General features: G+C 39.4%; 3 protein-coding genes across 4 annotated transcripts in view; 2 read left to right on the plus strand and 1 right to left on the minus strand.

The window, feature by feature from the left end:
* TSTD3 (thiosulfate sulfurtransferase like domain containing 3) overlaps window positions 1–1,462 on the plus strand; it is a 12,777-nt gene extending 11,315 nt beyond the window's left edge. Inside the window, exons 2-4 of the mRNA XM_034991599.1 lie at window positions 123–296; window positions 396–555; window positions 839–1,462. Of these exons, the coding sequence (XP_034847490.1) occupies window positions 123–296; window positions 396–555; window positions 839–911 (407 nt within the window). The 3' untranslated portion in view covers window positions 912–1,462. The remainder of the gene's footprint in view (window positions 1–122; window positions 297–395; window positions 556–838) is intronic.
* A 7,054-nt stretch (window positions 1,463–8,516) lies between these two features.
* On the minus strand, window positions 8,517–37,429 carry CCNC (cyclin C). Of its 2 annotated transcripts, none has more exons than XM_034991601.1 (12): window positions 37,138–37,429; window positions 29,051–29,157; window positions 28,097–28,181; window positions 27,863–27,932; window positions 24,687–24,738; window positions 17,246–17,301; window positions 16,299–16,334; window positions 15,527–15,618; window positions 14,834–14,901; window positions 12,600–12,679; window positions 11,206–11,324; window positions 8,517–9,752 (listed from the first exon to the last, which is right to left on the minus strand). In XM_034991601.1, the coding sequence occupies exons 1-12, from the start codon at window positions 37,167–37,169 to the stop codon at window positions 9,698–9,700; spliced, it is 852 nt and encodes a 283-aa protein (XP_034847492.1). In that variant the 5' UTR covers window positions 37,170–37,429; the 3' UTR covers window positions 8,517–9,697. The 2 variants fall into 2 exon arrangements, with proteins under 2 accessions (XP_034847492.1, XP_034847493.1); XM_034991602.1 differs by lacking the exon at window positions 8,517–9,752 and adding an exon at window positions 9,924–10,385.
* Window positions 37,430–70,699: 33,270 nt separating this feature from the next.
* PRDM13 (PR/SET domain 13) overlaps window positions 70,700–72,089 on the plus strand; it is a 7,542-nt gene continuing 6,152 nt past the window's right edge. Inside the window, exon 1 of the mRNA XM_034991438.1 lies at window positions 70,700–70,843. Coding sequence (XP_034847329.1) covers window positions 70,700–70,843 — 144 coding nt within the window. The remainder of the gene's footprint in view (window positions 70,844–72,089) is intronic.

Below are 72,089 nucleotides of genomic sequence, written 5' to 3' on the forward strand. Positions count from 1 at the left end.
TGAAGTCAAAAGATCAACTATAGCTAGCTGGCTGGAACCAGGGGGAAATTCCTTTGACCTGCTTTCCAGATGTTAATAGCAATGTTACTTTGAAGGTGCCTAAATTATTTTATTCTTTCCAGGTTTGAAGTCAATAAAAGGAAGCTGCCACAATTTTTGTACTGCTATTTTTAAAGATGTCACTTATAAGGAACTTAAGAACCTCTTGAATTCCAAAAAAATTATGTTAATTGATGTTAGAGAGACATGGGAAATTGTCGAGTACGGAAAAATTCCTGGGTCTGTCAATATACCATGTAAGTGACATGTGACTTGAATTGCTTCATCACAAAAGTATATATTCAGTAATTTACTGTATCTAAAATTTAATTAAAATTCTTAACATTTTCTTTCAGTGGATGAGGTAGGTGAAGCTCTACAGATGAACCCAAAAGACTTCAAAGAGAAGTACAATGAAGTAAAACCATCCAAATCTGACAGTCTAGTGTTTTCTTGTTTAGCCGGAGTGAGAAGCAAGAAGGCTTTGGACACGGCCATATCTCTGGGCTTTAACAGGTGCATAGATGAATTATAAAAATGTATTCAAGAATGTGTATAGCAATGTTTCATATGTATTATATGTTTACTGGTTGATTGAAAAATTTGTAATTACTGTGTTAGTAATAGCAGGTTAGAAACTAAGAGACTATATTTTCATCCTACTCAAAAGTAACAGTCTTTTAAGTAGGTTTAAAGTCTAGAGTAGTCATTGCACTTCTAATCTCTAAAGTTCCTATCAACCTTGTGTTATAAAGCAGGAGGAAATGTTTACAGCACTAACTTTGCTATATGTTTTCAGTGCTCAACACTATGCTGGAGGATGGAAGGAATGGGTAACCTATGAATTTTCAGAGAAGAAACACGGAAATTGAATTCTGGAATACAAGTTGGCACGTCCCTTGTGTACGTGCAGCCTAGGATAGTGAAATGAACAAAAGAGTAATAATCTAGCCCTGGCATCACTGGTTAATGGAAAAGGGATTTTGTGTAATTCGATTATTTGTTGGATCTTTTCCTTAACTGCAAGTTGAGAATACTACGCACCCTTGCCTATTCCCAAAGGCTATGGAGGATTGAAATAATGTATGTGACTTGCCATGGAAATATAAGGGTTGGGATTCTAGAAATTAATTTTTAAATAGTTTAGTACAATAGTATTCCCAAGCCCAGGTTACTTGTATTACCCAATCATAACATATAACCATTTGTGTTAGCCTAGCTTCTATTCATTAAAGAGGCTATGAGCTAGACAAGTTATTTTTTTTAATGATTAAAATACATTTGTAAATTTTCCCATTTTAGAAAATTCATAAAATATATTTTCCTGTAATGATATGCAGTACAGATATTTCTGATTGATATACCTTTCATCCATAATGAATATTTAGCAAATATTGAATAAAATAAAAACAGCTAGTAAGCATTTCTTGAACACTTTTATTTGGCTTAGATCCTATGCTACATATTCCAAATGCTAAAAAGAGAATAAAAAAGATGCGCTTCTTCTTTGAAGAGGTTTGATTTCTAGCAGAGGTTTATAAAAGTTAAATTTTAAAAAGCAGATTTTGGGGGCGCCTGGGTGGCTCAGTCGGTTAAGCATCTGCCTTCGGCTCAGGTCATCATCCCAGGGTCCTGGGATCGAGCCCCACGTCTGGCTCCCTGCTCAGCGGGGAGCCTGCTTCTCCCTCTCCCTCTGCCTGCAGCTCTGCCTACTTGTGCTGTCTTTCTCTCTGTCAAATAAATAAAATCTTAAAAAAAAAAAAAAAAGCAGACTTTGTCTTAAAACACCAAGAATCTGAGATCCAGAAAAGTAGGTGAAATATGAACGATGAAAATACATTAACACCATCCAAAGACTTATGGCCGTGTTGTAACCAGCATGGTAGTGATATGATTTGCAACCTAAAAAATTAATATGATCTATAAAGATACAAATATCAAAGTGATTGCTTCTGCAGAGAGAAGATTAACTGGAATAAGCAAGGAGGGAAATTTCTAGGGTGATGGAAATGCTTTAGATCTTGAACAAGGTGTTGGTACATAGGTAATACATTTATCAAAACTGAACACTTGAAAACATACATTTTCTGTAATTATCTCAATTAAAAATAAAGAAAATAGGGGAAAAAAGTTTAAATGTAAACAACTCTCATTGGCATGAGTATATGCCTTAGTGCCCTAGTGGTACAACTCTGTGCTTTCTTCCCTCTGTGCCTCTTCAGGCCTAAATGTGTTTCATCTCATTTCAGTAGTCATTCAGATTGTGTAAGGCCTAGGAAGTAACTATCAGGACTTGGTTTGTCCTAAATGGTATTATAAAGCCACTGGAGAATCTGGAGTAGGGAAGTGATGTCACCACCTTGAACCTCTATTTCTGATAATGTCCGTCTAGTTTCTAGCAGAGCAAACTCCCTATAAGAACTAGAAAAGCTGGAAAGTAAACACACATGCACTCATGCATGCATGCACGCTCCTCAGTGTTGGGTCATCCTTTACAGCTTTCCTGCTCTCTGGACCATAGCTCTTCAGGTCCTGGCTGCTTTAGTAATTCCTTCATGCCTTTAAATTGATCTTTATGTATCTATATAAACAAAGGTTACTAGTATGAACATACTAAGGTGGGATTTGAAGAGCCACAGTCTCAGAGAGAAGGGGAGTTGTGGTTGAAGTACTGGGGGCCCATCAAGGAATGAGAACCTGGGTAAATACACCGGACGTTTAGTTGGAACCCCTGGGAAACTATACCCTAGGAGTAAAGGTGAGCCAGAAATTGACCAACCCTCATAAAATGTTAAGACCGGCTTTGAATCAACTAAATCCCTGAATGAATTAAGGTGATCTTCCTGATAACGTAATGGCCTACCAGCAGTAAATCCTCTCTTGGAGAAAGATGTCATTATCTAGAGTAAGGGGTTGGCAACAATAAATATTTTAGGTTTGTGGGCCATAAGGTCTCTGTTGCAACTGCCCCACTCTGCTACTGTAGCACAAAGCAACCACAGTACATACACGAATGAGTGTGGCTGGGTCCCAGCCTAACTACGGCAAAGTACATAAATGAGTGTGGCTGGGTCCCAACCAAACTACGGCGACTTAGGTTTGAATTTTATATTTCACGTGTTGCCACATACTCTTCTTTTAATTATTTTTCAACCATTTAAAAATATGGCAAACCTTCTTAGCTCAAAGGCCAGGCAAAACTAGATGGCAAGTAAGATTTGGCCCATGGGGCACAGTTTACAGACCCCTGAGCCAGAGCCACAAACATTCCCTACAGTTCGTCATATTCAATGTTCATTGTATTCTAATAAATTCTATAAAATTTATTAGAAATAGCAGTAAATAAGACCTCATGATTGAAAAAGAAGGAAAAAAAAGAAAAGGAAGAAAAAAACAATAGAAACAAATCTACAGATAATTTACATGTTGGAATTTTCAGACAGACTTTAAAATAACTGATTTATGGGGCGCCTGGGTGGCTCAGTCGTTAAGTGTCTGCCTTCGGCTCAGGTCATGATCCCAGGGTCCTGGGATCGAGCCCCGCATCGGGCTCCCTGCTCGGCGGGAAGCCTGCTTCTCCCTCTCTCACTCCCCCTGCTTGTGTTCCTTCTCTCACTGTGTCTCTCTCTATCAAATAAATAAAATCTTTAAAAAATAAAATAAAATAAAATAACTGATTTATATATTCAATGACTTAAATGACAAAAATTATTAAAGTGATGAAAACTACAAAAAAGTATCAAATAGAGATACAATAACTGAAATTAAAAACCCAGTAGATGGTGGATGGGCTAAACAGACACAGCTGATGAGGATTAATAAAAATGAAAAACCCAAGGTACACATTAACATGACTTTTAAGTATGGGATAGGGACTTAGTATCTCCAACTTGGAGGAAATTTAACCACATTTTACAATTATAATACTTTGGATTCCTGGTACTTTTTTAAAGAAAACTTATGACAATGTATTCTGTTTACCCAAATATAACTGCACTTGTATATTTTTGAAGAAGCAAAGGGTTCATATGTTAGAATAATTTGTTTTCGGGCGCCTGGGTGGCTCAGATGGTTAAGCGACTGCCTTCGGCTCAGGTCATGATCCTGGAGTCCCAGGATCGAGTCCCGCGTCGGGCTCCCTGCTCGGCAGGGAGTCTGCTTCTCCCTCTGACCCTTCCCCGTCTCAAGCTCTCTCTCTCTCTCTCATTCTCTCTCTCAAATAAATAAAAAATCTTAAAAAAAACAAACAAATGTATCTGAAGTTGCACCAAACTGTACACTGAAAGTCTTAAGAGCAAAATCATTCCTAAGTTCTACAGTAGCAGATGCCTTAAAATATATGTAGTATATGATTTAATACATCATTTAAAAAGTGGCTGTTTTATTTCAGTCATGGGAGAATACCACTTTTACTCTGCTAATGCTGCAGTAGATCAAAAGTTTTAGAAATGTAGAATAGCCAGATTATATATTTTTTTTAATTTATTTTTTGACAGAGAGACAGTGAGAGAGGGAACACAAGCAGGGGGAGTGGGAGAGGGAGAAGCAGGCTTCCCGCTGAGCAGGGAGCCCGATGTGGGGCTCCATCCCAGGACCCTGGGATCGTGACCTGAGCTGAAGGCAGACGCCTAACAACTGAGCCACCCACGCGCCCCTAGCCAGATTACATTTTAAAATACTGCATGTACTATTCATAATTCTCCTAATGGGATAGAAGGAAGCTGTCCTAGAAAAAGTGGCAACAGTGGACATATCAGCTCAGAGTCCTGAATTAAAGTGTCTCAGGTTTCCTTCATTTACATTCCCTCTTTCTTGCCTTATGATCCCAGTGAGGTCTCTTGCATTCTGCGATAATGCATCCTTTTGCTATCTAGTATGTATCTGCCGTGGAAATCCTGGATAGAAGCAGGATCAGTAGCTAACCTGCGAGAAATTGGTATTATTGACAAGCGGAAAACTGAATGCTTCTCCCACCTTTCAGTGATAGTTATTTTTCAGTGTCTAAAAGGGCAGCGATTAACAGAAAAGTCACCTTTTCAGTGCCACAGGTGTCTCCAGGAGCAAGGATAGAAAGGAGAGAAACTTTTTAAAAAAAAAAGATTATTAGAGAGAGTGAGTGAGCACAGCAGACTCTCCGCTGATCAGGGAGCCCGATGCAGGGGGAGGGCCTCGACCTCAGGGCCCTGAAATCATGACCTGGGCCGAAGGCAGATGCTTAACTGACTGAGCCACCCAGGCGCCCCCAAAAAAGGAGAGAAATTTTAATATAAGTATTACTATAGTAGAATCTGGTTAAAGTGTATTCACATGGGGATAAGAGTACCGTTTTGAAGATTACATCAGATAATGTATGCCAAATATTTAATACTATGCTGTTATGTTACTTTGTGATCCATACAATATGGTACTTGTTTATAGGCAGCTGATATTTTGGGTTGCTGTTTGCATTCAATTAGCATTAATAAAGAAGGGAGTTTCGTGAAACTTCCAGCTAAATATCTGGGGGCAAGAATGGCAAGTGAGATACTTATTGCAGGTGGGAAGATAAAATGAAACTCTGAATAAGGAACAATGAAATACCTAGGCCCCTGATCTTGTCTCTAAGAACTCTGAACAGTCCAGCTCATACCACCACAGATAAAGCCAGAAGCTTCCTTTCTAGAAAAACTGACCCACTGGCAAAGAAAGAGCTTTAGAATAGAGTATGATGTTGGGGGTGGGAGGGATAATAATGAAAACGTTTTGTTGTGTAATGAGGCCCACCACTGTAAAGTCCTACCCATGCACACAGACCTCCCAATTATCTCCCTGTGCCTCTCAAAAATGAAGGATCTTGAGGCAATTAAAGATTCTAACTTGAAAAATTATGACCAAACAGAAAAAAGGGACTTCAAGGAAAAAGTGTTAATGCAGGAAGCAAAATTTTAAAACGACCAAAAAAACCTAAATTACTATCTGTAGAATAACACAATGCATTCTCAAACAAGAACAAGGTGCTACGTAAAAAGCACCTTTTCGGAAGCAATTAGAGGATGTATCCCATTAAAACAAAGGCGAAGAAAAGTAAGTGGATTCCCCATATCTTGGTTACCTAAACAAAAAGATGAAGGACTCGGGGAAGAATGTCTCCTTGTGAGTGACTTAAGAGTGTAAATGAATAATAAATGATTCTGGTGATAAATTAATAAAAGATACAAAGTAAAATGAGCAAATTACAACCAAGGCAATTACCCCTTTCAGAAAGACAAAAATATTCTCAAAGAAAGGAAATGTAACCACAGTACACTACAGAACACAATGTTATCTATGTATACTTAATATATATTAAGTATGAATTTAACAAAAATTATACAATTAAATTGGGAAGGTGATGGAATAGAAGTCTTAGTATAGAATCGGGTTGGTGGGGAAGAAGGAGAATAGAGGGAGGTGTGTGAGAAAGTGAAATCTTCATCTTCCAGAGTAAGAAGTTACTAGATAATTTTACTATTGAAAAAAGAATCAAAATATAAAGCTGGAGGGTAAACAGAGGAGGCAGTAAGGTAAAGTCATTAAGAGCATGGGCCCTAGAGCCCAGCTGCCCAGGTTTTAATTAGAACCTAATCCAAGCTCTTGTCACTTACTTGACCCGTGACTGGGTAAGTTAACTTTCTGTTCCTGAGTTTCCTTCTCTCTACAGTAATTGCTCTGAGAATTCAATGACTTCATAATGTAGAAAGCTGAGAAAATTCTTGTCACCTAAGTGCTCAATAAATGCTGTAATTAAACGGTTGTTACTGGGAAATGTGCAAGTAACACAACAGCCAAGAAATAACTAAAAGTTGCTCTGGGGAGGAGGAATGAGCAGTAGGAAGAATGGGTCAGGGGTCTTGACATCTTCCTTGTCTTACAGCAGCACAGTCCAACAATTATAATGCAAGTCATTTAGGTGATCAATTATTAATTGTCTTACATTTTAAAAAGAGGTGAGATTAACTTCAATAGTGTTTTATGTGGTCCTATCATCATTTAAAATGTGTCATCATGGGGCGCCTGGGTAGCTCAGTCGTTAAGCGTCTGCCTTCGGCTCAGGTCATGATCCCAGGTCCTGGGATCGAGCCCTGCATCGGGTTCCTGCTTCTCCCTCTCCCACTCCCCCTGCTTGTGTTCCCTCTCTTGCTGTCTCTCTCTCCGTCAAATAAATAAAATCTTAAAAAAAATAAAATGTGTAATCATTATAAACATTAGATATTTTACATTTTGTGCTAAGTATTGAAATCTAACATGTATTTTTACATTTACAGCACCTCTCAATTCTAACTAGCCACACTTTCAGTGTTCAATAGCCACATGTAGCTAGTGGCTATCACATTGGACAGTGCAACCTACAGCAGTGTTTGATTTTTTAAAAACAATACACGTCATCAATGGCTGATAAATCACAGAAAGAGACAACCAGGTATGATATGCCCTCTGATGGAAGACACCTTATATAATAACCTACCTGCTCCAAAAAAAATTTTTTTTGAATCTGAACTTGATCAAGCCTTTAGATTCAATGACCAATTTATAGAAAATACAGAAAAAGGAACATGTTAAATGGCACTTCAAGGATACAATTAGCAAGATCCATATGGTGGGATACTCTTACTAGATAATCAAGTCAAAAGGGGAAATTTAAAAAATAAGATGGAGGAGGAATCCATGAATTTAAAAAGATATAAAGATTTGTCAATTAATTGCAATAATTTATCCTTATTTAGATCTCACTAGATTTAACAACTTGTCATGATATTTATAACTGAAAATTTGGGCAATGAATATTTGATAGTACATCATTTTGACTCATTTTTTAGGTATAAAACTTAGTTTTTTAAGAGCCATCATCTTTAGGAATACATACTGAAATAATTATAGATGAAATATGGTATCTTGGATTTGCTTCAAAATAATATGCATATTATATGGGAAGTAGATGTGAGTTTAGATAAAATGAAATTGGTCATAAAATGATCATTGTTGAAACTGGGTAATGACACACGGGGATTCGTTACACTAGTTTATTTACTCTTGTATCTGTTGTTTTAAATTTTCTATAACAAAAGGTTGAAAACATCATTTTCAAAATAAAAATTTTAAAATAAATGAAAAATTAGGGTCAAGTCAATGACTGTGATATATAATCAGTCTGCTCTTCCAACCCAAACCCAACCTTAATTCTTTTAGACCCGAGGAGAGCTTTGTTCCTCATTTCTTATCCTGCCCTATAAGCCTACGAGACCTATATTTATCACTGATACTGACTTTACACATAATCTTCCTTTCCAACTTGTCTAATCCTCTCCATTAGGAAACAGAACTCTAGAGTGTGTTTATAAGCCATTTGAAATTACCCACTTGACAAACTATAGAAGACTTTAATACTGATCTAAAGGAAGAAGGACTCTCAGAAAACAGAAGACAGATTCAAAGAGATAAATTCAAGACACTAGTCAATATAGCTGGAGAACTTTACTTTTTATTCTTGCAGTTTTATACTAGGACGTCAACATTTAATTTAATAAGCCATTGTTCACAATTTATTAAAAAATTGAATCCTTAAATTGTACATCAATATCCTATGACTCCAAATTTTATCACTCTCCTTCAAATCTGAAGAAAATGATTACTTTAAGTTCCACAGACAGCACAGTCCCACTGACATAACATTTAGTCCGAAGTCCTACACTCGTGAGAATTAAGAATAGCCAGTATCAAACTGGCCTGAAACCTGATTGTGTTCCTGGCTCAGGATACCTGTAGTAAATTTGTAAATCCACACTAAGACACAAAAATAAACTAGGGTGTGTATGTCATATAAAAAACTTTTCACAGTAGAGTAAAAATTAACATTAAAATGTCACCAAATTTTAACCATATTATGGTGTCTTATCCAATTAGTTTTCAAAATGCCTGATTAACTGTGAATCAAATACAAATAACATCATGTAGGATTTTTTTAAAGTTTGCCCAGCATTTCAAAACGGTTATGGAATTAATATAACTTTTAAAATGTCAAAGTATGCTATACATATTGCACTTTTCTGCTAGGCTGGGCTAGTATCTTCCATGGCAAGATACTAAAACTATTGAATAAAATACATTTTTAAATCAATAGGTACTTGATTAATTTCCCTGAAATTATCAACATCATTACCAAAATCTCCCAGGATTTTGTAAGATTTGATTCCTTAAATACAGTTTTAAAGTTTAACTTAAGGAGGGAAAAAAACCCTCATATATTTGACTTTTTATGTCCCTTTTTGGTCCTTCAATGACCAAAGAGAATTTTAAACAAATTATGCTTCATGTTTCCTGGCTTAATAAAAAGCTACAATTTCTATTATCCAAATTAAGAAAAATTATACTAATCAAAAGCTATTAATTTTGAAATGTCTATGTAAGTCTGTCTGTAGGTCCCCTTAGAACCTTTCCATGCTTTTATAATCAAGATTTTAATCAATTATGTACTAGAATCAAATTATGTAAGGAAAACTTATTTTGCAAAAATAAAATCACTTCCCAATATGCTTGACAGAAACAAGCTATTCATTTTCATTTGTGTTCCATTGAAGACATAACTGAAATCTGTCCAATGGTTTATTTCCAACTGGTCCACTATGGAATTCTTCAGAATGTTTTAAGATTGGCTGTAGCTAGAGTTCTGACTTCCATTTGGACCCTGCTCTCCTTCACTGTTCAAGTGGGGAAGAAAGAGATTTTATACCAATTAAAAGACTCATTTTCAATACTCCAATAAGCCAACTAATTTTTAAAGTTAGTTACTCTGTGGTACAACTCTACAAAACAAAGGCATTCCTGATTGTAAGACAAGATGTGGAAAATTAAAATACCGAAGACTAACATTTGGTTTTATATTTTTATTCTTATGTAACTTGGTGCTCTCACACATAACAAGCATTCTGGTAGTTAGTGTCCATATACACTCAAAAAATTTAAATAAGGGTATGGGATTTCATTGTCATTACAGGTATCACTCAACATAGAGATTAGAGCTTCTGCACAAATTTCCTGTAAAATTAAATCTTACATATAAAATTTTATTCCTGCTAAATATGAAAATCAAGAAGTGTTCGTCCCAAAAAATTATTGTCCAAATGCATAATAAAATCACATGTAAATACAGCAAACTTTTATAAATCAGAAAGAAAAATGGCAATTTCCTGGAAAATGCTGAATACTTAAAATAAAAATAACTAAAACTGAAAATACCAGTAACTGTGGCAATAGGATTATTGTCTTATCTTGTCCATCATCATCTTGCAGCTTCAGGCCCTGCCACTAGTGGAGAATCACTCAGGGAATTTCTGCAAAAAATGCATCCAAAGGTAGCTGTTTGAATGACTGCCTTAAACAGCTCCTTGTATAAATCAAGTATTAATTTTTTCCAAACGGTAACATTAACTTACCAGATCTACAAATCTATCTTAATATTATATAATTTAATTATTTTTCTTGATCATTAAGATGGGTAGCATTTTTTTATTTTCCTTCTGACCTTTTTTCCTACTCTAAATGATCTGATATACAGTGCGAGCTGAGAACCACTGAACTAAATAAAAAGATCCTGTAAAAAACAACCAAAGAAAACCCTCTTAGCACAAGTGATTCACAGTTAGCAAAATTATGTTACTATGTGCCATGGATCTTTAGGTCGCTCAAAAGCCAAAATTATTTATCTTTACAATATCAGATCAATCACCTAAGTTTTTGAAAACTGCTACTGAAATTTATAAAAGAGGATAAAAGCCAGTAGTGTGGGTGTCGGGGGGGAGGTCACAGAGAGTCAAACTGACATGGGATACTACAGAATTCTTTATCCCTGAATTTCAGATGAACTAGCCTAATTCTGTTCTGTTTAAATTTATGTACAGTATATAGCCATATGTTGAGGGATACCTGTAAGAGACCTGCCATTGCATTAGGAAAAGTTAACAGATAGTCAGATTAATGTATTTTTTAAAATGAGACACTGTCAATCTACCAAGTCAAATTTTAAAATTACGTAAATCATGAAGTTTTGGAAGAAATTTCATGAAAATAATACAACACAATCTATGGAAAAATATGATAATGTATATGAAATATATAATTAAATGAAATCAATAATTAAAGTCTACAAAGTACCTGTTTGGAGGAGGTTTTGGTTTTGGCATCTTACTAAGAATAGTTGCCATCTCTTTTCTCTCATCAAAATTCTTCCACTGCTCATATAGTTTTAAAATAACCCTGATTATTTCCAAAATCTAGAAGTAAATATTTGAAAAGTTCTCAGTGGCAATACCAAGCAACATTTAGTATATAAAGAACACACATCACACACATCCTCAGAAAACAGTGTAAAGATAGAGTCTCTGTCCTTAAGTATTCAGGTTATATTAGATAATCTTGATAAACTTGAAAGCAGTATTTTTACCACATTGCTCTGTAGGCTTCTCCTTCTACCCTCTCATCTTTTAACATGTGTACTTTATCCATCCTTACCCATCTCTGCAGTTGGTTTCCTTCTATCTGCTAATATCCTAAACCAAAACAAAACAGTGAGGTACTGGGAAGAGGTCTAAATCATGAAGGAGTAAGGCCACTACACAGTACACTCCTCTAATACCAACTGTTTCAAACAATTTAATGGGAGGTGGTGCATGAAAGACATTGTTTTGTTTCTCTGTTAACTACTCTACACGAGTTAAGGTGTTCAAAACCTGGCAGCTATACATCTGTCACATTCAGTTTCCAAATCAGCCCTCCTTCTCATCTGAGTAGACCTCACATTGGATTGATTCTAATACTATAAATACTTCAGCAGAAAAGGTAAAAAAAAAAAAAAAAAAGGGCAAAAGCCTTTTGTCAGGAGACAGGCTGTGTTACAAAAGTTTATAGTAGTATTTAATGGTCTCTAGGTAGGTTTTAAAATAATCCTGGAAATTAGACGCAGCTTTGCAACTCAGCAAACCAAAAGTTTACCATTCTGTTTAAGCCTAAACCCAAAAGAGAAATATAACCTAAATAGTCAACATCAACTCTTCTCACCAAACATGTTTCTTAATATTTTTTTTTTTACCAAAAATCTTCTTAGCCTTGTGGACATCATAGGATTTTGGACTCATGTTAAGTAAACATCATATTAACTTTAAAATGTTCAAGTTTATATTCACCTAAGGGAGTTTTATTTTCTTAATACATTTTTTAAATTTTTAAATTTTTGTTTTAGAGAGAAACAGAGTGCAAGCGGGGTAAGGGCAAGAGGGAGAGAGAGAATCTTAAGCAGGCTCCACACTCAGTGCAGAGCCCAACATGGGGCTCAATCTCACAACCCTGAGATCATGACCAGAGCCAAAATCAAGAGTCAGACGCTTAATCAACTGCCTTTGGCTCAGGTCATGATCCTGGAGTCCCGGGATCGAGTCCCGCATCAGGCTCCCTGCTCAGCGGGGAGTCTGCTTCGCCTTCTGACCCTCCCCTCTCATGTGCTCTCTCTCAAATAAATAAATAAAATCTTTAAAAAAAAAAAAAAAGAATACCTTCTCCATATCCACAGAAAGCTCAGCAAACCACTGTCTGGCATCTTTCTGCTGTACAACACAGGCTACATGTAGACAAGCTGGAAAGAAAACAAGAGAAAAAGGCCCATGTTTAACTGCAAGTGTGAAATGTAGGGACTTAGAACTAAAGATAAGATTTTCACTTAAAATTTTCATGTACATTTTCCAATATTCTTTTTAAAAATTACATAGATTCATCTAACAGTTACCAATAACCATCCCATCAACTTAATATAATACAGACACAAAAATTACTAGACTATCTTAAGGTTCTAGACATCTCCTGCTCCTCACTGTATACTAAGGATGGTATTAGTTGCTTTGAGAGTCAAGGCATGTTAGGAAAAAATCCAATGAGGAAACTAGAGCAGGGAAATGATCCTCAACAGTGGCACAAAGGAGTGGTCAAAATTCACCCAGAAGTCAGTTTGACACACACACACACAGGCCAATAATATGCTAATAAATTTCAACAATTAATTATATTTTGATATTTCAATTAAAAGCAGTGTGTTGCCTCTGTTTTAAGTTTTTTAGCCCATGATGAAGTCAGGTGAACACTGGGCATCCCGGTACCGAATTCAGTGTTATAATCAAATGGAGCTTAGAAAAAAAAATAACGCACTATATACAATATAATTACAGTTGATCTCTGAACAACATTAGTCTTAGGGGCACCAACCCCCTCTGCAGTTAAAAAAATCTGTGGGTAACTTGACTCCCCCAAAACTTAACTATTAATAACCTACTTTTGACTGGAAGCCTGACTGATAAATAGTTGATTAACACAAATTTTGTGTATGTACTATATACTGTATTCTTACAATAAAGTAAGCTAGAGAAAAAATATTAAGACAAGCATAAGGAAGAGAAGATACATTTACAGTATTATAAAAAACCTGTGTATAGCTAGACCTGCACAATTCAAATCCATGTTTCTCCACTATATACACATTACACACAATATAAACTAACAAAGACAGTAAAAGAACTCAAAGACAACAATCTCCATCATAATTTTGCCTAATATAATTTCTACCAGCAGCTTGGCTACCTTGAGCCCACACCAGCTTCTTAAGAGTTATTTTCCCTGGTTTAGTTACCCAAGTGATTTTGCGAAGGATGACATTCTAGGCAAACAGTGACTCAAATGTGAACTGACATACTGGTTGACCCAAGTCAAATGAAGCTGTAAAGTAGGGTGTAGGCCCTGAAGGGACGAGAGGCGAAATAACTGAAATTATAGTAACAGGTAATTAAAGTACAGTGGAAAATGCCATAACAGGGCATACACAGAGTAAATTAGAAACAGAGAAGACATCCTAAACCTGGACTGAGGTGATGTAGGAAGTTTGGGGATGGGAAGGGTGTCACTAAAGAGGTGGTATCTAAGACAAGTCTTAAAAAAAAAGGTGAGAATGGGAGCAGAGAATGGTATGTACAGGTTAAAAGAAGTGTATTTTATCCAGAAATTGGGTGGTAAAAGAATGGGGGGAAAATCAAGAGGACAGAATCATGGAACTCAATAGGAAAAAGAAAGGGAAAAGAAACTAATAAGTGCTTAATATGTGGCAGGCATTACTGGTGTTCTATAAGATATCTCATTTAATATCTGCAACAATTGTGTATGGAGTTAGTATCCCCAACATTTTACAATTAGGGAAACAAACTCAGAAAGGTTAAATACTTTCCCCACAATTATAAAGAAATCAAAGTTTAAACCTAGGACTATCTGATTCCAAAGACTGTGTTCTAACCCATTACGCTACCTTCCACAGATAAATAAAATGGTAGCTAACTTCTCCCTCCAGCAAGGCACTGACTACAGAGGCTCCTTTACTGAACCTCTGAGCACTTAACTGGGCTCAGGGAATAAAAGGCCCAGTTATTCTATATAATTTACAAGTAATATTAGCAGGCTTAATTCTGAACTTTTCCTTCTAAACAAAAACGTTCTATTCAAACACTGGTCAAAATTATTTTAAGTGACTTAGAAAAAACAAAACACGAAAACTTAACAAAAGAAGGGGGTGAGAGGGACAATAACTCTGACTTCTGAAAGTTGCATTTCATATTATTACAAGTTCACATGCAAGGATTAGTCTATTACTTCATGATAAGAATCTAAAGCATAATAGGGTGAAATTTCTTTTGGGATGACCTAAATAAACTTATAACAATTCAACTAGTAAAGGCATACCATGCTTACATACCTAAAGCTATCATGAAAGGAGGATACAGTAGGCAAAGATCCGTTCTGTAGGTATCATTCACTATCCTCCTATTATAGAAATATAAATCATATTATTACTGAAATCAGAACTACCTTGTATGATTGTACATTTCCCCCCAGAGAGGGTCAGATTTCCCATCTTTGTAAATATTTCTTTTGTATTACTGAGGCATAAATATAAAGGTGAAAACATCAAGGGAAAAAGATGGATACATGAAAATGACAATGAATAAGCATATTTTAATAGATAAAAATATAGCTAAACAGATTTTAAAACTTAAAACCCTACAGTAAATTACAATAAGGATTTTTCCAATTTTTCAATAATTAGAAAATCAGAAGAAACCAGAAATTATACAATAAATTAATATGTATATTGAATACCAATAAAAAGTATTCTATTTGAAAGATAATCTGTTTTAATTTTTATGTAAACAGTCTGTTTTTTTGGTAAGAATCAAATTCTAATGGAAATATTAATCAAATAAAGATCCTTATCAATTTAGCATTTATAAATATAGTTAATTAAAATTCAACAAGCAAATATTTCACTCAACATACAATATCTTGGGGCACTAGTTTAATTACTTTAAAAATATTAAACTTCATATTCAGTTGTCAACCTTCCTAGCTAATAACATGTTACACTATGAATAACTTCTGTTCTAATTACCATGCAAGGGGAAGCAACATGTCTTCTTGGCCCATGTCCTGCACATACTGGAGCAAAGGTCTATAAGGATGATACACTATCAAGCAACAATCCTAGAAACAGTTTAAAAAATGTGTATGTATAAAAACAGATTTATTACAACACAAAAACTTATCATTACCCAACTGATTTGTAATTGTGTATTTCAAAATGTATTTCTCTAACTCATGCTTGCTTCCCTTTTATTCTCTTAAGCAAGCAGTATGGCAGCCCTAAACTCTACTATAATAGTGAAGGCAGTGCTCTCTCTGGAATATACCTTGGTAAATCGGTAGGCAGTCAGTCAGCATCCATTCCCTTAGAGACTCAAAGTGTCACATCTGCAACACACTGAAACCTCTTATTAGCCTATAAATCCGTAATTCCCAACTGGAGGAGCAGAATTCTGCCAAAGACATAATCTATCTTTAAATAACACCACACACATACACAAATTGTGCAAATAATTTACAGTGGCTTCATGTCCTGACTGGTTTGCTTGTAATCCTTTTATTATAGTTACTATAGAACAGAAAAATTTTCCCATCCTAAGTGGGATATACAAATTATTTTACAGGCTTCTCAGAGGATATAGGTGATGATGGTGCTACTAAGGTACTCTGATTTCACCATCATGTATCATTTGGATGGTTTTAAAATGCACCTCCCTACAGATTTCTTTAAAGAATTTCTGACTTCACTAAATTTGAAAATAAGTTTTACTCTATTAATCACAAGGAAGTAATATACTTACCATTAGTTCTAAAAGATAGAATTCACATTCTAATATCTGTTTAAAAAAAAGATTATAAATGTCAATGTGAAACAAATTAGATGAGTCTACTCAGTCTAACATAACAATTTATACATTATAGTAATGTATCACAAATTTTTACTAAAATTTTTTTGAATCAAGAAAATATATATAGTAGTTTATCAATGAACATGTGCAATAAAAATTACTTTCTTACTATTATACAACACATGTAATTATAACTTTAAAGGAATTTAATCCTTATAGAAAAGTCAGCCTCATATAAGAATTCTTACTTTTTTAATTTAAAATATCCTGTGTAAACTTCAGATTTTCTAATACACTTTCTACTCAACAAATGCAAAAATGCAATTATCTCCACTTATGTGTTACTCTTATTGTATTACAAATCAATAAAAGAAAAGAATACTGAAAATGAAACAAAAATATACAATTTATACAGGATGATGAAATCCCTCACAAGGTAGAAAAAGGACATGCCTATTAAAAATGTTAATAGAAACTCACCTTCTAAATTAATGTGAAGTTTCAAATATGGTTTTCATACTGTTCCATTACAGTAGTTCCAGCCCTAGCTATATACACTAGTATCACCTGGGAGCTTTTACAAAATACCAGTCCCTAGGCCTCAAGCCTAAAAATTCTGTTTTAGTTGGTCTGGAGAGGCCCCGATATCAGCATTAAGAAGTTCCCAAAGTGATTTAATGGGCACCCAGGGTTGATAACCATTGCTATTAAGTACTTTTTTTTTTTTTAAAGGTAGAAGCAATTTAGCTTTAATTTAGAATTAAAGTTTATATTCTTGTATTCAATGGTATTAAAAGTACCATTTATAGGAAACTATTCAGTTTATTCTAACATAAAATGGAACAAACTAGTTTATATACAGCTTTGACAAGTAGTTTTATTTTATACAATATACTTACATGGTTCATCCTATAAGGAAATTCCTTTGGAAAGGCATATGAAAATCTAGTTTTTACTGCAGAAAACAAAAAAATGACTTAAACTAAGAAAGTGAAAAAGTAAATTAAACCAAAATTTCTTTAACACAGTGTAGAATACTGGAGGAAGGGCTAAATCACTTTTAGTAAGAGCTCTTAGAGATGCTTAGGGACCCAGATTTTTTTGTTTTCAGGCAAGGGAAAGAACTAAGTGGCAGGAAGTCCTAGGCCCCATCTATATTACAATTAGAGAGCTTTAATTATATACTTAATGTATTAAAAAAGGGTTCTCCTGCTTAAAAAAATCAAGGGGTTGGGGAAAAAAAAATCACCTGGATTTTCTTCATCTCTAAAATCTTTCCAGCTCTAGAATGATATTGGTTTTATTTCTCAGTAATTTAGCTTAGAAGGAATACAAGTTGTGCATGTACTCAAATATATACGTATATATTTCTAAATATATATATGAAAATTGAAAAGATAATACAACCAAAGAATGTTAATAGTGGTCATCTGAGATTTAAGGATTTTTACTTATCTGTACTTTCTATAATAAATAGGTACCTCTTTATCAAAAGATGTATTTTAATAAAAGCATAAATTATGTGCAAAGTTCTCTAGGACTTTTTCATACCACACACAAACGCATACATACAGTTACATTCTTCCTTGTCACTAAGTACAAATGAAAAAACTGTTAACTATCAATCCGCTCTCTTCAAAATGATGAGTGTACACCTTTAAGTACTACTACTTGAGAAAATTGTATTCAAGTCATTATGATGCAGCATTTTATTAAATCAAGTGATGTTCTAGAGGATCTGCTCTGTGATTCCTTCCATTTGCATAAAGCCTAAGACCTCACGGAGATTTAATTTTTTTTTTCACTTACTCTATGTACTTTATTTTCAAAAAGTTTTATTTTGTAAACTGAGGAACCTAACAACTAATTTAGATAGATAATATCTGCCAAGATTTGAAACGTAAACCATTTAAAGTTGACATTAGGAAATTTATTTTATTTATTTTTTTAAAAGTTTTTTTTTTAAGATTTTATTTATTTATTTGACAGAGAGCGAGAGCAAGAACACAAGCAGGGGGAGTGGGAGAGGGAGAAGCAGGCTTTCCGCCGAGCAGGGAGCCCGACATGAGACTCGATCCCAGGACCCTGGGATCATGACCTGAGCCAAAGGCAGACGCTTAACGACTGAGCCACCCAGGCGCCCCAACATTAGGAAATTTATACTTAAGCTTTCCTTTTCTTTCTCCTTTATTTGAAAACATACTAATATTAAGGTTTCTGAGTTTTACAAATCCTTGTGATGTGAACAAGATGTAAAGTGTACAAGTAAAATAGGTACTTACATAATGGTAACTAATCAACAAGGTAACATTATCTCTGTACATAAAACAGATATGCACCCCTAACTCTGAGACCTTGACACCTAACTTTCTCTGAGATTTACCTGATACTGTTAACCTCTCTCCTACTCCATGATAAAATTGCTCTGCATTTTGATTTTCTATCTTCTAATCCTTTTCTAACTTGGGAGGAAAGTACTTCCCTCCTCTCTACTGCTACCTCTGTTACTTATGTATTTTTCATCTGCTCAACTGACAGTTCATACTTCTTTTTGCACCCTTAACCATTCCTCCTCCAATAAATCTGTCCCATCACTTACTAAAATGCTCAAATTTCTCTTAAAAACAAAAACACATAAAACCTCTACCAAATTATATTCCTCTGCTTTTAAAAGTAGGCTATTTTTTAGAACATTTTTAGATTTATAGAACGGAAAAGATAATAGAGTTCCCATATACTCCTTGTAATGGACTGAATGTTTGTCTCCCCCCAAATTCGTATGTTGAAGCCGCAATCCCTGTGTGATGGTATGTGGAGCCTCCTCCAAATTTAGGTAGTTAGGTTTGGGGGGGTTCATGAGGGTGGGGTCCCCAGGACAGACCAGTGTTCTTGTAAGAGGAAGAGCAACCTCTCTCTCACATGAGAGCACAATGAGGAGGAGGCTGTGTGCTTGCCAGGAAACAGATGGCCAATCATGGAACTGATCAAGGCAGACACTTTGTTTGATCCTGGACTTCCCAGCTTCCAGTACTGTGAGAAATAAATGCCTATTGTTTAAGCCACCCAGTCTATGGTATTTTGTTAGAGCAGCTGGAACAGACTAAAACAACCCCCCACCCAGTTTCGCTTGTTATTAACACCTGATATGAGTATGGTACATTGTTATAATTAATGAACCAATATAAATACATTATTATTAACTAAAGTCCATAGTTTATTCAGATCTCCTTAGTTTTTTCCTAATGTCCTTTCTCTGTTCCAGGCTCTCATCCAGACCACTTCACATTTACTTGTCATGTCTCCTTTAGATTCCACTTGGCTGTGACAGTTTTCCAGACTTTCCATGTTTTGAAGACTGACAGTTTTTAAGAGTACTGAATTTTTTTTCAAGTATTATTCTGTTGCTTGACCCTCTACTGGAATTTGTCTGATGTTTATTTAATGTTTAGACTGGGGTTGTGGGATTTTGGAAGGAAGGATGAGAGAAGCACCATTTCATCATATCACATGAAAGGTACACACTACTAGTGATTTATCACTGTTGATAATGACCTCAATCACCTGGCTGAGGTAGTGTTTGTTGGGTTTCTCTACTGTAAAATTATTTCCCCCTTCCCTTTTCATAATATACACATTAGAAGGAAATCAGTATGCACAATGAATACTTAAGTGGAAATTTATGCTTTCCCTATTTGAGGGTGTAGTTAGCTACATAAATTATATGAAATTCTTCTGTATTAGAGATTTGTCTCTTCGCCCCCATTTATTCGATAATTTATATATATATTGGTATGGACTCAGGGATTTTTTTTATACTTTGGGTATAATCCAATACTACTTTTTTGTTGTTGTTGCCGTTACACAAATTCTTTTAGCTTTGGCCATTGAGAGCTCTTTCAGTTGGGTTATGTGTCCCTTTGACATATCCCCATTAAGGTAGGTGTTTTGTTTTCTGGCTTTTTTTTTTTCTTTCAGCATTTCCTTATTTATTGGCACTATGCTCCAGGTCTGTCTTGCATATTTCCTGTCCCAGTCATTTCTCCAAGGAGGCCCAGTTCCTTATTATTGGAGAATGGTATGAGAAACAAAGATCTGGGCACTAGGAAAACTCATTGTTACTGCGATGTCATTGTTTGTAGACCCTCTTAACTGACAAAGCCTACACACACACACACACACACACACACACACACGCACACAAATTCATGTACCTATAAATATTTATGTATATTTATGGTAAGGTAAACATGAGCTCATACTGATGTGTAACTCTAATTGATCGCTACATGGATCTTTCTGGTCTCCCCTCCTTGCTTATTTGTATATTCCCATTCCAGCATTGAGAAACCTGGCTCTCAATATCTGCCATCCATTTACCATGGATGTATATATTTACTGGAACTGTTCAATTCCAGATACAAGTATAGTAGTATTGGAATTAACTTATACCCACATTAAGTATCAAATCTATCAACTAGAGTATAGTGCTTATATGCAGTTCCTTTTGGCTTTAGTCTTATAGACTGTACTTCTTCCTAAAGTTACTTAGGTCAGCACTTCCCCTCATCCCCTTCACTGAGGTTATTTCATGTATTGTAATACAGTTAGAGTCTCCTTTTCTCCACACCTACTCACTTCTTAGTTCTTTGAAACCTGGCTTCAACCCCTATCTCATAATGTCCAATGACAGAGACATTCTCTCTCAAAGATCACAAACCCAAAGGGTCTGTTTTTTTTTTTTTTTTTCCTTTGGTACTCATCTTCTAAGTAGCACATGACACTAGGCAACTCTATCTCTTGAAATTTACCAAGTCCCAAATTTCCATCATTGGCCTCACATTTCTAAGATGTTCTACTGATACATTTACACTTAGAATGTCCAAGATTAAATTTAACTCTTTTCAGAACCTACTTATTCTCCTTGTCTGGTACCACCTTCACCTTCCCAATGCCCAGGCAAAAACACCTCAAAAATCATTTTTGACTTGTCTTAAATCCTTGCTTTTCAAAAGTCCTGCTGACTCTATTATGCAAATCTAGCCTGCTTGTTCTCCTTGCTGGGAGCCAAAACATCACTTTAAGCCTTCATTAGTACTCACCTGGGTCACTTCAATAACTTCCAAATAATATTTTTCTACTTTAAACTTGTTAGCTTTTATTTCTCACAGCACCCTGTGGTGACGGCACTGACTACAATTTGCAGCTTTATATGTATTTCAGAGGGATTTTTTGGGTGGTTTTTAAATTGTGGTAAAATACACATTATATAGAATTTATCATCTTTAGCCATTTTTAAGTATGCAGTTCAGTAATATTAAGTACATTCACAATTGTGCAACCATCACCACAATCCATCTCCTGAATTTTCACCTTGCAAAACTGAAACTCCATACTCATTCAACAATTTCCCATTTTTCCCCTCCCTCCAGCCCCTAACAGCCTCTAGTCTACTTTCTATTTCTATTAATTATTCATAATATTTAATGGAATCATATAGTATTCATCTTTTTTGACTGGCCTATTTCACTTACTTTAATGTACTCAAGGTTCATCCATGGTTTTTTTTTTTTTTTTAAGATTTCATTTTTAAGTAATCTGTACATCCAGTGTGGGGATCAAACTCAGAACCTTGAGATCAAGAGTCATATGCTCTCTGACTGAGCCAGCCAGGTTCATCCATGTTGTAGCATGTGAAAAACTTGAAAATCTGTCTACCTCAACTCACATTCTCCTCCAATTCACCTTACATTATTCTGCCAGACTCACCTTCCTAACACACAATTCTAGCATTATCATCATGTTGAGAAATAAAGCCTTCAAATGTACCACCATCATCAACAGAACAAACTGCAGATTCTTCACTGAAGGCCCTCTAGGACTTTTTCCAGCTATTTCCTTCCTAACCATTCACTGAATGTAACTCATTAGTTTCTCTATTTTTGACCAAACTGTTTGATGTTCCTAGACTATCTTTCCCCTACATTTCCCAGGTTCAAAGTCTATCTTTCTTTACCAAATTCAATTTAAGCCTTTCTGGATTAATCTAACAAATAACCTTTTACCACTCAAAACATTCACTGCATTCTCTAATTCTCTTATGCAACTTATTTTTTTCTTTTGTATTATATTTGTATATGCATGTCTTATGTTCTTGTCCTTAAATTCCTTGTATTTATCTTTGTATCCACCACTGCAACCAATATGGTGTTTCCAGTGAGGACAATGCTGTTATTGATGATGATGAGTAGGCACTGAAGTTTACTGAGTATTATGGACTGAACCATGCTCTCTGCCCCTGCCCCTGCCAAATTCCAATGTCGAAGACCTAACCCCCAATGTGACTGATTTGGAGACAGGTAATTAAGAGGTACTTATGGTTAAATGTGGCCATAAGGGTGGGGCACAAATTCTATAGGACTGGTGTCCTTAAAAGAGGAAGAAACACTAAGGGTACACACCCACAGAGAAAGGACCATGTGAGGACATAGCAAAAAGGTGGCCCTCTGAAAACCAGGAAGAGAGGCCTCGGAGAAACTAATTTGTTGACACCTTAATCTTGGACTTCAGCTTCCAGACTGTAAGAAAATAATTTTGTTGTTTAAACCACTTAGTCTCTATCACTTTGTATGGCAGGCCTAGCAAACTAAGACATTGAGCAAGACACTGTTCTAAGAGTTTTACTGATATTAACTCATTTGATCCTCACAACAACCCTTCTTCATAAATATTATTAATCCTCATCTGCAAAATGAGAAACTGAGACACAGAGATTGTATTTTGCTCGATTTGCCACATAGAAGGCAAGGGAGCTGAAATTTGAAATCTAAGCTGTATAAGCCTATATAATACACTATTAACATTTATGAAATAAACAAAAATATTCTACTATAACAATTTCTTCTTCATTGGTAACTAAATACTGTTATGAATATACCTTTATGGCTCTGCATGAAAAATAAACCTTAGTAATAGGTATTTTACATTTTCTTTTCTTTTTTTTTTTTTGAGAGAGAGAGAGAGCACACACACATGTGAGCAGGGGGAGGGGCAGGAGGAGAGAAAGAGAGAATCTCAAGCAGGTTACACACTCAGCACAGAGCCCGATGCGGGGCTTAACCTCAGGACCCTGAGACCCTTGATCTCAGGACCCTGGGCTGACATCAAGAGATGGATGTTTAATTGACTCAGCCACCCAGGTGCCCCAGTATTTTACATTTTTAAAAATACACACTTTCTAAAAAATTTGGAAAACAAAAAATAACATAAGAAGAAAATAAGGCACCTAGAATCCACTACTCACATATGAGCACTGCTAACATTCTGGTGGATTTCCTTCTGGTGGATTTCCTTCCAGTTGTTTTTGAATTTTTAATAATTCAATTTTCCAGAGGGCAATCCAATACTTATCAATGTGATATATCTGCTATATTAAATTCTATGGAAAAACTGGTTACTACTCTGCTGTTCTTAGAAGAGTAAAATATGGCATGGAAAAGACTGAATTAGATTATTACACTCTTCTCAGAAAAGGGAATGACCCCAAAATATGAAAATTAGTCTGGTTCACAAACCTAAAAACACAAAAACCTTCTGCCTCTTCTGTGCAAGATCAGGTAAGTAAAAGAAAAAATTCTGCATTATCTTTCATCTTTTGTTAGGTGCTGGCTTTGTGCTTAACCTATGAAGATGGAGCATAGCATAATGTTAATACCTTGTATACAATATTTTACAATCACTAGTCTACAGTGTTATTTCCTTTAATGTCCTGATTCCAAGGCAGCTAAACCCCATCTTTTTGGAAAAAGAACTAAAGCCAAGAGATAAAGGAATTTGCTCAAGGTTATACAGCTGTTGCTCAGACAGAACTGAGGCTGACTACTATCGTCAGCATTTTTTTCCTTGCACTGTGTTTTTCAATATGGAGGCAAAATACATTATTCCTATCAAATACATACACTACAATTACTAAAGAAACAGTTTACTTTACCCACAAGAATGACACAATGGCTAGTCATTATGAAGCAAAAAAAATACAATAAAACTGGGAAATAAGTTTTTTCTTTACCCTTATTATTTAAGAGCCACTGAGTTGAAGTTTTTGGACAATAGTTACCAGTCATTTTTGGCATTAAACGTAATGTCTTGGACATAATACTCTAAGTGGTTTTTAGTATTTTGACTTTATTTTTAGCCAAATACACTAGCCATAAATGTGACCCCAGGAGATTTAATAAACCCAACCAATATTTCACAGGTCTCATAAACTGAAAAACATTAAGGTCCTATAGAGCTTTTTTAAAGAATTACATCCTTAAAGCAGGATATACTTTTTGCACTTACATACAGAAGTAGCAGCAGAAATCAATCTTGTATTTGAGACTACTCCAAATTCCTAGAGAAATAAAAGTAGATGAGATCAGGTACATAGTAACCCAATGAACCTAAGGGTATCTGGGTCTATTCAAAGCAAAGCATTTCCTATGTCCCCCCATGTTTATAGTCTGGTTTTCATCTTCTACCTACTTGAAGCATGAAGTATTTAAATCTCTAAACGTATTACTTTTCCTTAAAATGGCTGCAATAAGACAAATGTTTAAATAATTTTGTCATTTAACATCATTGAGAGATACCAAATTAGAAACCAAGCCCTAAAGCAACAGTGCCAGTTTTCTACACCCCAATTAGTTTCCAAAAAGATTTTTTAGATTCTATACTTAACTGCAATAAAAATACTAAGTATGCTTCCTATTCAACTGAACCTGGACTAATGAACAGGTATTGCATGCTATTTAGTAATAAAACAGTTGAATCTCTAAAGATAAACTTTAGTATCACCAAAAGAATTTAAAAGACCATAGAAACTATTATTCTATTTGGAAGAGGAAGACAAGAATGATAGAATGATATATTATAAAACTTCCTTTTCTTTTTCTTTTTTTTTTAAAGTAGGCTCTACCCATGCCCAGTGTGGAACCCAAGACAGGGCTTGAATTCACAACTCTGAGAGCAAGACCTGAGCTGAGATCAAGAGTCAGACACTTAACTGACTGAGCCACCCAGGTGCCCCATAAGATTTTTTATTTTTTTAAATAATTTCAGCCTTACCATAAAGCAAGCTTTTTTTTTCCTTTTTTGAGATTGAGAGAGTGCAAGAGGGGATGGGGGTAGGGGCACGGCAGAGGGAGAGGGACAGAATCTCAAGCAGACTGTGTGATGAGCAGGAAACTCAATGCAGGGCTCCATCCCTTGACTCGGACATCATGACCTGAGCCGAAATCAACAGTCGACCCTTAACTGACTGAGCCACCCAGGTGCCCCAAGACTCTTAATGTCAGTTCCCATTTCCTCTTTGAATTTAATATGCCAACATTGTAAAAATAACTAAAATTTATGAGGTGATCCACCTTACATATATTGTCTCATTTAATTTGATTAACCTCATAAGATTACTAAAACCTTCACTTCATTTTAAAACAGAAAAATCAAGAATCGGTTCCTTATTCAACAAAAGAAATAAAACAAAACCTAGTCCTAATCTATATAAATACCTTCAACCGGGGCGCCTGGGTGGCTCAGTCGTTAAGCGTCTGCCTTCGGCTCAGGTCATGATCCCAGGGTCCTGGGATCGAGCCCCGCATCGGGCTGCCTGCTGGGCGGGAAGCCTGCTTCTCCCTCTCCCACTCCCCCTGCCTGTGTTCCCTCTCTCGCTGTGTCTCTCTCTGTCAAATAAATAAGTAAAATCTTAATAAATAAATAAATAAATAAATAAATAAATAAATAAATAAATAAATAAATACCTTCAACCTATATCCTTGTTTTGGGGGATGGGGAAAGTATGTATGTGTGTATATATATTTATATTTATATTTATATTTAAACCTCAAACCATAGTAACTGAAACTAAAAAGTAAATGCCTCAGACATCTTAAAAGTCATTTCTGTATAATTCCCACACAACTGGACAAAACACAGAAAGATCTGGTCACAGTTAATGATTAAAAACAGTAACGCTATAACCAAATATAAAGGGATACATTTTTTTTTCAGGAATAATTCTTTTTTTTTTTTAAGTATCCTCTCCACCCAATGTGGGGCTTGAACTCATGACCCCGAGATCAAGAGTCATACACTCTACCAACTGGAGCCAGCCAGGCATCCCAATCCAGGAATTCTTTATCCAAAATTCTTAGAGTGAAAACTTTCACTCAGTACGTCACATAACAAAAGATATTTAACAAACAAAACAAATTAAAATCCCCAAATTAATCTTTAAGAGTAGAAATTTATAAAGATTTTATCTAGATTTTCCATACTGGTTGTGCTTCAGATACATCAAATTACATGGTAATATTTGGAAAAACCACCCCATAATATGGGTTTTTTATAAACACTTCCTTTTCCCACTAGAGAACTTAGTAATAACAGGGCTGGTTCTGTCCCTTTAAGCTACCACTTATAAATAATTAGAAAACCATAAACCTCTAGAAAGTCTGTCTTAATATTATTTCTAATAGGGTCAACTCTCATTACTTTAGGTAGTAATTAGGAAAGATGTCTTAAATAATCCTAAATAATGACTAAAACAAAACTAAATCAAAATTGAGTACCAAAAGGAATATAAACCTATTAGGTTTAAATTACATTCGATTTTTAAGAATACAATTACGATTCTAAAGACATCTAAGAAACATAATACAAAGGGTTCAGAACTTTAAAGACTGCATATATTATAATGAACATCAGTCAATATCTCCTATTACTGTCTGGATTTTAGCTGCACTCTCTCAAAAATACTGAAAAGGAAAATGTGAGCAGAGATTTAGTCTCAGCTCCAAGTTCCCATCTCTCTTCTCTCTCCCTCACCTAGTTTCTCTACCCTCATCAGAATCTATTTGACTAGAGCCACACTCAATCCTTGCTTTCCCTACAGTCTGGCAGGCAGCCATTATCAGGAAGCAGGGAGGGAAGACAGGAGGACATAGGATGCATATGGAGAAGGAGGGACACAGGAGGAGGTACTGTAACTCAGGTTATAGTAGCGAAGCTGTGGCACTTATGGAATACTACTTAGTGCCAAACAGTAAATGTCTTAGAGGACCTAGAACAAAGCAGTTAAAAGCATGGAATTAGTAGCCAGACTCCCAGGCTCTGCCACTTACCAGCTCTATGATCTTAGGCAAGTTTCTTAATCTCTGTGTACCTCAGTTCCCTCCTTTATGAAATGAGGATATTACTACCATACACCCCATTGTTTGTTATGAGGATTGTAAGTCATATTATGAGTCAGTTATAGTTGTAAAAGAACTTAGAATAACACTTGGTATATAGTAAATGCTATGTAAGTGTTTGTTAAATGAATGTATAAAGACATGTATATCTTTGATTTTGTATGAATTTCAAAATTTTGCATACATCACCATCTGTCATTATTTTTATATAGGTAATATGAAAACTAGGGCAGATTAATCAATGTACACTGACTATACTTCAATGAAGAACAAAAAACTATTTCATACCTCTACTTTGGATGCCAAAAACACACATGTAGGAGCCATTAATACAGGATCTATACTTTTGAGAGAATACCTAAAATATGATAAAACAAAGTTAAATGTCATTCATATAGAAAACACTGGGAAAAAAACCAAGATAACGCTAGGGCAAACACATGATTCATTTATACTAAGGTTCATCAACATGACGTAAGAGTTTCAAATAGGTGTAACATAATCCCCAAATTAAAGTCCTACCTGGCATAGAATCTCTTGAAATAGACTGTAGCAGTGGCAATAACTTGTTGTCTTAATTTAAGATGTTCACCTAATGCTTGAATAACTAAAAGAAAAATAATAAAGTTTTAAATGTTCTTCTGGTACCTTTATAATATTGACATTGAAAAATAACTTTCATGTGGTTAAATCATGACTGTATTAATTTTTAACAAAGAGGAAAACCTACATATGCTATAAAGCTCTACTTGGATCACACTGGGCTAAGACTAGGATTTGCAAATCTGTTAAAAAAAATATAGGTATGCATTAACAGCAATGAAAAATAGAAAGTGTTCCATAGCAAACACTATTCTTATATTAAGAAGGTTGAATGATAGGCATTTTCCTCTACCTTCTAAGTATTTTCAATGTTTTTTATTATCTTTAGAATAAATATAAAAGGAAAATATTAGACAGTAATCAAACGCACTACAACTTCCACTGTATAAAGTTTATTAAAAAGGCCATAATGAATTCTCCAAACAACAGAGAGGTAAGTTTGCAGAAGAGTGAACTGAAGGTTAGAAAGATCATGTAACAAAGCTACCATGTGGGAGAGCAAGGATCTTTTGACTCTAAATCATCTACACAAACTTGTAAGATAAGAATGATCAATAGGATGCCAGCCCAAAGAATCCATTCATCTTCAAAATACTTGCTTTAGCCAATCTTAAACTGGGTTTAATAACACATTATAAAGGCTTAGGGAGATTAATGAACACTTTGAAACTGTCTTGAGTGTCTCTACAATGTAAGATTCACAAAAGACTGTATTTAGATCACTTAGAAAGATAAATGAATATGTTATAAAAAGAATACATGAATAAAAATATTAAGTAGGGACTAAAACAGCTTATAACAAATTACTATACAAAAGTTTTAATTCAGAGGTAACCAACTGTACCATTTCAGTCAATTTTTTTTAAAGTTTACCATTTGTAAAAAATATCTGTAATTTCCAATACTCTTCTTCTGAGAGAAACTTTAAGTCCTTCTGGCGTTCCTTCAACAGATCTTGTTTATCCAAAATCCATTGTAAACTAGAAGAATGAAGATGTTAAGACACGTTACAGAAAATCAACTAACAAAGTCACAAAAAATATACTAATACTGAACAAGTTATGAACATTCTGAGAAATACAAAGTGCAAGAAGTAACCTTGGAAGATAGCATCTTTCACATTTCTTGAAACTCTGAGAATTATCTAATGAATGTAAATATGTCCTGAAAAAAAATTCCACTCTAATTTTCTTTTTTTTTTAAGATTTTATTTATTTATTTGAGAGAGAGAATGAGATAGAGTATGAGAGGGGGGAGGGTCAGAGGGAGAAGCAGACTCCCTGCTGAGCAGGGAGCCCGATGCGGGACTCGATCCCGGGACTCGATCCCGGGACTCCAGGATCATGACCTGAGCCCAAGGCAGTCGCTTAACCAACTGAGCCACCCAGGCGCCCCTTCTGTCTCTTTTTTGTTCTCTCTCTCACTACCTTATATTGTTATTTCATTGGTTTTAAGACTCTGATATCAAGAAAGATCTTACAATCAGTGATGCCTTAAGCTTTTAATCTGCAGCATGTTTATTTTTCCCTAGTGATACATAAAATAATGGTATAGTTATTTGGCATCAAATGATGATGCCTTAGATTTGAATTATCTTTTCTCATTTGTTCATGAGTAACTGCAGTATTTCTCTACAAATTCCACTCATGTTAAAATCTGCTTCAGAATTTATTACTAGTAGTAGTCAAGTCTACTGTTTTTAACCAGAGATATGAAATCGAAATGACCCAAAACACTATTCTGCAACTTGCTTTTGTCACTCATTATGTTCTGGAAGTCTTTCTATGTCAACAAATTTGTTATTCAGCATACCTTTAAACTGCTTCACAGCATTATGGATGGATTGTTACTTAGTTAATTCCTATTAATAGGCATGTAGCTTATAATTTTTCACTATTAAAAATAATGCTTTAATGAATAGCTTTGTAATTCACCCTTGCATATTTGGTTAATAATATATTTAAAATAATTTCCTAGAAATAGAAGTGATTGGTTGGTTTTGCTGATAACTTTGTTTTACATTGTCAGTTTGTACTCCATTCGTCACACCAATTTCCATTCCTATTAACAGTACATGAGAGTTTTAAAATATTTAAACCCCCTATGGGTTACTGCCAATCTTTTAAATACTTTACAACTTAAAGGCAAAGTAGTATCTTACTGTTTTCGGGGTTTTGTGTTTTAGTTTACTTCTGAGATTAAACATTTTTCCATGCCTTACTGGCCAAAAATACAGTTCTTCTTTTGTACACTGTAATTTTAATGACAATTTTTCTAATGGGATGGTCTTTTTCACAATTAAGAGATTCTTCTCATATAATTTGTGTACTATGGATAATAAATCATTTGTCAAATAAACTGCAAACATTTCCTGAGTTTAGCATGATCTCTTAATATTCAATTATTTGTAACACAGAAATATGAATCACTTATTAAAACCAACCCATATTTTACTTTGATTTTATGCTGGTCACAAGTGGGAAGGCCTTCCCTGACACTAAATGATTAAAAAAAAAAAATTCACCTATATTTTCTAATACACTTAAGGCTTTTTTCTTTCAATTTTTCTTATTCCTATGCCATGTTATTTTAAAACATAAGATTAAATTATTAAAATCTGGTATGGAAAATATTCCCCTTGCTAATTACTATTCTTTAGAAAAACTTCTCGATATTCTATTACAATTATTATTCTAAGACTTGAACTTTAGAAGTATTATGTCAAGTTCCAATTGCATTAAATTTAGAAATCAATATAGAGAGAAATGCTATCTTTACAATGCTAGAATTCAAACTCCATTTATTAAAATCTTTATGTTCTACCACAGAATTTAAAAAATTTTCTTTCTATAGGTCCTGCACATTTCTTTAGTTTATTCTTGTGTATTTCATATTTTCCATTGGTACTTGTAACTATATTTTTCCATCATTCATTTAAAAGAAAGCTTTCCACATTTGACAAAGTACAGCATCCTTTCTTGATCAAAACTCTTCAGAGTATAGGCACAGAGGGTACATACCTCAATATCATAAAAGCCATCTATGAAAAACCTACATCGAATATCATTCTCAATGGGGAAAAACTGAGAGCTTTCCCCCTAAGGTCAGGAACGCGGCAGGGATGTCCACTATCACCACTGCTATTCAACATAGTATTGGAAGTCCTAGCCACAGCAATCAGACAACAAAAAGAAATCAAAGGCATCCAAATTGGTAAAGAAGAAGTCAAACTCTCACTCTTTGCAGATGATATGATACTTTATGTGGAAAACCCAAAAGACTCCACCCCAAAACTGCTAGAACTCATACAGGAATTCAGTAAAGTGGCAGGATATAAAATGAATGCACAGAAGTCAGTGGCATTCCTATACACCAACAAGACATAAGAAAGAGAAATTAAGGAGTCGATCCCATTTACAATTGCACCCAAAACCATAAGATACCCTAGGAATAAATCTAACCAAAGAGGCAAAGGATCTGTACTCAGAAAACTATAAAATACTCATGAAAGAAATTGAGGAAGACACAAAGAAATGGAAAAACGTTCCATGCTCATGGATTGGAAGAACAAATATTGTGAAGATGTCAATCCTACCTAGAGCAATCTACACATTCAATGCAATCCCCATCAAAATACCACCCACTTTTTTCAAAGAAATGGAACAAATAATCCTAAAATTTGTATGGAACCAGAAAAGACCCCGCATAGCCAGAGGAATGTTGAAAAAGAAAAGCAAAGCTGGCAGCATCACAATTCCAGACTTCCAGCTCTATTACAAAGCTGTCATCATCAAGACAGTATGGTACTGCAACAAAAACAGACACATAGATCAATGGAACAGAAGAGAGAGCCCAGAAATGGACCCTCAACTCTATGGTCAACTAATCTTTGACAAAGCAGGAAAGAACGTCCAATGGAAAAAAGACAGTCTCTTCAACAAATGGTGTTGGAAAAATTGGATAGCCACATGCAGAAGAATGAAACTGGACCATTTCCTTACACCACACACAAAAATAGACTCCAAATGGTTGAAAGACCTCAATGTGAGACAGGAGTCCATCAAAATCCTAAAGGAGAACACAGGCAGCAATCTCTTCAACCTCAGCTGAAGCAACTTCTTCCTAGAAACATCGCCAAAGGCAAGGGAAGCAAGGGCAAAAATGAACTATTGGGACTTCATCAAGATAAAAAGCTTTTGCAAAGCAAAGGAAACAGTCAACAAAACCAAAAGACAACCGACAGAATGGGAGAAGATATTTGCAAATGACATATCAGATAAAGGGCTAGTATCCAAAATCTATAAAGAACTCATCAAACTCAACACCCAAAGAACAAAGAATCCAATCAAGAAATGGGCAGAAGACATGAACAGACATTTTTCCAAAGAAGACATCCAAATGGCCAACAGACACATGAAAAAGTGCTCAATATCGCTTGGCATCAGGGAAATCCAAATCAAAACCTCAATGAGGTATCACCTCACACCAGTCAGAATGGCTAAAATTAACAAGTCAGGAAACGACAGATGTTGGCCGGGATGCGGAGAAAGGGGAACCCTCCTACACTGTTGGTGGGAATGCAAGCTGGTGCAGCCACTCTGGAAAACAGTATGGAGGTTCCTCAAAAAGTTGAAAATAGAGCTACCATATGATCCAGCAATTGCACTACTGGGTATTTACCCCAAAGATACAAAAGTAGGGATCCGAAAGGGTACGTGCACCCTGATGTTTATAGCAGCAATGTCCACAATAGACAAACTATGGAAAGAGTCAAGATGTCCATCGACAGATGAATGGATAAAGAAGATGTGGTGTATATATATACAATGGAATATTATGCAGCCATCAAAAGGAATGAGATCTTGCCATTTGCAACGACGTGGATGGAACTGGAGGGTATTATGTTGAGTGAAATAAGTCAAACAGAGAAAGACATGTATCATATGATCTCACTGATATGAGGAATTCTTAATTGCAGGAAACAAACTGAGGGTTGCTGGAGTGGGGGGTGGGGTGTGAGGGATGGGGTGACTGGGTGATAGACACTGGGGAGGGTATGTGCTCTGGTAAGCGCTGTGAATTGTGCAAGACTGTTGAATCTCAGATCTGTACCTCTGAAACAAATAATGCCATATATGTTAAGAACAACAAAAAAAAGAAGGTAACAGGAGGGAAAGAATGAAGGGGGGGAAATTGGAGGGGTAGACGAACCATGAGAGACGATGGACTCTGAAAAACAAACTGAGGGTTCTAGAAGGGAGGGGGGTGGGAGGATGGGTTAGCCTGGTGATGGGTATTGAGGAGGGCACATTCTGCATGGAGCACTGGGTGTTATGCATAAAAAATGAATCATGGAACACTACATCTAAAACTAATGATGTAATGTATGGGGATTAACATAAGAATAAAAAATTTTTAAAAAAAAGAAAGCTTTCCATTTTTACATTTTGTAACTGGTCACTTTATTAAACCTTTATTATTTATAATAATTTTTCAATTAACTGAATTTTCGAGTTAATTTTATCTCCACAGGCTGATAATTTTGTCATTTTTAGTATCTCATTCTATTAACTGTATTGAGTAGCAATTCATAACAATGTTAAACAGGCACCCTAATTTTCCTAATGTTTCACCATTAAATATCTCTTATTCATGCTTTGATGTTTTTACCATGTTAAGAAAGAATCCTTTTTAGTCAAAAATAGATGTTGAATTTTAATAGACATCTTTTGATGCCTTCACTGTTTATTAACAGATTTTCTAACACTGACTATATTTCTACAATAAAATCACTATCATTTTTTTCTATTTCTAATATAATGTTAGACTCTACTTGTTAATAATTTATGATGTTTGTATTAATATTCAAAACAGACTGTTTTTAGTGCTACCTTTGCTAGATTTTATCAATGTTCTTGTAGCTTCAAAGAGAGAACTGGAAAGCTTTCTTTCTGTGTGAACTGGAATAATTTCAGTAGCAGATCCTCTTGAAAATGGGAAAACATTTACCCATGAAATAATGTGAGCCAGAGCATTTTTTAAGGGGTAGCTCTTTGGTAACTTTCTTTTTGTTTTTTTAAAGATTTTGTTTATTTATTTAATTGACAGAGAGAGAGAGACAGCGAGAGAGGGAACACAAGCAGGGGGAGTGGGAGAGGGAGAAGCAGGCTTCCCACGGAGCAGGGAGACCGATGCGGGGCTCGATTCCAGCACCCTGGGATCATGACCTGAGCTGAAGGCAGTCGCCTAACCAACTGAGCCACCCAGGCGCCCCTCTTTGGTAACTTTCTTAATTTGTTTTGGCTTTCAAATTTATTACCATGGAGATAACCCAAAAGTACATCTGGATTTATTGACTTTTCTCATTCCTAATTTTGTATCTTCGTATCATCCCTCTTTTCTTTGATTCAACTAGCAGCAGTTTAGTCTACTATTTTGATTTTTCCTTCCAAAGAACCAGCTCTTATAATTTCTGACTATTTTTCCTTTTACTATGTTAATATCAGTGTTACCTTTATTAAGTCTTTTTTTTACCCCCTCCCCCGGATTTATTTCACTGTTTCCTTTTTAATATTCTCAGACTATTCTGACTTATTTTTATTTTTTCTCAGTTATTCTGGATGTTAGTTTATAACTGTGGCTTTGGCTACATCCCATAGGTATGGATATATATTGATCTCATCAGGTTATTTCCTTGATATTATGTAACTGTATTTTCAGTTTCCTCTTTGATACAATTAAATATCCAGAATTGATTTTGTACATTTTTATTTGTTACCTCTTCATTAATTCAGTCAGCCACCTAGTATTTAGTGCCCTTCTACTTTTACTGCAGTAAGGTCAAAGAATGTGTTGTGCTCTACTTCAACTTTCTAGAAAATGCTGTGATTCACTATGTTCTGGAATTATCATTAATTTCATCCTCACAGTCACTTAAAGTTCTTAAAAAGATAAATTTCACAAACAAATATTTAAGTTTTTCCTCACAGCACATAGTATGGAAGATAAACCAAGAACACTTATACATAGCAAATCTCATAAAATTTAAGATTACATTGTTTGTAAAATTCACCATTATTTCATGTGCTAAGAAAAAAACTGTCATGCTCATTTCAGAAATGTTAAAATGTGCATCTTCAAGCCATGATAAACATAGTTCATGTCAATTTTCCTCTTTTCCCAAAATCACCTAAAACGATGGTTTTTGTCATCTTTTTGTTGGTTTGTTTTTCCAGAATTGATCGCCTTGTCTTTCTCACTTGCAACCTTTTGCAGATAAGGCACTTCATGATTCTGAAGAGAGCTCAGTGGCCCCTTCCTCCAGGACTATTTGAATTGTGAGGGAAGGACACTTTCAAAAAAAGTACATTTAACATTATAACAATTTTATATTTCAAAAGTGAAAAAACATTATAGATCCTGCTCCCCCTTTGATAAATGTTCTTATTATGCCAATAAGTGAAAGCATAATGAGAACATTTACCAAAAGGCAGGTAGTATCTTTTTTTTTTTTTAAGTTGAAAAATGGCTCTAACTTCTGATAATCAACAGCTAGCTACCTGTCAATTCTTTTTTTTTTTTAAAGATTTTATTTATTTATTTGAGAGAGAGAATGAGATAGAGAGAGCATGAGAAGGGGGAGGGTCAGAGGGAGAAGCAGGCTCCCCGCTGAGCAGGGAGCCCGATGCGGGACTCGATCCCGGGACTCCAGGATCATGACCTGAGCCGAAGACAGTCGCTTAACCGACTGAGCCACCCAGGCGCCCTACCTGTCAATTCTTTCACCTTCTTTCAAACTTTATTAAAATACTACCCCTTGTCCACTAAATTTTCTGTATTTTAATTTTGCCCAAGCAAATATTACACTGAGCAAAACAGTGCAAAATAAAAATATAATCAGAGGTAAGGCTTCTATAGAATTTCATCTCCACAGAATCACCTACAGCAAGAGGAAAGCCTGCTTTTCTGAAAATAGGTTTTTCTTCTCTTACAAAGGACTAAAAACAGAATGAATAGGAATCCAACTTCTTCACAGAATCAAAATTTAAACTACAATTACTAATGGTCTCTTGGCATTAAGATATATTTACACTAAAAGAGAAGAGTATCAGGTTCTGTTCATCTTTCAACCGTAGAGCGGAAAGCCTAGTCAAAGTTCAATTAGTCTCATCACCCACCTTTAGGCCTAAACAAATGTATTTAGGGAAAAATATTTTTAATATTACTCTAGTTCTTTCACGGTCAAAACAAAAACAAAAACAAAAACTTACTCATGAAATAGGTTAAAGAAATCGGCAAAGTCACTGGAAAATACATGCTTAAAACAAAATATAAGGCACAGACTAATGAAATGGATACATTTTGAGAGCACCTGCCCTATTCCTAACCAACATACAACTCCATCTAGTCATAAGGTAAGGCAGGAAGCGGTCAGACAGCAGAAACAAGAGTGACTCTGGACTCTCCTCGGAATAGTATTAAATCCACTCAAGATAGAAGGTCAATGACAAAAGACTACAATGCCGACAACTGAAGAGAGCCCAGGCAAAAGCGAACCCCAACTGTCCTGAAGAGCCGGCCTCACAGTCCGGAACTGTGCCACACTTTCCATACCTGCGCCCATCCCATCCCATCCCATCCCACCCCACCCCACCCCGCTTCCAGGCCTAGCTTATCCAGGAATCCGAAGTTAAACTCCTTCCTTCCTCGGAGACCGAACCTCTTTAGCCCCCGCCCTTGCCCGCTCACAGATCTTTCCCCCCCACCCGCGAAACGCAGCCAGGGGGCGGGGAGAGGGGAGTCGCCAGAGAAAGTGCATCCCGCTTCCGGCCGCTGCCGCCCCCGGGAGACCCCGCGGCGCTCGGGACAGGGGCCGGGATCCAGGCCAAAGGGAGTCGCAGGCCCCGTCCTCACCGACTCCCAAGAACAAGCCCCGGGCGAGAAGACGGAAGATCACTTACTAATGGGAGCTCTGCCAAAAGTTCCCTGCCATGGAACACAGCTTGCCCTGATAAAAAAGCACCAGCCGGCGGAGCGGCCCGCGGAGCGACCATAGACCCAGCCCGCCCGGTAACCGCGCTCCTGGATCTGATCTGCTCGGCTCCGCTCCGCGGCGGCTACGGTGAGAGGAAGAGGATGGCACTCTAGTCTCCTTGACGCCGGCCGGCAACACTCTACAGTGTAAACCCGTTCCTATGGATAAAAGTTCCGGCCAGCCCCGCGGTAGCAGACGGGGAGCAGACAGTCTGTGGGCGCACTGAGGGGGCGGGAACTAGTGCTCACAGAAGGCTCCCGGCGGTCGAGAGGCTATCGCGAGAGTTTCTTACCGGTTCCGGCCTAGAGCTGGGGAGCTGTTTTTTGTGAGCTACGTCCATTCAGTGAGTGGGGAGGAGGAAACCTGGGCAGGTTTGGATTTTGTTACTTCATTTTACAGGCCGCCACTATGGCACTTCGTTAAAGTGTAAGGTTTCGTGACTTCAGTTCTTTCTCCTGCTATTGAAAAGAGGTATAAAGCTTATTTTGTCTTCAAGGACCTACCAAAATTTACCTGCACCAAGCCGAATACGTTCTTCATGGAGTCCTTTTGGACTGGAATGCAAATTTTTAGAGCAGCAATACTTTTCCGTGCCAGAGACTACCGGTTTTGCAGAACAGTGAAAAACATTTTTCCTTTATTACATATGATGTGTGTGTATTCACATATAAGTGCCAAATAGAAAGATACAGCCAGAAATGCAATAATTTAATTTTACAAGATGAAATAATCTGTATTTCCCATTTTTATTATCATTGTGATGTTGCATTTTATTGTAAAACTTATTATTCTAAATAATTAGATAAACCTGAAAGCTGTTCATAGAAAACCAATGTTCTGAGCAACTTACTACATTATTTTTCAGCTAAGTGAAATAAGTCAGAGAAAGAAAATAGCATATGATTTCATTCATATGCACTTTAAGAAACAAAACAAATGGAGAAAAAAAAAAGAGACCAAAAAACCAGATACTTTTAAGTATAGGGAACTGGTGGTTGCCAGAGAGGAGGTGAGTGAGGGGATGGATTAAAAAGGTGAAGAGGGGGGCGCCTGGGTGGCTCAGTTGTTAAGCGTCTGCCTTCGGCTCAGGTCACGATCCGAGGGTCCTGGGATCGAGCCCCGCATCGGGCTCCCTGCTCCGCGGGAAGCCTGCTTCTCCCTCTCCCACTCCCCCTGCTTGTGTTCCCTCTCTCGCTGTGTCTCTCTCTGTCAAATAAATAAATAAAATCTTTAAAAAAAAAAAAAAGTGAAGAGGATTAAGAGTACATAGATCACTGATCAGCACTGAGTAATGTATGGAATTGTTGAATCATTCTATTGTACACCTGAAACTAATACAACACTGTATGTTAATTATACTTGAATTAAAAAACAAAGGTAAAATTAGAGAAAAACTTTTTTTTTTTTTTAAAAAGACATTATTTTTCACATTGTGGTTAGAGACCAGTTAGGGTGTCATGACACTGTGAATCTGAAAAGCATTTTCTTTTTTTTTTTTAAGATTTTATTTATTTATTTGACAGAGAGAGACACAGCGAGAGAGGAAACACAAGCAGGGGGAGTGGGAGAGGGAGAAGCAGGCTTCCCGCGGAGCAGGGAGCCCGATGCGGGGCTCGATCCCAGGATCCTGAGATCATGACCTGAGCCGAAGGCAGACGCTTAACCGATTGAGCCACCCAGGCGCCCCGAAAAGCATTTTCTTGAATGAAATAAAATATCAGCTATGTCAGAAACAGCAAGTATTATTTTAAAATTTTGATTCATACACACGCACATGCATTAGGTCCAGATGTGAAATGCATGTCAGTGACTTAACATAAAAATATTTTATATGTCACATGTCACTACCATAAAGTCTGATGTGGATTAGATTGACCTCCTTGGTGGTTGTCCTCCGGATCATCAAGGATCTAGCATATTTTCATCATTCAACTATTGCATCTTGGTTCTTTGCTTCTAGGCTTAAAAATCTTTCTAGAGAGAGCACAAAGGACTCTCACTGGCTCTTGATCAGTGTTAAGAGACTTGAACCAGAAACAATACCATCACTTCCTCTCATGACCCATTGACCAGAATAGGCATGTGACTCTAAATTAACTGCAAGGGAGGCCGAGAAATGTAGGGGAACATGTAGTATGTTTGATGAACACTTACGTCTGCTACAATGCAGATCACAGTCAAAAAATTTTTTAAAGTGGTGGCTTAAGAAACATCAGGCCATAGACTACTTCACAGAGGTTCAGAATTTCAACTCAGAAGTTTTTGGCAGTTTGATATCTTTCAAAAGATAATGACACAGCAACAAATTAGTATTGTTGAATGTTTTGTTCTATGTGTCCCATTACACTTTGTTTCTACCACTAGACTACCATTGTTTCATGTCTAATGCTGCATTCTTCCTCCAAAACTGTGAGCTCCTTCATCTTTGTATCTCTATTAGTTCAAGGCATAACACATGGTAGGCACAGAAGATACTGGTATTTGAAACTGATGTATAAACGGAGGGCAAGGTGCTTAAAGAGAAAGAATGTAATGTTATGGACAGAGTTAGGTGGAAAAGTGAGTATTTAGATTGCAAAATAGAAATCAAACAAATGACTAAGACCTTGGAGATCAGGTCCCTTTCTTCTGTGAACTCTTTTAGGCAATTTACCAAACACGTTATATAGAAATACTTTCTGTCCGCAACCTGGTTTCTGCTTCCCAACCAGAACTCCACATTCCTAGAAGCTCTGGTGGTCCCAGTGGCTATGCCAAGGAGGGAGCCTGAGCTTCATTAGTTTCAGGGCAAATCATCTCTGAGGGTACCCTGTAAATGTAGGTTGAATTGAACTGACTTGAACCAAAAGCTAACTTAATTTAAGGATATCTTTGATGGGATAGAGCAATTTACAAAAGCTCTTAAAATGCCTAGAAATCCCAGTTTATCTGGATGCAAAAGATGATGAGTCATGTAGGTTTGCTTATTTGTACTGATAGTTTTTTTTAAAACTTTTCTTTATAAGTTTAGTATTGTTTCTCAGTCCTCACTACTCAGTCACCTACTTAACTTAATCACTTACTGGAATCAATCAGTCTTGTCCCTTCTAATTTTTTACTTACCTTGTACTTTTCAAATAGGGATATGATCAATAAATTCTTGATGCTAATATTGATTCTCCTGTGATTAAAATAAAAATATTTATCTTTTTCCTACGATGCCTGCTCCAGAAGTCTGAATGCTATTCTCAGAAACTAGAGCCTAGAAATGTAGTGGCTTTATCAAGCTTACTTAGCTGGTTAGTGGCAAAACAGCAAGAATCTAGTTCTTCTGATTCCCAGTACAGTGAGCTTTTCTTTTTTTTTTTTTTAAGATTTTATTTATTTATTTGACAGAGAGAGACACAGCGAGAGAGGGAACACAAGCAGGGGGAGTGGGAGAGGGAGAAGCAGGCTCCCCGCAGAGCAGGGAGCCCGATGCGGGACTCGATCCCAAGACTCTGGGATCATGACCTGAGCTGAAGGCAGTCGCTTAAACAACTGAGCCACCCAGGCGCCCCCAGTGAGCTTTTCATTATAAAACTATAATGACTAAACTATAAACACATTATTTCAGGTTTGTAGTAGAAGTTTCTCTTCTTAAACACTATTATTGGAGACCATCTTCTCACTTAAAAAAAAAAAATTTCTTTGTCAGAGAGAGAGGCAGGCAGAGGGAGAAGCGCAAGGAGCCCCATGTAGGACTCGACCCAGGACCCTGGGATCATGACCTGAGCCAAAGGCAGACGCTTAACCAACTGAGCCAACCAGGTGTTCCCATCTTTGCACTTTTAATTAAATTATTATTGTAATTTGCTTTGGTACTAATAGTCTTTATTGCGGAAATATCCTTTCCTCTATTTAGTCATTCACTATGTGTCCCTTTAATTTCTGGATACATGTATTTGTGGAAGATGAGTAAACCTCAAACTTATGGTAAACATACTAGTTAAGACCTCAGTCTCTAAATTAGACTGATCAAGTTCAGGTAACAGCTCTGCCACTTACTAGTTGTGTAACTGTCTTAGCTCAGACTGCTGTAACAGAAGACCACACACTGGGTGGCCTAAACAATAGACATTTATTTCTCACAGTTCTGGAGGCTGGGAAGTCCAAAATCAAGGTGCCAGCAGATTTGATTCCTGGAGAGAACTGTCTTCCTGGCTTGCAGATGGGTGCCATCTCATTAAGTCCTCACGTGACAGAGAGACAATAAGGATACTAATACTATCATCAGGGCCTCACCTTTATGATCTCATCTAAACCTAATTGTCTCCCAAAGGCCCCACCTCTAAATACCCCTGGGTATCAGAACTTCCACATATGAATTCCATTCAGTCTATACCAGTAAACTTGGTCAAACTACTTAATCACACTGAACCTCAATGTCTTCATTTGTAAAATAGGGATAATCGTAGTTCCTAAGCCATAGAGTTCTGGAGAGGTTTAAATGAACCTTAAGTGAAATTGGAATAGTGCCTAGTACATGGTTAAGAGCTCAATAACTCTTACATTTTACTTTTTTTTACTTTTAGCTTTTTTACATTTAACACTTAAAAGGAGTTTAGGTTCTACAATCTGGACTATAAAGAACTCTGTTTTGGGGGATAAGGAAAATAGTGCTACCTTGATACAAAGATGTACTCTGCCTCTTAATTCTAGTCCTTGACACTTGAATCCATCTGCACTTCACAGAGAATAATAATCAAGTATGTTGATTTACAGTGTGCCAGTTTATTTATGCCATTAGGCATTTGTTCTGCTCTGTATACCTCTAGGTCTGGAATCCCCAAACAGTTTAGGGAGTCCAGAATTCGCTTTCTGGTTTCAGGTAGTCTAGAATGGTCTTTGAGAGAACACAATGTATATCATGAAGAAACCTGAGAGCCAGAGCCTAGTATTCTTTTGTCTGAAGAGTCTCAGGACCAAAAAATGGCCCATTTTTAAGAAGATTCCCCAGAACAAAAAAAATCCAAATAATTGGTAAACACCCTGAGTCCGGTCAAGGTGATCCACCTGGGGAAGCCTGTCAGGATATGGCAACTAAGAGTTAACACCAAGTGATTATGTTATTTTGCTTAAACAAGAAAGTAAGAAAGAAAAATTTATGGAATATATAAATGGAAGTCAGAAAGGTCAAATTGGCAGAGTGTATGAGTTTCCTATTGCTGCCATAACAAATTACTATAAATAGTGGCTTAAAACAACACAATTTTTTAATCTTATAATCCTAGAGCTCAGAAGTCCTAAATGGGTGGGTCTCACTGAGCTAAAATCAAGGCATCAGCAGGGCTGTGTTCCTTTCTAAAAGCTCTAGAGGAGAATCTATTTTTCTTGCCTTTTCCAACTTCTAGAGGCTGCTCACATTCCTTGGCTCATAGCCTCTTTCATTTTCAAAGCTAATAATGACAATTAACTCTCACAAACCATCACTCTTACATTGACTCTTCTGCCTCTTTTCCATACTTAAAGCTTGTGCTTATTACACTGGACCCACCTGAATAATCTAGAATAATCTATTTTAAATTCAAACAATTAGCAACCTTAATTCCATCTGCAATCTTAATTCCCTTTTGCCATTTAACCTAACATATTCACAGGTTCTGGGTATTAAGATTTGGATGGGGGTGTAGGGCGCCTGGGTGGCTCAGATGGTTAAGCGTCTGCCTTCAGCTCAGGTCATGATCTCAGGGTCCTGGGATCGAGTCCCGCATCGGGCTTCCTGCTCCTTGGGAGCCTGCTTCTCCCTCTGCCTCTCTCTCTCTGTCTCTGTCTCTCATGAATAAATAAATAAAATCTTTAAAAAAAAAAAAGATTTGGATGGGGGTGTATTATTCTGAATTCTGCAGTACCTTCAGTGGTTCTGGCTCACAGACTTAAGTATCTAGGCTCTTTAGCAGGTATGTTCTTAGAATAGACGTGGATACATCTGAGTGTTGTAACTTGATAGCACTAACTCCAACGAACTCCTATTGATCTAAATTGTATACTTACCAAGCAATCTCCCAATAGTAATTTGGCTTTTCACATGGATTTGCCTTTATAAATATAAAGCTCTCAACAGCAAACAAAAACACCTGATCAATTTGGCAATTATTATTGTCCATATAAATGAATAAATTTATATTGGGTTTTTAATATATGGATTTTTCTGGGATAGATTATTGTGTCCACACTGAAGAGATGATCTAGATATGGTAAGCTAGCAGTTCAGGCTTCTAAGTCTGCAAGAATGAAAGTCAGATCCTCAAACCCTGAGGAAGTCCATTTGTCCCAAATGATTGAAATATGTCTTTAATATACTTTTCTCTTCAAACCCAAACTTGGAATGGATCTTACCATCTGGCTATGAACTGAATGTTCTCTTCTTCCGTTACATCCTTTATCCCTGCAACACTGGCCAATTCCCTTCCTTCTTTTCATTCACTCTTATTTCAATCTATATATTTTAATTAGACTCTTCTGGTTGCTAAAGTTACTTCCAGAAATTTACAGTTCACTATAAAGAAACATGATTTACACTAGAATTGTACCTAGAAAACTCCAGAATTGAGGCTTATTTCTCTCTGTGTGTTTTCTGTTTTCTTGTTCCCAACTGGCCCATACAGTCTCCCCACTGTGTCTGCTTCATCATCTCTGCTCAGTGTAACTTTAGTCTGTATGCTCTTCAGCTTTTGTCTACATCATAAACTTTCCACTTCAGTTCTACTTTACTTCATTTTCTACTTATTTCTTCTATTTGCTTGTTTGTCTACATAGATAAAGGTTACACACACAAAGTATTGTCTAGAGGTAGCCTTGATTAGAATGACCATGATTGGCTTAGAGTGGTGATCCTTAACCATGACTGTACCTTGGAATTGCTTAGGTTTCTTCTTTTTTTTTCTTAAAGATTTTATTTATTTATTTGAGAGAGAAAGAATGAGACTGAGAGAGCATGAGAGGGGGAGGGTCAGAGGGAGAAGCAGACTCCCCGCTCGGCGGGACTCGATCCCAGGACTCCAGGATCATGACCTGAGCTGAAGGCAGTCACTTAACCAACTGAGCCACTCAGTGCCCCAAGAATTGCTTAGGTTGCTTCTAAAATATTCCATTTCTCAAACTCTAACCCCAGGCCAAATGTCTTCTCTAGAACAAATATATCTATACAGTATTTATATCCTTGTGAGCTTATTTATATTTGATCAAGAAGAAAAATGTGGGAGAATATGCATCAAGGCATTAAAATAATAATGGAATTAATGGGAAAGAGAGCAGGGCCATTGCTAGGGTGTGGGGCTTTGGGCAAAAAATTTTGTGGGGTCTCTTTCTCTATAAACATTCTGATTAAAAAATGTACTCCACCGGAACCTGTAAGGCTAAAAACAAAAAGAACTGTACATAAACACTGTACTCTGGTTTGTAAATTTCTTTCTCACAGGAGTATAGATTAATAATTCTGAACTTGTTTTACATGCATGCTGAGGTTGAACACACAAGTAAATGGATAGTACATAATGGGAGGCAGGTTTCTCACTGTCAGAGAAGGAAGTTATGATTCATTGAGGGAAGAAAGAATGAACTCTATGGTAATGGATTAGAATGAGAGATTACAGAGGGGCGCCTGGGTGGCTCAGTTGGTTAAGCGACTGCCTTTGGCTCAGGTCATGATCCTGGAGTCCCGGGATCGAGTCCTGCATCGGGCTCCCTGCTCGGCAGGGAGTCTGCTTCTCCCTCTGACCCTCCTCCCTCTCATGCTCTCTGTCTCTCATTCTCTCTGTCTCAAATAAATAAATAAAATCTTAAAAAAAAAAAAAGAATGAGAGATTACAGAATCAGCTCTGCTCATATATATATATATATATAGATAGATATAGATAGGTATGGAATAGGGTATATATAAGTTTGTATACATGCAGTAGTATTCATATGCATGTATATAACATATATATATATTTTAGTTTCATTGGCTGAGAGGAGTTGAAAGCACTGATACCCAGTTGTAATGAGCATACTCACACCCAAATCTTGGTTTATAAATACGACTCTCCAATAAAAGGAACCCAGGATCCTTGGATAAATGGCTAATTCTAAGACTGAGCAGAGAAAATACAAGGTGGTCCTGACTCATACTACCAATGAGGGAGGAAAGAAGTACTCCAAAAACAAAAGATTGGGACTATGTCAGAAGAACACAGGAGTCAACCTGAAAGAGACCCCAATAGCCTAAGCTAAAACAATGTGAGCAACAAAAACAAAATAATGTAGTATTATAACCCATATAACAAAATACATACATCTGAATCCATACTGATATATAATTGAATAAATAAGTGGATAAAAAGAGATAAAACTTTTTTTACTGAAGAATTCCAAACAATATATGTTAATATTGCCCCCACCATAAGATGGAACTTATCCCTCTCTCCTTGAGTATGAGCAGAACTTAGTGGCTTGCTTCCAAAGAATGGATTATGGAAGAGAAAAATAGTAACTTTATAATGGAGATACCCCGCAAACACTGCTTTAACTTTAAATGATAAAAATTAACAAGAGCAGTGACATGTCATGTTGATAGTATATATTCCTGACATAATGTTATGAGAGGAGCACTTTACCTCTGTGGTCTTCCTTCCAAAGGCCCATTACCCCCATAAATAGTTATGAGAAAAAGCAACAGACCCAAATTGAGAGACATTCTACGGAATACTTGACTAGCATTCTTCAAGCTGTCAAGGTCTTCAAAAACAAGGAAAGACTGATAAACTGTCATTGACCAGAGAGAACTAGGAAGATTCGATGACTAAATGTAATGTGGTATCTTGGGTGGGATCCTGGAACAGAAAAAGAGTATTAGTGGGAAAAATTTGAATAAAGTGTGGAATTTAGTTAATAGTAATGTACCAATATTAACCTCTTAATTTTGACAAATGTGCCCTAGTTATATGAGATGCTAATATTAGTGAGAGAGAACTAGGTAAAGGATATACAGAAATTTTCTGTACTATCTTTGCAATTTTTCTGTAAACTTATTCTAAAAAGGTTTATTGTAAAAATTATATATACTCTAAATTACAGGGCCCTGAGGCATAGACTAGAGCAGTATCTCACTTGACTGAATCTAAGGGCAGTGCTGGTTCCCGTTTGCCTTGCATGTGGTTGGTTGAGGCATGGGCATGTGACAGTCCTGGCCAATGCAACAGAGGAAAACCCACTGAGAGCTTCTGGGCAAGGTCTTCACTGGTCTTAAACTGTAGCATTCGGAGGGAAAAAAAATCAGTCCCTTTTCTGCTGCTGCTGATTATTGTATCTGTATGTCAGCGGTTCTTAACTGGGGATTATTTTGACTGTCATGGAACATTTGGGATTGTCTGAAGACATTTTTGCTTGTCACAGCTGTGGGGAGGGCACTGTAGGCATCTATTGGGTGGAGGCCGGGGATGTTGCTAAACATTCTACAATGCACAGACATCCCCCCACATCAGGGAATTATCCAGCCCCGGTAGTGCCAAGGTTAAGAAACATCATATTTTTCTTTTCTTCTTTTCTCTCTTTCTGATGTGATAGGAGGAGAGATATCAAGGAATATAGCACATAATGAAAGGCTTCAAATGGTCTTATGGGACTATTTAACTAGAGGTGATTAGTGGCAACACTGGAGGCAAGAGAATCAGGTACCCATGGTCAGTAAGGGAATTGCCTTGGATAAACTAACTTAAAAGTTGAATTTGAGGGATGCCTGGGTGGCTCAGTCAGTTAAGCATCTGCCTTCAGATTAGGTCATGATCCCAGGGTCCTGGGGTCAAGTCCTGCACCAGGCTCCCTGCTCAGTGGAGAGTCTGCCTCTCCCTCTGCCCCTTACTTTGCTCTCTCTCTCACTCTCTGACAAATAAATAAAATCTTAAAAAAAAAAGTTTAATTTGAAAGCCATAGTTCAGTCAAACTATAATCGAAAATACTTGACTTTGGTGAGTTATTGCTCTGATGCTCTCTCTCCTTACAAATGATAAATATAATAATGATTGGAAACACTTTTATTATGAGTTCTCTTTTAAATTCACATCATTGATTACAGAAATCCTTATTTAGTTGCTGGGGGATCAATTCTTGACCTTCTATCTATGTGAAATCAAATTCAGCCACCTGAAACATTATCATAGTTAACAATAGCTACATGTACATATTTTTTTTGGTCCTATTAACAAGTCTGTTAAGTAGATATTATGGTCTTTTTATAGATGGCAAAACTTGGACTGAAAGGTTAAGTGAGGAGCCAGGTCTACATATATAATATGGCAGAGCCAAGAAGAAAACCAGTGTGTGTGCCCAGAGTGTGTATGACTTCTGTGTCATATTAATACTGCCAAGAAGGAACAAACCAGCTATGTGTCAGCACTGAACATATTAAGGACGAGTAAATATCACCTCCCAAAGGCCCTCACACTGTATGAGGCACTTAATTACTAGCAACCCCTCAATAAATATGTATTGATTTACATTTTTTAAAAATGTGCTTGCTGAAATATAAATATATTGTTTAGGAATGGCATGCAGAGCACTGAGCTAAGCATCAGGCCAAGACGGTAACTTCCCTATTCTTCTATGAACTAATCACAGAGCCTTGGACAAATTACTTAATTTATCCGAGACTCGGTTTTAAAACCAGAATAACTGATACTTGCTGGGCCTACTTCCCAATGTTGGGACCATATACAGAGAAGTTCTTTGGAAAATGTGATTTGTTGAATAACTGAAAGGCTTTACAGTCTCAAATTCTGAGTTCAAAGAAGCCTATTAGTTAGGGAACCACTCCTTTGGAAAAACCAGCTCAACCCTACTACACAGTCTTGAGGGGATGGTGTAAACCTACCTCAATATCCCACCACAAGTCTGGCTGATGACTTCATTCTTTCATTTGATCCTACTTCTCTGAACCTGTTTTTCTGACTTTTTCACTTGATTCCATCACCCCTCCCTCCAAACTAATCAACTGCTTTTCCAAAGTCATTTGCTGGAGCTGAAGAGAAGAAAGTATGTTTCCCAGAGGTTAGACTCTCAGGGCCATTATGTCCAAAGAACACAGAAATTTCTGTCCCTTTTTCTTACCCCAGGCTGTGTTAATCATATTTCTTATTTTCTCTATATTATCATGTTTTGACATCTTAAAAAATCCTTCTGACTGGGGAGAGACTGCCCTTATCAGGGCTAGCCAATTCACAGAGATTGCGAAGGGTCCAGCTCACGGCATGTCTTTGATATGCAAACTAACCAATCCAGAGCCAGACCTCCTTTATCTGGTCCTTATACCCCAGGAGGCAATATTACTCTGCATCCATCATCCCAGGGCCAAGTGCCAGGCAACTAGGGACCACCCATATGTAGCCCCAAACCCAAGGAAATTATTAACAGTTTAAGTCAATCTTAAACTGTTCACCCTGCCCTGTCTTACCCTTCCCACAGGAACCCAAATAAAGATTCTCGCCTAAACATACTGCTTGCTCCTGCCTTTACTTCCTGACCAAAACCTAGTGCTCCTCCTGTGGCCTTGTGTGGTGAACTGTGCCTCTTGTTTCCAGGGGAACTGTGAGGAACATTAATTTTCTTTCAGTGGCATTGACCTCTCTGTGTCATTACTTAGTTACCTTTACAATAAGATCTAGGCACAGAACACAGACCCAGCAGATCTTTTCAAAGCCAGAGGCTAAAGTAGCTTAAAAGAAAGTGGAGAAACTAGTGTTTTTTCTTTTCTTTCTTTTTTTTTTTTAAAGATCTTATTTATTTATTTGAGAGAGACAGAGACAGAGATAGTGAGCAGGGAGGAGAGGGATATGGGACTGGATCCCAGAATCCCAGGGTCATGACTTGAGCTGAAAGCAGATGTTTAACCAACTGAGCCACCCAGGTGCCTTGGAGTAACAAATATCATCAAGACTTCCACTTCAGGGTGAGGTGGTCGGAGTGAGGACGTACTTATTTTGTGATTCTAATTCCTTTAATTATCATCCTTGATCTATGTTAAAACAGTGAAGAATTCATATGACTTAAACTTACAGTTTCTTTCTAAGAAGGGAACATGGGACATAGTGTTAACCCCACCATTCTTTTTGTTTTTAATCCTTGAATTGAACTCCTTTCTCCTCATTCCCTTTCTTATTTATTCCCGTATTCCCTTATTTATTGTCCCTTATTTATTCCTTTATTCCCTTATTTATTGTCTTTGTCTTAATGTCATGAGAGTAGACTGGCAGATTACATTTAGACCTTAAAGACAGACCTCTCTTCCTAGTATATATATAATATCCTGACCATTTTAGTCCATTCAGAATGTTATAACAAACTTCCATACACTGGGGTGGCTTAATAACAGTAAACATTTATTTCTCACAGTTTTGGAGGCTGGGATGTCCAAGATCCTGACACATATGAACAGCTGTCTGGTGAGATCCTACTTCCTGGTTCACAGAGGGCAGCTTGTCTTTTCCTTGTGTCCTCACATGGCAGAAGGGGAAGGGATCCCTTTGGGGTCTATTAAAAGAGCACGAATCCCATTCATGACGGGGCCATTCTCGTGACCTAAGCACCTCCTTAAGGCCCCACCTCCTAATACCATCACACTGGACGTTAGGTTTCAAAATACTAATTTTGGGAGAACACAAACATTCAGGCCACAGCATTTAATACCATAAGAAAGTAGGTAATTTGCCCACAGAATGCAGAGCTCATCACTGCAGGAGATCCCTCCCGTCACCTTTACCTTATTCCCTTCTCCCTGGAAACACAAAAAGAGGGAGGGGTGGTTCTAGTTCTATCTCCCTAACCCTGTTTTCCTTTCCTGTCCTTTCTGAGGTGACCTGTGGAAAGGCCCAGAGGTGCCATCTTCTTTTCTACAGCTGTTCTTGATACCTGATTCTTTCTTCATTCATTCAACTAACTGTAAATATAAGCGTGCTGAGGCCAGATGCCTGGTCCGCGTGGTTCAAGTCCGTATTGGTGCCTGGCACATAATGAGCACGCAACAAACACTTGTTAAATGAATGAACCATTATTTTACCGAGCGTTTCTGTGTGCCGCTTACAGCTCTAAGAGCTGAGAATAGGGAAGTAACGGCTACATTGCGCTTCCTCTGGAGGCTGACACTAGGGAACAAAAACAGACGCGAAGTACTCTGCCTAGCCGAGCGAACTCCCTCCGGGCTGAAACTAGAGCAGGGCGGCGCTGGGTGGCGTGCGCGTCTGCCGGGTCTCCGTTGGTCCGGTTCAGGCTCCTCCGGCTCCCGCAGCGCGGACCGATCTGCAGCGCCAGTGGCGGACCCGGGAGAGGCTTAAACGCCAGATGATTCCTCCCGACGGACTCGCCTGCGGCCTTCCGCTCTAGCTTCCAGACGCCTCCAGGTGCTCCAGGGTTCGGCGACACACACCTGTCGACTGCCTCGGCCCAGCTGCGGCTCAGTCCTGCAGGACTCCAGGGAGCGATGCCCTTACCCCGCCTCCTCCAGGCTGCGGACCAGAATAGCAGCGGGGCCTCAAAGGAAAAATCCCCCCAACAAAAAGAAAAATAGCAACACCCCCAAAGTTCCTCCTCGCGACCTCACCCACTTCGCTGTGGGGATGAGGCGTGGACTCGGGTTTGAAGGGCGAAGAAGTGCCTGAAGCGCAGCCTAGAGGACGGCTGGGGTACTGCGCAGCCCTGGGCTGCTTTCCGCGGATACCCGCGCAGGGTGCTGGAGCGTCCTCCCGGAGGTGCTTTCACTTCGGTCGGGAGTGGCGAACGCAGGCTGTGGTGCTTCCTCTCCAAGCCTCAGGTTTTAGCTGGAGCCAGAGAAACCGGCCGTGCGCAGGGGCCAGTCTCACGGACGGAATTCCAAGGAGAACTTAAAGTTCTCGTATCTTGCACCCCGAATAGCTGCGAGAGCCGGCGGTTGCGGCGTGGGTGCCGCCAGGGGAAGCAGCAGCAGCGGGCGCCGCAAGCCGGGCGTGTGTGTCTCCTCTCTGGGCCAGCTTTTGCCAACCTGCCCGGCCTCGGAAGCCCAGGGAACATACTATCTTTTACTTAAGTTAAGAGCTCTGAAGCCCTGTTACATACTCTGCCTGACATCTCCAAACACTACCAACGCTAACACTGTTGCGGGGCGAATTCGGAGGTGGGGGTGGGATTAGCAAAGGAAAAATTAGGACCTCAAAGGAAAAATTAATTTCTCACTAGGTTTATTGCTTCTGTACCCTCCTGTCGCTTGTGTCTTACTTAAGGATAATGTTAGACTTCACCAGATATTTCAACTGACAGTTTCAACATTTCCACCTACAAAAGTTTCCTCATGAAAAAAGTCTTCCGTCTCGATAAGCATGCTTTCTTGTTTGTGTTTCATAATATACAGAATTATATTGCCCACCATGGACACAGGAAACCAATCACTACCTTTTACAGTCACAGTCATTGGTTTTCTGTATTTATCCTTAGGATTGAATACTTAAATTGGCTGCAGGTTTATTCAGCTGTGGTTTTAACCCTTTGACTAAGGGGAATTATTTTACACATTCAGACCTTTTTCTTTTTAAAATAAGTAAATAATTATGATGGGAAAATAGTCTTTGGAGTCTTCCTGGTCTTGCTCCAGGAACTGACTGACGTGCACCAAATCCTTGACCTTGGTCCAATTTCTCCCAAACATCAAAATCTGGGTCTATTCCAAATGTGAGCCTGGGACCGCGAAAATGAACTGGACAAACTTTTCCTGCAGGTGATCCTGTCTTTCTTTGCAATGGGCACAAGCTCCTCAGACCTTTTGAAAACTGTTTACAGTTACCTTGCAGTGCTCCTGAAAACGTGGGGGAAGATCATATGTGAAGGACCTGGAAGGGCCTAGAATGATGCTTGTCAAGCATGGGCACAGCTGCTCCATAATAAGCGCCCATTACGTGTTCATGGAAAGCATGAATGATGCATGAATTAATACAGGGTGCTCAACCTGAGAGGTCTGTTACTCAAATTTTAATAACAGACGACTATGAGTTCCTGCTTCTCTTTTATTTCCATTGATGTCTTTATCACTAAAACGCTTCCTGCCTTGGCAATTTGACGCCAGCCTGGTACAGTCGTGGGGGCACCTGCCTCGCTCTGATTTCGGCACCCCGGGTAGTAGTGCCAGGCAGAGGACCGACAGGGTCCACAGAGGAGCCGCCCAGCGGCGCCTGCGTCCTCCCAGCAGCTTCTGGAGCGCGCCCCGAGGCGCGTGGGTGCATTCACTTCAGCGAGGGCTTCTGTGGCCGTGCGTGGCTATCCACGAGTAGCGTAGTCCCAAGGTCACCGCGACGCAAGCCGACCACTAAGAAGGTATCGGAGCGGCCTGAAATGTACACAGGGAAGAGGCAAAGGTCTTGCGCGGAGATCTGGGGCTGCCCTTTCCTCTCTGCCTCCTTAGGAAAACAGCCTGACCGCCTGAGGGGTCCAGCCGCGGAGGGAGGGGAGAGAGATCCCGGCCCCGGTCGGTTCCAAGCCCCGGAGGAGGCCTGGGCGCCCCTCCGCCCCGCGCGTGGGGCGTAGGCGCAGAGGCGAGGCCCAGCGCTGAGGCCGGCTGTCCCATGGAGCCTCTTGGGTCGCCGCAGCGGGCTTCCCGGAGTGGTGCCGCCCCAGTTAGCCCAGGGATTGGGACGTCCCTCTTAGGCGGCAGGGGAGGGTCTCGGCCAGACACGCAAAGATCCCCAGCGTTCCTCTCAGTGCCGATGCTTGCTCAGCATCTGGGCGTTTCTGCCGACGTCCGAGGTCACACAATTTTGCGAGGGGGCTGGAGAAGCAAATGGGGGAACTGATGGAGTCACACTTCATTCCTTTCTCACTTCTGTGTTTGTCAGAGGGAGCTTTGCTTGGAATTTTCTGCACCAGATCGTCACTTTGACGGAAGGAAGTATAATCTTATGCCCTGAGCAATCATTTTTTTGTAGATGACTCCATTAAATCATTGGAAAACTCGGCTAATTGCATTGCTCCAGAAAGAGGAATCTTTTTGAGATCCAGAATTCATTGTAACATTTGTTATTTCTAGAATGTAGAATAGTTTGTTGGAATTTATTTTCCAAAAAGGAGGTAGAGTTCTAATGCTATTATTACAAATTTCCAAACAGTTTTTAAAAGGCCAAGCAATGCTGAAAAGTAAATTAGTTCTAAGTACAAGAGGGAAAATACTAGTTACAAAAATTAGTGAAAACAGCTATTGAAAACTGGTTCCTCTTTTTTATTCTCTTCCAGCAATTGTCTTCCTATTTCAATCCCCAGTTTTGCAAGAGGAAAAAGCAAAGCAAAATACCCACATCTTATACTTAGATTACAGATATTGTTGTCAAATTATTCAAATGAACACCCGAAGTTTCTTTTTTCTTTGATGTGGATATCTAACTACTTAGGCTTAAAAAGTTGGGCCGAAACTTTCTTTAGGTCAGGACTTCCCAGTTGTTAAAGCACTGGTTCCTTTCAATTTGTATATGCAAGCTAAACCTTCCTTGATCTTCTCAGATGGAACAATTCTACCAAACAATGTAGAAAGTATTGCCTAATTTGGAGTGTGTTTTGGAAGGAATAAGTTTGCTGAGAGCAAAAGGTCTTCTTTTCTCCTCCAACTAATACCATTTTTATACAAGTATTTGTTTTAAAATGAATATTTCAGCTTACCAGATTTCCATATCCTTAGTCTTAGATTTATCTGGTAATATGAAAAGGGACAGATTCTTAATTTTAACTTTCTCCCATGTTTATCGCCTTGGGTGCCAAGAATGAAATGCCAGAGGTTAGGACTTTGAAGAAATTACAACCATCCTTACTTCAATTCTTTCCAACTTAGAAGGGCATATAACTTTCTTCCTGAGATCAAACAATATTTACTTTCCTTTTCCATGTGTTATGCCCCAGCCTTCCATCCTAATAACAGGAAGGCTTGAGAATTAGTTCTCCATTATATAGACAGTATGAAAACAAGTAGGAGTGGTTTTTTTTAAAAGATTTTATTTATTTATTTGACAGAGAGAGACACAGCAAGAGGGGGAGCACAGCAGGGGGAGTGGGAGAAGGAGAAGCAGGCTTCCCACAGAGCAGGGAGCCCCGATGTGGGGCTCGATGTGGGGCTCCATCTCAGGACCCTGGGATCATGACCCGAGCTGAAGGCAGACGCTTAATGACTGAGCCACCCAGACGCCCCAAGTAGGAGTGGTTTTCATGGTCAACCCACACTTTGAATTTACTTTATTGTCCTTGTAAATATTGTGTGGAGTCTAGTTAATTCTCCACTGTCATCATCTTTATCATATAAAATAATCAAAATTAGAACTTCATCAGTAATGCTATCCACCATTTACACAATATCAATAATTTTTAAAATTGCTTTATTGGCTATCTGGGAGCTTTAGCCTTGACTGCATAGCTATGGTTCCTTAAAATGGAATAAATCTCAATAAAGTGGAGCCTGTGTCTTTAGTATTCTCATTATTATAAAAACATTTTGTCACTTTTTACACCTCTTTAAATATTTCAGTTGCCTTTAAGATTTAATTTTTTATTTTAGAGAGAGAGAGAGGGAGCATGAGCTGGAGGGGCAGAGGGAGAGGGAGGGAGAATCTCAAGGAGACTCCATGCTGAGTGTGGAGCCGGAGGTGGGGGGGTGCTCCACTTAGGGCTCCATGCAGGGCTCTATCTCAGGACCCTGAGATCAGGGCCCTGAGATCATGACCTGAGCCAAAACCAAGAGTTGGGTGCTTAGCTGACTGCACCACCCAGGGACCCCTCAGTTGCCTTTAAATTGTTTTGTCCTTAAGCACACCAAAAATTTTGAGAGCTTACCCATAGGCTGTGTCTACAGAGGGCTATTGTTGGAAATAATAACTTGCCCTGAGTTTATGCCTGTTTTTTGATGACTTTAAAGTGAATTTGTGGGATTTCCCCCATTTTTTGGAATAATTTATTTGTTATAATGAGAGAGGAAGTATCTCTCCTTTATTGGACCATAAAATGTTAAGGCCAAGGAAGCTCAAATATGACTAGAGTAGAGGAGTAAAGAGGAGACCTGAAATAAGAACCTTTATCTCTCAAATGTTCACCTGTTGCAGTATCAGTAAGTATCAAGTTAAGATGTCCTGTGGAATTTATTTTAATTGAGCAACTTACAAGAGTCATATTTATTTCATTTGACCTATATCTTACACATTGGAGCCTCCTGATAGTCCTTTGGTTCTGAGATACTTGGCTTCATGAGATGCAATACAAATGAGTTTTCAGAGTTATCTAGTAACTAGGTTATGGTGGTGTTTGGTAAGGCTGTGTTAAAAGGTGGGAGTTCAGTCAGGCTCGGGAGAAAAAATGGTTGCCCAGAGGAGGTGATCAATTCAAATTAGACTATAAACTATCTTGGTTTCAGAACCCAGAATCAAAACTCTTTAGATGAATGTCCCTAAAAGCTCATTTAGATCCTGCTCACTCAAATTGACTGGGGCCCCACTGCTGCTCACATGAGAACTGGTGGCCCTGCTGAGGGTGACGCAGGTCAGCCTTCCTGCCTGCAGTCATATTCATATATATTATATATAGACAATGGAATACTACTCAGCCATCAAAAAAATGAAGTCTTATCATTTGCAACGAAGTGGATGGAACCAGAGGGTATTAGGCTAAGCGAAATAAGTCAATCAGAGAAAGACAGTTATCATAAGATCTCACTGATATGTGGAATTTAAGAAATAAAATAGAGGATCATAGGGGAAGGGAGGGAAAAATAAAGTAAGATGAAACCAGAGGGGGAGACAAACCAAAAGAGACTCTTAACTGTAGGAAATAAACTGAGGGTTGCTGGGGGCGGGGGTGGTTGGGGGGATGGAGTAACTGGGTGATGGACATTAAGGAGGACATGTGATGTAAGGAGCACTGGGTGTTACACGCAACTAATGAATCACTGAACTCTACCTCTGAAACTAATAATACACTATATATTAATTACTTGAATTTAAATAAAATAAACTAAAATATTTTTTAAAATAGAGAGGGTTAGATTAGATGGCTGTTAAGGACTTCTCAGTTTTGTGATTTGATGAGAGATGAGGACGGATAGGACTAGGAATTGAATTGTTTAGCCTGTCTCCCAAAATGTCAGATGTTTTCAGGGCTATGTTTCTATCAACCATACTGATTTAACTCTCAATTAACTCAGCAATTGTCTCTTCCTCTCTGAGCCATCAATATTTTCCTCTTGTGTGAATCATTACCATCATCAGACAAGCCTGCTGTAATATCAACCAACCTTTGAAAACTCTTTGATCTCATATCCCTCTAAAGTTACCACCCTATATTATCTGGTTTCCTTTATAGCAAAACTCATTTAAAAGGTAGCTTATGGTCACTGTCCCTACTTCCTCTTTTCCCATTCTCTTTTGAATCCCACTTATCAGATTTTCATTCCCATTAGTCCAATGGAAACTTCTGCCAACGTCAGCATTGACTACCATGTTACCACCTCTAATGATCAGCTCTTGAATCCTCCTGTTACTTGACCTTTCAGCAGCATTTGACAGAGATTGTCATTCCTTTTTTTTCCTAGAAACCTCACTTCCCGGACACTACTCCTTTAGTTCTCCTTCTACTTTACTGGTTGTTCCTTCTGTCCTCTCTGCTGGTTCCTCCTCACCCCCCTGACTTCTAAAAGTTGAATTGCCTCATGGCTCAGTCTTTGGGTTTTTCATCTCTATCTGTACTCATTCCTTTAACAATCTCATCCATTATCATGACTTTGAGTACTTTATACTGATGATGTCCTGGTTTATATCTCCAGCCTGACAACTCCTCCAGTCTAAATTTACATATTCCAACTTCCTACTTTATTTCTTCTTCACTTGAATGTCGAATGAACAGTTCAAATTTAACATGAACTCTTGTGTTCCTCCCCAAGTTTGCTGCTCCTTCAGTGCTTTTCATCTTAGCAAATGAGAACTCCATACTAACAATATGTTCATTCCAAAAACCTAGGCATCATCTTTGATTCCTCTTTCTTTCATACTCCAACTCAATCCATCAGGAAATATTGGAGGCTCCGCCTTAGAAACATCTCCAGAAGTTTACCTCTTGTCATCAACACCACCACCCTGATCCAAACCACCATCATCTCTCTCCTGGATATTGCTGTAGTCTCCTAATTAGTCTTTGCTTCTACTTTTGTCCCTTTTAGCTTATTGTCAATATTGTAGCCAGTGTGATCCTTTTAAATTAAAATTCTAATGTGTTATACACATGTTCAAAACTCTGTAATGGTTTCCCATATCACTGAAGTAAAATCCACAGTTCTTAACATGACTCAGAAGGCCCTACGTGAATAGGCCCAATTATTTTCTCTCTAATCTCATCTACCACTCTTCCTCTCACACAATCTTTTCTAGTCATATTGGCCTTCTTGTTATACCTGGAATTTACTAGGCACACTTTTACTTCAGGGCCTTCACACCTCCCCCAGCTATCTTATATGGCCTTCTCCTTCACGTCCTTTGAGTCTCAAATGTTCTCTTATCCGAGAAACCTTTCCTAGCCATCCCATATAAAATAGCATCTTCCTCCACTCCATCAGTATTTTACCATTTACCTTGCTTTTATCTTTTTTTTATACCGTTTATCATTTCAGAGTCAGACACTTAACCGATTGTGGCACCCAGGTGCCCCAGTATTTTTCTTTCTTTCTTTCTTTAATTAATTAATTTTTATTTTTACAAAATATTTTATTTGTTTATTTGTCTGAGAGAGAGAGAGGGAGAGAGGGCTCGTGTGTGTGTGTGTGTGTGTGTGTGTGTTTGTGTGAACCTGTGAGTGGGGGGCTGAGCCACCCAGGTGCTCTTTCTTCCTGCACTTAACACAGTTTTGCATTTGTTACTTTTTCCTGAGAAGAATAAAATATGTCACATAGCTGTTTAATATTAGGAATGACTAAGTTAATCAGTTATGAAAAATAAGATACTGAAGAAGATAGATGCTATGCAAATAGTATAATGTCTTTTATTAAGAGCTACACTACTAAAATACACTTAAACTTTGGGTCAACTGATAATGTCTACAATTTAGACCACAGACCACAAACCCATGAATGCACAACAGTGTTGTACTGGATTCAAAGGATGTCTTTATTTAAAAAAAAATTAAATAGCAGTTTTCAGGAGACTGGTTCCTGTTTTAGTAATAACTTATAATTTCGTTTTAATTCTCCAAGTATTTTGGATAAAATAAAACCAGTGTTATTTCAATTTCAAAGTTTTATTTATTTATAAACCTCCCAAACATAAAAACTAACAAGTTATAAGGAAATCTAAAAGTCAGGTTATTGATAACACACAAACAAGGTCAAAGCCCAAAAGGAAACAAACCAACATGTTCCATTTTTTAGCAGTACCACTTAGGAATTGCTTTTAACTTCGACTAATAAGACTCTCTCCCTTCCTCCTCATTCTCCCTACATACTCAAAGAAATGGCCCAAAGACACCAGGTTTATTTTCACCTAAAAGAAGTCCAGACATAGGTAATCCAGGGTTGGTATGGTGGTTCCATTAAGTCATCTGGTATCCTACCTCCTTGTATCTTTCTGTTTGTGTATCCCAAGCACGTGGTTTCCATATACAGGAAGTGTTTCATGGACCAAGATGGCTTCTGTAGCACCAGCCATTGCGTCTGCATTCAGACATGAGAAAAAGCAAAAGGGGTCTAAGTTGTCTCCTTCACCTCAGAAAACATTCTGTTTATGTCACATTAACCAGAACTTACCCAACCACATCTAGTTACAAAGAGTCTGGAACACACAGTCTTTGTTCCAGACAGTAATGTAACCAGTTATAATGTAATGTAGTCAGGGTTCTGTTAGAAGAAGAGGAGAATGGGGTGCCTGGGTGGCTCAGTCGGTTAAGTGTCTGCCTTCAGCTCAGGTCATGATTCCAGAGTCCTGGGATCGAGTCCCACATGCGGCTCCCTGCTCAATGGGGAGCCTGCTTCTTCCTCTCCTGCTCCCCCTGCTTGTGCTCTTTCTCTCTGTGTTAAATAAATAAATAAAATCTTAAAAAAAAAAAAAAAGAAGATGGGGAGACCGATATATGGGAAGCAAACAGAAGACTTCGCTACAGTGACTAAGACAATGTGGAGAAATTATATCATGCTTTTTTTTTTTTTTTTGGCCACGAGAATCTATGAAGACCCTTCAACTATAACTGCTTTGTACCTTCAACTACTGACTACCTACCTTGTGGCTTCATCCTTCCCCTGTTTGTAAGTTAGAAGCTCCCTTTCTCATGTTTCTTTTTGCATCTAGGGCATAGCAATGTGGCTTATTCTCTAAGTCAGATGCTACTATCCAGGACTTTGATTTGGAAGTAAGTAATGTAAAAAAAGCAAATACTTGTGTGGAATCCATTTTTATGAGGGTAATAGAGATATCAAATTCCCTGAGGCGGTAATGGCAGAGGTCCATGCTCAGAATTGGCAATGCCATTTATGGGGTCTGTGTCCTGTGCAGTGGCTATTTCCAGTGGAGCCACCTGTGGTCTAATTTTGGCAGTCTTTCTGCCATTTGCTTAGAATCAGAACCACCTAATATCTTTTTCTGATTCAATCTTTAAAAGACGGTTTCTGATGTTTGTACCTGGATTAGTTTGCTAGGGTGCCATAACAAAGTACCGTAAACTGGGTGGCTTAAGCAACAGAATGTATTGTCTCACACAGTTCTGAAGGTCAAAATCAATGTGTTGGCAGAGTTGATTTCTTCTGAACAACCTTGGACTAAGGAGGGATCCATTCTAGGACTCTCTTTGGCTTGTAGATGGCCATCCCCATGTTCATATGTTCTCCCTACATTCGTATCTATGTCTAAATTTCCCCTTCGTGTAAGAACACCAGTCATATTGGGTTAGGGCCCATCCTAATGACCTCATTTTAACTTGATTATCGCTATGGTAGGGAAGTCTCTATCTCCAAATAAGGTCACATTCTGAGGTAATGGGTGTTAGGATTTCAACATATGAATTGGGGGAGGGAATTCATAACACATAAGAATTCCCAATGATGCACACATGTCTTGGGACATCAAATTAGGGGCACTGTATCCCCTCTGTAGTAATACAGAGGACTCACTCCCTCCCCACCGCCTTCCATCCTTCCTATTGGTTTCAAAAACAAAAATGCAAGACTGCAAAGGTCAAGGGTGAATGTAGAATAACTTCACTGATTTTTTTAAAGGAAGGTATTTGTATAAATAAAATGAATTTAGTCCATGTATAAATTGACTTAAGCACAGACCACATTTGGTAGACTCTGTTCCAGTTAAGAAGAGGAGGAGGAATTTTATTCAATGCCACAGGATTAACATTTTTGATCGTGACAGCTTTGGACACTGTGCCTGTGGGTTCCTTAGGTCTGGTGGGGCACCCCTGTAGCTTTGAGAATTCCAGATGGCCTTTTAGGTTGAAGACTCTACAACTTAGCACATTCTCTCTGGCTCATCTCTGCTGCAGCTTCCTGAAAGATCACAGAACTGAAGGATTTATTTTTTCCCCACAGATTTCAGTGGAATATCGACAATGTATACACACTCACCACCTGCTCCAGATCTCTTCTCGCCTACTGGATTTTTAAATAATATTTTATTTTGGAAAATTTCTAACACATACAAAAGTAGAGAGGAGAGTATAATGAACCCCCATGTACCTGTCACTTAAATTAAACAAATCTCAATTTTGTTTCATCTATTTCCAGTGGTTCTCAACTGGGGATGATTTTACCTCCCCCCCACCGAAACATTTGGCAATGTCTGGTGTCATAATTAGAGGAGAGATACTACTGGCATCTAGTGGATAGAGCCCAGGGATGCTGCAAAATATCTTGCTATGCACAGGACACCTCCTACAACAAAGAATCACCCAGTCCAAAATGTCAATAGTGCTGAGGTTAAAAAAACCCTGATCTATACCTGGACCCACTGCACCTCACCTTAGAATTATTTGAAGCAAATCCTTAGACATTACATTTAATCTGCTAATATTTTAGTGTGTATCTTTGAAAAATAAGGACAAAAATAAACATGTTATAATTATTCCACTAAAAATTAATATTAATTCCTAATATCATTAAACATCTAGTCAGTTCTAGAACTATCAAGGAGAAATCTACAATGCCTCTTATGGTCTAGTCTCAAAAATAGTACACTGTCACTTCTGCCATATTCTATTTGTTACAAACAAATCCCTAAATCTGACCCACACACAGGCTCCACCTTTGGAAGAGAGGATTGTTAAAGCATCTGTGGACATATTTGAAAACCACCACATCCCTTAAGCATCTTTAAATCTTTTGGTTCCTGTCCTTCTCCCCCCTCCCCACAACCTATTTGTAAAGTATAAAAAAAGGTCATTTGTTCAGTAGAGGGTTCCACAGTCTGTTAATTATTATTATTTTTTTCTGACCGTATGCCTCTGGATTTGTGTCAAGTTCATCTGTCTCTCTATTTCCTATTATCAAAACAATCAGATTCAGGTTTAATTTTGTTTGTTTGTTTGTTTGCTTGCTTGCTTGTTTCAGCATGACCCATGTTGCCAACTTCCACTCAGAGGCATGTAATATGTAGTTGACTTGCTCTTTGTGATTCTAGTTATCATTGATGATCACTACCTTCCTCCATTATTTTATGAAGTGTTACAGAACAATAATATTTGTATTTTTGAACTCTGTCTTCATTTATTAGCTGGATTATGTCTATAAAGCAAGGCTTGCCTCATCAATTATTTGTTGCCCTGAGGTACACACACCTGTATCTTATGTGACTGCCTCACTAGGTGCCTTCTGGTGTCAAGAAGTCCTGCTGCATTTGATTTATTATGTACAATTTCCAGCCTAAGAGTACAGTACCTTATAAGGCTCGGAAAGTGGTAAGCATAAGTATTATCATAAGAATATTAATAACTGGGGCGCCTGGGTGTCTCAGATGGTTAGGCATCTGCCTTCGGCTCAGGTCATGATCTCCAGGTCCTGGGATCGAGCCTGCTTCTCCCTCTCCCTCTGCCTCTTCCTCTGCTTGTGCTCTCTCTGTGTGTGTGTCTCTCTCAAATGAATAAATAAAACCTTTATAAAAATGTTAATAATTAACATTATTACTGAGTATATCCCATGTCCTGAGTGCTATGTCAAGCACTTTGTATCAACATCTCATAATTTTCTCAACAACTCTGTGAAGTAGGTCTTTTTTTTTTTTTTTTAGAGGGAGAGAGAAAGCGGTGGGAGAGAGGGGCAGAAGGAGAGGGGAGAGAGAAGCGTAAGCAGGCTTCACATCCAGTACGGAGCTGGACACAGGGCTCGGTCTCACAACCCTGAGATCATGACATGAGCCAAAACCAAGTCCCACGCTTAACCAACTAGGGCCACCCAGGCACCCCAAAGTAGGTCTTCTTATTACTCATTTTTACAGATGAAGATATTGAAGAATAGAAAGGTTACCCTTGCTCAAGGTCATATGGCTAATAAGTCTCAGAGGCAGGATTTGAATCCAGGCAGTCTGACTCCAGGGCCTACCTCTCTCAACCACTGGGACATTGCATGATAACTCAATGATCCTCATAGAGGACAGCAGATATGTGAAGTCAGTTAAGCCTTCTGAATGCAGTGTGGTCAAGTAAAAATGGCCTGGGCTTTGAACTCAGAAGAATGTGAGAAGAATTATGTATCTATTATTTACCATGTGACCCTAAGCAAGCTTCTTAACCTCTCTTAACTTTCCTCATTGGTAAAAGATAAATAATAAAATCTACTTGTTAGTGTCATTATGATGGTTAAACCTAACAATCTGTTTTGTGTTGGTCATTTAAAAAATGATAAAAAATTGTATGGTGCTCAATAATAAGAAGACAAATCACCCAATTAAAAAATGGGCAAGGGGGCGCCTGGGTGGCTCAGTTGGTTAAGCAACTGCCTTCGGCTCAGGTCATGATCCTGGAGTCCCTGGATCGAGTCCCGCATCGGGCTCCCTGCTCGGCGGGGAGTCTGCTTCTCCCTCTGACCCTCCCCCCTCTCATGTGCTCTCTCTCTCATTCTCTCTCTCTCAAATAAATAAATAAAAACCTTAAAAAAATATATATTAAAAAAAATGGGCAAGGAATTTGAATAAACATTTCTCTATAGGAGATATACAAATGGCAAGAAGCACATAAAAGGATGCTTGAGCACTAGTCAGTTAGTCATTAGGGAAATGCAAATCAAAACTACAGTGAGGTACCACTTCACCCCTAACAGGCTGGTATAATTTAAAAAGACAGATAATAAAACATATTATCTAGAACATCTAGAACATCTATCTAGAAACTAGAACACCCATGCACTCCTGGTGGGACTGTAAAATTGGAAACAGTATGACAGTTATTTAAAAGATTAAACGTAGTTATGATATGACCAAGCAATTCCACTCATGGGTATATATCCAAAAGAACTAATACATATACATACAAAATACAAAATAACTAAGGCATATACATAGAAAAGTTTATATGCAAATGTTCATATTGGCATTATACATAATAGCAAAGAAGGAGAAACAATCCAAAGGCCTATCAACTGATGAGTGGATAAGTAAAATGTGAAATATTTATGCAGTGGAATATCATTCAATGATGAAAAGGAACAACATACGGATACATGCATGAACCTTGGAAAATTATGCTAAGAATCCAGTCACAAAAGACCACATATTGTATGATTCCATTTATACGAAATGTGCAAAATAAGCAAATCTTGGGGTGCCTGGGTGGCTCAGTTCATTAAGCATCAGACTCTTGATTTAGGCTCGGGTCATGATCTCAGGGTTGTGAGATCGAGCCCTGTACCAGCTCCACACTGGCTGTGTCACCTGCTTGATTCTCTCTCTGCCCCACCTCAAAAAAAAAAAAAAAAAAAAAAAAAAAAGCAAATCTTTGCAGACAGAAAATACACTGGTGTTTGCCTAAAACCGGGAAGTTTGGGAACAAATGGGGAATGATAGCTAATGAGTGTGGGCTTTCTTTTGGGGAGAGGGATGAAAATGTTCTAAGATTAGACTGTGGTGATGGTTGTACAACCCTGTGAATATACTTAAAGAAATTAAATTGTATATTTTATCTATCTATCTATCTATCATCTATCTATCATCTATCATCTATCTATCATCTATCTATTTAAAGTAGCTGAGATCAAGAGTTGATGCTTAACCAACTGAGCCACCCAGGCACCCCTGTACATTTTAAATGAGTAAATTGTATGGTATATGAATTATATTTCAATAAAGTTGTTTAACAAAGAAAAATAGTTTGTGTGTGCATAAATTTCATCTTTTGTAATCTTATTTAATTTTATGTTGTGATTATGTACGTATTTGAAAAGCTATCTGAATGTGAACCCCTACTATAAAATAAGGACATATAAAATCCAAACATACTTTCAGGAAACTAAAATGTATCAGCATTTGGTCATGGACATGAATGACATGAACAGGAATAACACGAGTGATGGTATTGCATTTTAAATCAGACGAATATATAATTAATGGTGACATTAGGTGAATACACGGGATACTACTAGTGAACTTAACTAATTGTCATTCAGAGATGCTGGTTATGAACCTGAATTTGGTTTTAGTTGGGACTTAGCTGGGTATTTTTATTGTTTCCTATTGTTATCATAATAACCATATAATGAACTTCCTTCGCTCACAGATTGTCTTAGGAGCCGTAATAGTACCTGCCAGGACAGCTTCCTCCCATGATGCACCACTTTCCAAAGAGTTGAAAACTGGGTCATGGGTTAAAGGAAAATTCTGTGCCTCCTAAATACAGATTTAAAAGTTCTTTCTTCATGAGGTGGAACAGCCTGAAGAGGAAGGAGGTTTTCAGGAATTTGAGGAATTGAAAGAGAGAAAAAATGTTTGGCTCATCACTGTGCCTTTGTCCCATGATCATCTTCTCTGCTCAGAATCCCCTTTGTAGAAGTTGGAGAACCCATCTTCCCACTAGGGCTCAGGCGGGGGGGCGGGGCGCTGGATTGGGTGGTGTCAACAGGTGTCTCTAGAGATACTGGGTTTGAGTGCCTAACTGTGAGTAGAGATTTATTATAAAAACTACTGGCTATTATCCTTTCTATAGATCCACACATCACCTTCCTGTTCTTCTTTCCCTCTTTTTCCTTTGCCCCATGCATTTTTTTTGAAAAGAATTTAAATCTCAAAAGTAAATTTTAATTGGAAATACATTCTTATGGTACCAAATCCAAAACGACACCAAAAAGGATACAGTGAGAAGTCTCCCTCCTGTCCTCAAGGTTAGACACCCAGAGTCTCCCACCCCTCCGGGGAACCAATGTTTCCAGGTGGATTTAAACAAATCAAGAAACAAACAAGGACATCTAGATAATTTTAGAAATATCTACTCTCTCCCTCACCATTCTTTTGTTCAGTGTTCTTTTGTCATTTCTGGCTCCTCTGCTCTCAGGGGCCAAGAGGTGGTCACCGCTCTCTGCTTAGGCAACTGTCTCCAGGCTGATTTTTAGCATCTCTTATAGATAAGGCCTTGTCACCTTCAGCTGGGAAAGCCAGCAGCCACTTCAGAGTGAACATTTACAAGAGACTATGTATCTACATACACAGTCTGAATTTTAACGAATATTTATCATTCGGCTTGTTTTTTAACCGAGCGTGTGTATATTTTGCACACACTTCCACACATCAGGAAATATTTTCATTGACTGATTTGAGTGTGACATTCTCTTTAACATACAAAAACCCCCCATACTTTTGTTTCTTTTGACTTTTCCTAATTCAAATACCAAATTGTTCTTGTTATTGCCCCAAGAGATGGTATGTTCTTTGGGGGTGGGGATGGGAAGCAGAGATAAAAAGAAAGCAAGCCAAGCTCTTCAAGGGGAAGAAGAAAAAAAGGAAAGGGGGGAAAAAACCGTCTGGGAATCTCAAGAACATCTTTATTTCGCCTTTTAACACTCCGCCTTTCTGATTAAAGAGTTCAGACCCGCTCCCCCACCCGCCTTCAATTATCCCCCAGCATCTTTTCTCAGAAGCTGTCACCACCACTTGCTGAACGGCAGCCCCATCGTGAGCCATTAGTCCGGTTCTGTTCCGTTTCGCTTTTCTTTCCTCAGTTTCTCCCTGCAAGCTTTATAAATCTCCCTTGGAGGAGGAGCGTCCAAGCGGGTGGAAGTCTGAACACAATGCAACCTGAGAATTTCTGTCACTCTCTGCATATGCTCCTAAGTGCTTTAATCCCAATTAGGGGCGGCTGACACACGGTCCTATTCATTCCCATCAGCTCTTGAATACATTTGCCTAGAAATGAACTTCACAAATAGAGGCGCTCCTAAATGTGCCCAACAGCAAGGAAAATCGAATTGAGTGCGGGCTCATTCGGCAGCGGCCGGCAGAGGAGCGTTGAATGTGGAGGTGCCCTGAGACATTGCAATTCAGCAACACGCTCGCTGACTTTTCTTTGCACCATGTCAACCGAAAGAACCAAGAAATAAGTTGGAGAACTCCGGTTAAAAGGCAACTTGAGAGGCACTCTGAATACTTTTATTGAGCCGCTTCCAATGAAGGACTTAAAAAAACAACAAAAAAGGCACCACAAAACCCACCAGCGGCGTCCGGGCTGCGTTCTGGCCGTGCGTTTGGAGCCTACCCGCCGCGGTGCACCCACCGGCCTCGCAATTAAGGGGAAAATGGCCCCGTCGCCTGCGTGTCATCTGGTGGCGTTCCCAGAGCCCGTCGCCGCCGCCTTATTCAGACCCGGCTTTAATGTCCCACCCGCGCCTCGGGGGCCGCGCAGCTGGTCCGCGCTGACCCTCCAGCCCGGCCGGGGCAGACACCCTCGGGGGCCGCGGCCCCGGTCACCTCAGGCCCCAACTCCGCGGAGTCTCCGGGGCCCCATCTGCCCCGCGTCCTCGCCATTGGTCCCTGACGCCGCGCAGCTCCCTCCATCCTGGGATTAGAGACTGCGAGCCGGACAGGGTTGGGGGGGGGGCGGGTAGGGGGCGGTGATTCTCCGAACGCCCGGGTCCTCAAGGCAGTGGGCCTCAGGATGCAGCCAGCTCGGCCCCCCTGGGGACCCGAAGCCCAAGGGCTTTGCGCCCCGGCCACCCCCAGCTCTGCAGAAGGATGTTCGGAAAGGAGCCGCTAAACTCAGCACTGAGGTCCTGTAGGGCCTCTTTTCTAGGCGGAGCCCAGCCGGGTCACACGTGCTCGGCGCAGGCAGCATTTCTAGCCCTGCTCTCGGCCGCTACGCGCAGTTCCCCCCCCCCCCCCCCCCCCCCCCCCCCCCAGCCGGGTCTGGAAGCAACGCAGTGGGGAGAGCTAGCTCTCTGCAGCCTGCCCCTCCCGCTCGCTGCCGCTCTCAGCATCCGCGCCTCATTAGGGGCAACCTGTTACGGGGCGGGAGTGGTGCCCGCGCAGTGCCGCGGTGGGCAGCGAGCAGGGCCGCCCCCAAACCCGCCTCGCCCCGCACCTCCGTACAGAGGGGATTTCGCTTGAACGGGGCCTCTGGACGCCCATTTTAAGCCCATAAAAAAGCCGAGTGGAATGTTTTGATTGAGTCTCAACATTGTCTTTGAATAAGGCTGAGACCATGTAATTAATGTGTCTTTTTAATAAGGGACAATACGGCCGTTCAAGCTATTTAATTTCATTTAATTTTCCATCCCATTTGCTGCACAGCCCGCTTTTACTTTTAACACCCAGCCTTTCACGGCCCATCTTGCTCCACTGGGCACATTAGATTGGTTTCACCCTTGCTTTTTAGGGGAGAAAAAATAAAAGAAAATGTGTTCCTTTCCTCCTTTGTGGACAATTTATTTCACTTGGGGAACTTCAACTCGGAGCCACAGGACAGAATAAAACTCGGCGAGCTGGTGTGAATGCCTCTGGCGCAGTCCCTTTCTTCTCGAGGGGCTGGGAACCAGCCACAATTGGCTATATTAATAAATAACTTTCCTCACAGTCGGCCTTTACATGGTCCTATTGATAAAATTGTTCGCGTGTCGTTCACGCTTTTTCACTCATTAAGGAGGGTCGGAGAGGAGCCCCGAACCCAGGCCCCGCGCTCGCCCCTTCCCGCTCGCAGTGCTGGTAATTTAAACTGGGTGTCATCCCGGAGTCGCCAGGCCAGAGGTTAGAGGGACATGTTCATGGCTTAAATTTATTGCTCTCGACTCTTCGGAGCGGCTTCCTCTCCTCCTCCCCTCCCCCGGCTTTTGCCATTCATGGGTTTGACGGATCAAAGGCTCCCTCCACTCCGTCGCTCGCAGCCTTCTCGAGGCCCGAAGAGGGGCAGTTGGAGGATTAGGAGGGAAAAATCAGTGGCAGCTCCCTCAGAAAGTAGCCCTGCGCATGGCGTGGCTGCCAGGTCAGAGGAGCCGTAGCGTGTGGCCGCCCGGAACCGACAAGTGTCTCTCTTCTCCGCCTCAGCAGCCGCGTCTATACAGGCTTTGAGTTAGACCCGAGACCCGCCATCCCTGTGTTACCGCACCGTTTGACTGGAGACACTTAGACTTGAGACCCTTGACCTGACCTGGATTCCCCCATTACGCAAACCTCGAGTTTGGGAGCGCCATTCACTCTACACACAGATCATTACTATTGACCTTCGCAACCGCGGAGTGGAACCTAAATTTACAACATCGTTCCCATTTTACGGATTAGAAGAGTGAGGCTCTGAAGTAATTCACAGACGTTTCCCCCGAGTCTTGAATGACAGAGCACAGACTAAATGACCCCGCTTCTCCTGACAGTGTCCAGTATGGCGAACGCAGGTCTCCATCGACGGGCGCTACGGAGCTTCTTTGAGGGCCTCGTGGGACCAATTGCTGAGTTACAGGTGTCGCCACCTTGCGTCCGGCCACTGTTGTTAATCACATTCACCTCTGCCCGTGACCTAAGAACTACACCTTCCGGCGGCAGAGTCCGGTGGAGACTTCGGTGTAGTGGCTGCTGGGAGTCCTCCGCCCAAGTGTACAGTCTTTGGGCCTCCAACACAGGCCAGAAACCCACAGCCTCTCAGGCCTCTCCCGGAATACCGCGTCGGGCCCGCATCCTGGTCCACAGGATTTGGGGAGCGGCGCCCACGATGAATAGCGTGGCAGGTGCAGGCAGAACTGTCACAAATATCTGATGAACTCAAGTACTCAGCTATCTTATGAAAAGAAATGTCTCCGCGCAAATCGGAGTCTTCCTTAAAAGAGAACGAGCAGCACTCTGGTTTAAACTCCGAAGTACGCGCATTCTCATAGTTCATGAACTGGGCTGAAAGTATGGGTTGCTAATGCCCACCTCACCCTCTTTTCCGTAACCTTTGATAGAGTCCGCCTTTAAAGTTAGCTCCAAGGATTTCCTCTCGGTTTAAAACGTAAAAGCAAACCAGGGCTTGAGTCGGTCGGTTGGCAAGTGAGGGAGACTTGATAAAAAAAAGACCCAATCAGCAGCACCCCTCTTCAACCCTCTGCTAAGAACAGGGCGCAGGTTCGCCGGCAAAGCCGTGGCCCCGAGGCCGCTTCCCATTCCCAAAGAAGGTGCGGTTCCGGGGCGCACCCGAGAGCAGTGGTGCACAACGGACCACGTCTACCAAAACTAGTCCAGACGCTTCATATTTCGGGGCGAAACTGGACAGAAGGACCGAAAAAGCGGTTCTAAATAGACAACTGGCCTGGACCTAACCCCCTGAAATGGTAATATGGTCGTTATTTAAAAAGTGTAGGTATTTTCTGGTGTTTTCCCATCAAGTACCTGCCTAATTTCTGTATGGCACACGCCAGAAATCAATAGAAGTTAACAAGTCCTCCAAACAGTCCCCATCTCTTTGTTTAATCTCCTTTACAATAAAGCCAAGGGGAGAGAATTAAAAATCTTTGAAGTAGACCAAGGCTCAAAGGAATCAGCCAAGTAGACTTAAAGTAGTCACTTATTTCCCAAAACTGGTTTGTCGGCGAACAATAAAAGGAAGTAAAATTTATGGAGAAATTATACAGTGGATTTGTCACTTAAAATATCGTAACTGTCTCGAGGACAATACCCCATGCTGAGGATTAATGGTCCCGCCGGACCTTTGATTCACCAGCGCCTTTTCTTCGCCCTTGACAAATTGGATTTTTAGGAATGGGAAGGTCGCCTGGACCATTGTGCGCCAGCCATTCAGAGGCCTCGATTATGCAGAGGGCTGAGGGAACCACTCCATGTGACCCTCTCGGGTGGGACTCTGCAGCTGCTCCGCAGAGCAACTCTCTCACCAAACTCCGCGCCCTTGCGCTCGCGGTGCCAAAAGGCGCCGGACCCGATTGAAAAGGCGCAGTGCATGCCCGCCCGCGTCACTCCGCGGGCGGAGGACGCACGTCGGGGTGCGGCTCCCTGGCTCGCGCGCGGCTCGGGCTCTGTCACTCGCGCCCTGCGGAGGACCCGGCGCACCCGAGCGCCTGCCTGGCCGCGGCGGCAGCAATGCACGCAACAGCCCGCGCTCCGGCCACCAGCGTGAGTGCCGACTGCTGCATCCCGGCCGGCCTGCGCCTCGGGCCGGTGCCCGGAACCTTCAAGCTGGGCAAGTACCTGTCAGACCGCAGGGAACCCGGGCCCAAGAAAAAGGTATTAGCCATTCCGACCTCCGCCTCCAGCCTTTCGCCTCCCTTTGCCCTGGCCCTGGCAGGGGTAGATAGGGCAAGTGGAGGAAAGGGGTGATTGAGTCGTTACCTGCCAATTCTGCCAGGTGGGCGGGGGGTATTCCGGTAATTCCCCACAAGTCGCGTTAAGGGAGAGCTGGACGGGGGCCGAGCTGAGGGGAAAGGACGCGGCTCAGAGGGGACAGCCCCCGGGTGGGGTGCATGGGACTCTTTACTCGCCGGGACCACTCGGAACCCGCGGTTTCCCTGGAGCTCTGGGGTTTCGTTCGCAGAGGCGTGGCGGGCCCCGGCCTCTCTGCCAACGCGCCTTTTCTCTGTTACACAACGCGCAGGGCGTTGAAGACTTCTCTTACCTTCTTCCCTGTAACGCGCTAATTTACGGCTTACATTTACCTTAATTTAATTTCATGTGTTGGGGAAAAAACAATCCTTGGGAAACCCTCAGTTCCTAGATAACCCCCTCCCCGGTCCCCCCCCCCCCCGCCCCCCGCGGATGTCTGCTGGAGGGTTGGGGTAAATGGAGAGAGGGTGAGCCAGGTGGTGGCTCCGATTGGGGCTTCGAGGGCGAGGAGCGCCCACCCGCGTGGGGCACCGGGTCGGCGCGCCTGCAGCCTGGCTCTGAGAGTCCAGGGTCGCAACTGGGAGGCGTCGGGGCCAGCCCGCCAGCTCTGACTCCCGCAACAGCGGACAGACCACTGACCGCAGCGGGGTTTTAAAGGCCCCCGCCCGCTCTGAGGCGTCCCAGCCGGCAAAGGTCGAATCACAGCGACCGGGAAAAGAAGGCAGGAGTCCGGTGGGGGCGGCGGAGGGAGGACCTGAGCTTTGCCTAGTCGCTGCCGAGAGCTTTCTTGTAAGAAACTGCTCAGGCGCCAGCCAGTGGGACCCGCATCTGGCTCCTCACGTAATCATCCTCCCCACCCCCCCACCCCCATCCCGCGGTCTAGAGCCTTCTTCTTTAAACGCGCTTTAATTGCTTTTAAATGGCCGGCAGTCCTGCGGCCGCTTTGTTCACACACTTTCACTGCCGGGCTTGCCTGCACCTCCGCACCTTGGTGCTGTGCAGCGAGTTTCGCGAGACACGAGAGGGAGGTGGAGGAAACTCTGGGTTCTGGGGCTGACTTCGAAACGTCTCTCCCCTAGTATTCCGGCTGCTCTCAGGACCGCAGGAGCGAGAACTGGGGTGGGGGTGGGAATGGGGAACGTCTAGGTAC

The sequence above is a fragment of the Mirounga leonina genome, unplaced genomic scaffold (genome assembly GCF_011800145.1).
Source record: "Mirounga leonina isolate KUSES-001 unplaced genomic scaffold, KU_Mleo_1.0 Mir_53, whole genome shotgun sequence".
Classification (NCBI taxonomy): Eukaryota; Metazoa; Chordata; class Mammalia; order Carnivora; family Phocidae; genus Mirounga; species Mirounga leonina.

What these genes read in the sequence shown, in the direction of transcription:
- CCNC (XM_034991601.1), bottom strand. Translation starts at nt 37,169, where the DNA reads ATGGCAGGGAACTTTTGGCAGAGCTCCCATTA. An exon ending in TTCAAGAGATTCTATGCCAG is followed by an intron (nt 27,933 to 28,096) that starts GTAGGACTTTAA and finishes ATCATATTTTAG; the next exon opens with GTATTCTCTCAAAAGTATAG. An exon ending in TTCCTTATAGGATGAACCAT is followed by an intron (nt 16,335 to 17,245) that starts GTAAGTATATTG and finishes TTTTTTAAACAG; the next exon opens with ATATTAGAATGTGAATTCTA.